Raw genomic sequence first — 72089 nt, forward strand, 5'->3', positions numbered from 1 at the left:
TGATTTCTCTTTTATGCATTATTTTACATTTACCTACATCAAATATCTTTCGTTTACTCAGTTACTTAATCTTGTCAGGTCCTTCTTCAACCATGAAGAGGCCCTTTTCCTTACCACCCTAAATAACTCGCTATCATCAGTGTACCTTGTCACCTCATTATTCACTCCTTTTTCCATATCACTTCTGAACACAATGAACAGCATAGGCCAGAACACAGATCCTGCAGGATTTCACTCATGACTTCCCTCCACCTTTCATTCCTAACTTTTTCTTTCCTATCTTTTAATCAGTTATTTTTTAGTCATGTCAGAGCTTTGGTTCTCATCCCACGGCAGCTTAGTTTCTCTAGCAGGCATCAGTGAGGAAACCTTGCTGAAAGCTTTCTGAATTTTCAAGAAGGACGAAACAGCTGAACCTTCCTGATCTGTGTGCTTCAAAGAACTACTATGAAATCTTGTATCTGTAATCACTGAATATATTAAACAAAATACAGAGTTATTTTTTAAAAATTGAGGTCACTTCATGCGTAATTCTCCTTCCAGTGATCAGCTCTTCTGTGTCTACTTAACTGACAGAAGACAGTGATACTTATTCAACCTTGGCAATATCCTTTCTGCTAACGCAAACGATGTCACAAGCTCGACTGCTGTTTAAGCTGTGACTTTTTTTTTTTGCTCCAGAGGTTGATTTTTTATAAGGCAACTGATAGCACGTTTGACCCAAGGCCAACAAGTGTGCTGTTTGGTTGCTTGAATGATACCTCCTGGCAAATAATGCGTCTTTTCTGCTTGTTATTTTGGCCATAAAACACACCCCGCATAAAAATTCTCACTGAAGTTGGCTTTGAAAATACACATACCACTTTATAAACATGTACTATGCTAAAGTATTTTTGACGTGCATATCCACTCAGAAAGTTATTAAGAAATATTCATCTTGATATTATTTGAGATGAGGGAAACACTGGAGCATGAATATCAGGAGTTTTAATCAAAATTCCATTGGGATTTCAATTTGGGATTGAAGTTATACAAAATATTTGCATCTGAAGCAAAATCCACAAATATTTGGATTTTCATCAGTTCTGCTTGGATGCAAAACTGTCAGACACTGCAGTTTTGGCAGTCAAAAATTGCTTTTCCTAAATGTTAACTGCGTTTCCCACCCATTGGAAAAATTGCAGAAGACCCAGGGGGGCTTCTAACTCGTATAAAGCCAAGTGCCAAAGAAAAGAACTTCTCCAGGGGTTCCTTGTTTCTCCTCAGGGGTAGTCTGTCACCTCCAAACCTACGCTTCATTTTCGCGGAGGAATAATTCCTTGTGGCAACTTTCCATGGTTCTGCTTTGGAGCAGGGCAATTCCCAGCAGCCACGGATGCTGCAGTCTTACAGCTTTGTTTAAACATCTGCTTAGATTAAGAAAATATTAGTACAATACTGGGCACAATGGTCTTTCCATAAAAGGACTTCAAATGTCCCTGCTCACGCAGTATTGTTTTCCCCAGCAGGCAGGGGAGGGAACTGATGGCAGGTGTAAAATTTCAATGTGTGTATATATTGTTTCCAAAATCCTTACGCGGAAAATGTCACGGACTTGTGTAATAGTTTCAGAGATGCGAGAACCTAATTCCTGATGATGAATGTTTTGAAACTTTACTGCATGACAGAGATACTGACTCATTCTCCCTTCTCGACCGCTCTCGCATACAAGATCTATCAGCAAAGTCATCCACTTTTACGTAGTTTTATTAGCTCGAGATATCTTTTTTAAAACAATAAATTATTTAGTGAAGAGTGTTAAGCAATTAACAGGGGAAAACCCACATGCTTTTCCTCTTTCTGTTTTTCGCCTTTGCAAGACCTACCTTGTTTATACATACTTTATGCTTCTCGATATCTAGAAAGTGCGTCCCACTTACAAATAAAGTTTAGAAATTAATTTGTTATTCTGAGTTGATCCCTTCAGCAAATGATCGCGTAAACGCAGGCTGGTTGTGAGATCTGCTCGTGTTAGCTGTGTGCTCTGACTACTATGGCAAGAACTTTTTTCTCTTCATTCACACCTCGGGCTCTGCAGCTGACTAAAATAGGAAACATTCCTCCCTCCTGCCCGAGGAGATGACTCCTGAAACCGCAGAGCTGTTTCCAAGATGATTATTCAGGAACTTGGTGCAACTGTGTGTGCATTAACACCCCTCCGTCTCTGAAGACCTTCTCACTGGCACGAAGGCACTCACACGGGAAAGGAGGGAGGACGTGGAATCTAACCACGCCAACATCTGCATCTAAAGAAATACTCCTGGCTGGTGCATGGATGAGCTATTTCCCACACACCTCTCCCATGCAATGTCAGTAGAAGAATAAAGTTGTGATATTGTGCAGCAGAAGAAACAGCATGAAAAAGCAAACATGTAGATCCTTCCCATATACACAGCAGAGCAAGGTAAATCCAAAGTTGTTGCACCGAATTTAGCAAGATTACATTCTCGCCAATAAACAGATCTTATTCCCTTTTTTTTTTCTTTTTGAGGAGCTACTCAGCAATGTAAAGTTTTCGTGCTGAAAATCAAACCTCACTCTGACTTGTATTTTAACTATAAGACCGTTCCTCCTGCTAAAAATAAGTTGACCCTGGCCTGAGCAAAGTATTGGACCGAGTTTCGTGTTAGTAATGAAATCTCATAGCCAGTAAAGTTTTAAGTTTCATTGTGAACCTTTCACTCTGTTCTAACTTCATAATTCTTTGAAAGCCTAATGCTGAAATATTTTTCCTTATCAGTTCATGTGTTTGGGTATGTATGTGTAAATATGTATATGTACTTATATAAAACAATAACAAGTTATATATGTAAGCATAATACATAATACGAAGGCAAGATTGTGTGTATATCGGTATGAAATAGAAATTACTGCATTACTCATGACTGATAAAACCGTGAATGCTTCTCTTAAATGAGTGCAAATACAATGTTTCAGCCAAGCAAAGTTGGTACGAGATTAAGAACATTATAATTAGATATAAAAGTGGGAGCTGTAATGGGAAGTTTCGCTTCAGTCTTAACTGTAACAGTCACAACTCAGCAATGTGTTTATTGCAGCATAGATAAGTAAATCCACGGGCCTGTTTTGCTGCTAACGAGTTACACCAAGGGAAATAATAACTATTCACTGTATTGTGGTATTGATAACAACCCAACTTTGTGTCACTGTGGAGGGGGGCATAGATAAATTTTTTGCTAAAAAAAAAGCAAGAAAGGGAGGAAGACACTGGCCCACACCTATTCTTAGTTATGCTAAGGCTCTTTGACATTTTTGACAAAGGAAAGGGATTTTAACTTTGCTGAAATTACAAATCTCCTCTGCTCCCAGGCCTGTAAAAAGGCATGGAGTACCAGCAAAGAGTGCAGGCCTGCTTTAAGAACAGAGACGGCTAAGCTGCGTTGCCAATATTATTTTACAGTGCTGGAAGAATTAGCCCTCAGCTGATGTTCAAAACACTAAGGTTTTAGATTTCTGAACAGACAGTTGTGCAGCTCCAGCACCGAGAGCAAAACGTTCCCCAGTGTCACTTCGGGAAGAGAAACAGAAAGGGCTGGTGTTCGGTCCCACCAAGCTTAGGGGCTGTTGCTCCAGGCACAGGTATAAATGTCACTCTGTCTGAGGGGTAACACCTTGCAAAATATTGATAGAAAAGCATTCTCTTTTCCAAAGAAACCACAGGGCTGGAAGGAGCAAATCTTGGACAAATGACAGGCAGTTGCAGTGCGCAAGGGCTGCCATGTGTCAGACACGATGCCTGGGCATATGCAAGGAGATCCAGAGGAAAGCCAGAATCATTAACATGGTGATTTTAGATAAGATTCATCCCACCTAATTCTAGGCATCTTTCTACGGCTGAGCTGAGCTCCCGAGGTGCCCTTTGTAATTCCAGGAGAGTTAGCAGTGCTTGTAGAAAGTAATTTATCTGACCTGATTTACATGCCTTCTTTGGGGAAAAAAAAAGGAATGGAAACCTAGAAGTTCCAATTTTCTGCCATGGGTTATAAAGTAGTAACTAGACAACCAGTTCATGTGTTGTAGATATCTATGAAAAATATGTGCAAAGCCTGGTATGTGCACAGGCCCTGGTCTTTGATAAATGGTGGCTGCTCAGCTCATGGTTCCCAGGCTTCCTTCTTGGTAGAGCTTCCATCGTACAAAATGAGATGATCCAGGCACGGTATATTCATGCATGTGTGATATATTCACATTTCACTGTATTGCTACATTGTTCTGTCCTCATTCCTGCCTTCCACCTGCATCCCCTCCCCAAATTCTGCTCCTGGAGGTATCCTAGAAGGTGCAGGACAGATAATGATGGTGGTGCAGCCAAGCCTTAACCTTGGTTGTTCAGAGAATCACTTTTGTGTGTCACTTTGATCTCCAGTTTAGGCATCTTGTTAGCTAAAAATGGGCAGGAGAAGGAGCAAAGGTGGTTTCTGCTCACAAATTTTACGTGAGAAAAACATTCACTTCTACTTCTAACTACTTTTCCATTCCTGCCTGCCTCTTATATTGATTCTCAGTTAAACATGGGATCCTGGAAAAATGTTTTTGAATTTTAAATCTGAGCTTTTGCAAGCATCATGATAGACAATCACATCCTTATGCAAAACAAAACATGGTTCTAATTAATTTTTTCAAATATCAGTGTCTCAAAGCTTCAAAATATTTTTCTTTAACAATGTTAATCATCAAAATAAAAAAAATCTCTGTTCACTGAAGCCTAATTGTTTGCAAAGACTGTAAATCACCACCAGTTAGAAATCTGTCTTTTAGTAGTTTTTTAAAAAGTCCTTTGTTTCCTTTTTTTTGCCACTTTTTATTTGTGGGAGAAGGTATATGGAAGCAATGAACAGCATGTTAAAGAAAAAAAAAAAAAAACAGCAAGGCTGACAGATTTTTGGGCAAGATTCAGCTCAATGGGATTTCAAGTGGCAAAGATTTAGAAACCCTCCCAAACGGTGGCTGACAGGGGAGAGACTAAGCAGTGTCTGCTGAAATGCATCCACTTTCCCGAGACCTAGATGCTTCACATTGCAAAAGATTGCAAAGTGCAGTGCTACACAAAAATTTTCCATTTTGCCTCGCTAGGAGAAGACAGCACCACCGCCAGCTAATAATATACCACATCAAATATACTTTTTTTTAATATGAAACCCCTTTAACATAACTTGGTCTTAACACCTGGTGCATAGAAACGGCAAACCCGAGAACAACAAGATCTTAAGAACATGTGGACAAAATCTGCTCATGTGCTGGCATTTTAATTATGTTTGCCCTGACCCTTTTCCCATGTTCTATAAAACAGACCAACAGTATAGAGGGGGGGGAGAAAAACCCCACCTCAGTAGCACCACCTCAGCTAAACCAGATGAGTGCCCTGCTCAGGATATTATTACCAAATAAAACCAAACCAAAACAAAAATATACTGGAAATGAATAAGGAAGCTGAAGCCGATACTTAAAATAATAGTGTAAAGAGCTGTCACATAGTTCCTCTTAATAGCTTCAAGGACACCTTCCTCTGGCTTTTAAGCAGGGTCACAGGCAGTGTTACGTGCTTTTATGGAGTCAGACCGCTTCTCTTCCCATCCTCCGTGCAAGAGGCGAGCGGGGTGAAATGGATTACAGGGATTACAGATGCTTGTGATCGAACACACCAGTGAACCGGGGGGAAGCAGCCTCCGAGGTGATGAATTCCAGCCCCCAAACTCAAACCTGAAAACGACCTGGGTGGAATTATCCCACGTGGAGCCTGAATGAAAGAGCCAGCATTCGGCGCAGCCAGGGTCCCGCAGACGGCCGGGGCATCTCCACGGGCATGAGCGCTATGTGAGGAACCCCGCTCGTAACATGCCAAGGAGGGGGTGGTGTCACTTTTTTAACGGGGAAATTGTGCCGCACGCAAAATGATACCACACTGCAGATCCTCCGGGGGAGCCAGCTGAAGTTGCCAAAGTGAAGGTGCTGCTTCTTAGTCTTTAAGAGCTTTAACAGTCAAAGCTTAGTCTTATCACTGATAGCACTGATTTCTGCTGCTGGCAATATTCATTTTCAAAAAGTAATTAAAACAAGCTGGTAGCAAGTCCACCTGGGACACGCTTGTCTCTCTGAGTCCTATCATTTAACAGCTGAATGAAGTTATACAGATTGCATCTAAGAATATGAAAATCAATAAACGAAGAGCAGCACAGGGCAGGCTTATTTCCTCTGATGATAAATCTTGAACTAGTCGTGGTGAGGGGCTGAGCAGAGCATGGATTCACTGCCCTGAGCCTCTGAACAGCAAGAGATAGAGAAGGTGAGCTGCACCCCAGTGACCCAAGCCACAGCTGTCCGTAACACCTTGATGAGAGCAGTAGAGAAGAAGGGCTAAATGCCTGAGTGGTGCTGGGAGGTGGTTTGAGATACCTGCAGGCTCCTCAGGGATGATCTGAGCCTCTTCCACAAGGACAGACTATTGCCCGTCACACACACCATCGTGATGACAATTTGCTGCCAGTCAGATATTCCTGTCGAATCCATGCTCTCTCTGCTCCTTACCCCATGTCGGCAGGAGCAAGACAACACCTCGTGGCCTGATGCTCAGAGAAAGCAATTACCTGCCCTCACCACTCTGCTGCACCTCACGGGGGGCGTGAATCCACAGCTGCTCCGGTATTAACATAAAACACATAAGCCTGAGCGGAGGAAGGAAGCTGAAGTGGCAGGGACTATGACAGATGTTGCGAAATGTCGACTTATTCATAGCAGAAAGTCAGGCAAATCTTTTGAAAGCTTTTTTTTTTTTTTCCCTCCCCCTCTCCTTTTTTTTTTTTTTTTTCTTTTTTTTTTTAATGTGCAGACTTCAAAGCAATGAGTTGTGGCATCTGTAACAGCTACCAAACCGTGCCAGTTGAAGCCAGTGGAGCACAGTCTACAGTGATAGAATGCAAGTCATGCAATTATTCGAGTTTGCAGTCCTGGTTTTTGAAACAACATATGGTCTGCAGCAAGGAAGCCAGGATATTTTAAAAGAGCTCCTACAGGGTTTCAAACTTTGATTTTACAGAGGTGTGGGAAAAGAAGCAGACTCCATTCAGGCTCTGATATTTAAATACATGTGTTGTCGTTTTGCTTACTGAAGAGAGCTGTGCTGTGCTTTTACATATGCAGAGTGTATTCTGGGTTTCTAAGGAGCAGGCAGTAACGCATAGGTATTTCACGCACTTCCTCCTCCTTTTTGTTGACATTTAGGGAGACGGGGTGCTGTACTGCACTGAGTGAACAGCAAGTGGCCAGAACAGCTTTGAAAACAATCTAACATATCAATGTGATAAAATTCCTGTTAATTGTCACAATGGAACTGTCTCAGGCACTGATTATTTTACATTGAAGCACTGTTGTCAATGCAAAGCGAGGGTCTATGAGGTTCCACCAGGACCTACGGGCATAAATCCCTATGACAAAATGGTGTGAAACACTCTGGTTGAAACATCTGCCTATCAGGTCTAAATGGGTGACCTGGACCTGTGCTATGTCCTCACTCCGCACCGTGTGAGGAACTGTGATACCATGAACTCCAACTTGCATCTATCAATGATTTATATGTGCGGACATCCTTTCAGTCTACTCGTTCCTTCTCAGCCATGAAGGCTTCTTAATCCAAACTCCACCTTTTAAGATTTAATCTCTTCACTGGGCTTCTGTGTCAGCGCCTGGCTCCAGAACACTGTCTTTCTCACGTTTGGTAGCTATGTTTGCTTTAATGAAAAGAAATCTAGTAGCTGCTCTGTGCCTTTATCTTACAGCTAGCTACCTACATCCCTTCAAAAGCCCTTATCGCTCCTGGATTTCGAAAAGCTAATCCTGGACATAAAGAAAGCCTTACAGAAAGCATAAAAAAGTCAACACTAGGCACAACCACGACCATGTTATAAGATGTTTCTGTTTATTAGATGAATTATAACTCAGTTTCCAATGTCACTTTTTTATTGTCTACCTTTTAAAGCTATTTTCTTCAGTGTATATTGCCCAAGGCTAAGCTCCCAGGAAGTGTGGGACACCTTCCCAGGCTTTCAACACCAGAAAGTATCCCTGTCACATCTGGTTTGAACCTACACCCGACACAAATCAGAGCTCTGACTAGTAACTCCTGCAACAGGTCCAGGTTATTTGGCTGAGCCACAGCTGCAGCAAAGCTCTTTGACCTCAAATACAACGAAATATATTAAACCTATTCTGAAAACTTGACTGGGTTAGCTTCAGAGTGTGAGATCTGAAGTACATATTTTTCATGAAGAGGAAAGAAACATCAGTCAGCTCAGAAAACTGGATTTGTTCTCATCAGCAACCAGGTGCTGATGCTTTATGGGACTACCCAAACTCTTCACCACGAGGTTGCATAGGCTTTCATCAAGCCTCCCTACTTGGTACTCTCCACCTCCAAACAGTCAGTCTCCTCCTACGTGCACCATATTGAGTCCCTGAACTCTCTCCAGTTTAGCAGGAGTCATCCTCTATGAAGCTTCATCAATCGTCTACTCCATGCCCATGGTTTGAGTAATCCAGAGGAAGAGTCATGCAGGAGGAGAGGAGCAAGCAAAGAAGTTTTCTTTTGAGAGGCTGAGCGGACCCAACCACTCTGCTTTCTGTTATAGCCTTACACGGAGATGCAGATGCCATCTCAACTCTTCTTCTGGTCTCCCTGGCATCTTCTCACAAGGGAAGGTTGAAGGAATTGAATACATATGGCTTGGCTACAGGGTCACTGAGGGAGGCTATGGTAATGTTTTCTAATATCTGAAGTATATAAAAATCTATGAAATAGTGGAATTCTTTAGTCTCATAGAGAATATGTAACTATCAAGAATGGGATAGTAATTATTGGAGCACGCAATGCGGGAGTGCTTCCTAACATGAAGATCTGCAGTTTATGAAATCATGCCTAAAACAAAGTTATCATCAGCAAGGTCTCAATCAACTGTAAAGCAGACAGAGTATATTACTATTGACATAGAAATGAGTTCCATCTGATTTTGCTTAGGCCTTCAGGAGCCTCTAGTGCACACAAGCTTTGTACAGAACTCCCAGGTATTTGCAAGGTCACTCCCCTGTTCACACTGCATCGCTAATTTTTAAATTGTGCCCCCACTCTAACAGCTTCACACCTATTTCTGAACCATCGAGGTTTTAACTCATACTCCTGTGTAAGAAGTCCTCTTGCCTAACGTAGTGTATTTGGGCGTAGGTGATAAATCTCATCCTTTGCAAATTGCTGCAGAGAAGGAATGGAAAAGTGTGCACTCAGAAGTGCTTTAAGTTAAAGCAAGTTCCAAACCATTTTGACAACCGTTTGGATTCTTGAATCTGGTCTTAGGGCTGCTCTATGCCTGCTTACAGGATAGCAGCTGAAGGTCTCCATTTTGCAGCCTCAGAAAAGATTCATTTATGTTTGATTCAATTTTATGCAGCTGACTGAAAAGTGCTTCACCACTCATTGAGTGCTTAGGAGATTTTGGTCTCCCGGGAGAAGGATGCCACTTGGATAAGGTAGTTCAGTGCATCCTTTTTTCCAAAGGCGTGTATACAATATGTAAAGTACGGGTAGTTTTGCACAACAGAAATAAGCTATTTGCTGATGTGTGTACACAATCTGCACGTAGAGAGTGTTACACACACACACAAGCAGTGCTTATACAAACTCTCAAGTAGCACAAAAACCCCAGCAACTACAGCAACAAAAAACAAGTAAAACACAGTCCTTCCAGATGCAAATTTGGTGTGCAGAAGCCCACATGTAGTAGTGGAAATCAACCCCTCATGGCTCCTTTCAACTTCCTTTGAAGTCAGTAGCAAAATTCCCATTGAGTTCAATAAGAACAAGAGGCGGCCCTTGATCTAGTAAAAAATCCTCATGAGGTTTTATAAGCTCTTTATACAAAACTTTATTCCAGTTGTATATGAAATACATTTTGACCCTAAATCCACCCAAAAAAACTTTTCGGCTGGTTGGGAATAATGTGACACCTCCCCTCTGCCCAGCCAGTGCCTGTCACTCAAAGCCCTGGTTGTGCAGACGAAGGAGAGATTCCAGGGTACCTGAGCAAGTTTTGCTTTTCAGAGAAAAGCCACTACTAAAGAGAGGATGACAGCTCAAGTAACTCGCGTCCAGCTATTCAGGAGCAGTTGAGGTCAAGGCCATTTCTGGCCACTGATCCAGCCTCCCTCATGACAACGGACACATGACATATGTCCCTGCTAATTCTGCTCAGTCTTGTGGTAGCCTTGGACACAGCTCGTCACGGGGGATTAATACCAAGACTGGAGAACCTGGCACGACAAGATGGAATTGCATTAGAGCAGTTCTGTTTCACTCCTTTCTGATCAAGTCCAGAGAGTGGTGATGGGCAGCTATTCCCTCTGCTTGAGGGCGCTCAGCTGTTAATTCCCTAAGGGATCACTCATGTTGCTTCAGCTGTTCTACATTTATATGAAGTCTCTGGAAATTTGTGAGACAATTTGGGAAAATTATGATACTTGGTACTTTGTCTGCTTTCCAACTGACTCAGAAACCATGGTCACTAGGCTTAACCAGTACTGACAGGCGTCATGTTTTAGGCAAAAAACAGCTGGCTAAAAGTCTACCCAGAAAACATGGAAAAGATGGTGATCAGCAAATATAAACACTGGTGTACCTGGCAGCAGCAGGAACCTCAAGATGGTGATTTACACCTCTCTTATCTCTCAATTTTGTGGCACCCAGATGACGTGTTGGGCCAATTAGGAGAAACTCCAGAGATTCCAGATAGCTCCGTGCAACTGCTCACAACCTGGGTCGTCTACTCTAGAGGAAGGAACCCTCTTCTGCACGAGTGCCGGGGTCATGAAGATGCAATACACAAGCAAGTCAACTCAGTCTAGACTATGCAACCCCACACCTCAGCCCTGCTCAGACTCTGACCCACAGCTCATATTCTAGGCTTGAAAACATGAGCTTTGTCTACTTGATGGGAATTTCAGTACACAGTGTACAACAGGGTAGAGACCAGCAAGAAATGCCTGCTTTATGGTGGATTCAGCTACAAAAAGATAGAATCATAGAATCGTCTAGGTTGGAAGAGACCCTTGGGATCATCGAGTCCAACCATCTACCCTACTCTACAAAGTTCTCCCCTATATCATATCCCCCAACACCACATCTAAACATCTCTTAAACACATCCAGGGATGGTGACTCAACCACCTCCCTGGGCAGCCTATTCCAATGCCCGACCACTCTTTCTGTGAAAAATTCTTTCCTAATGTTCAGTCTAAAGATGGATGTTTCATGGTTTAAAATATTTACATGGAAATAAATTTTCTTGGATCTTTGAAAACTTCTCCATCAAATTGTACCCAAATACTGAACAACCTACTACAGGAAGGCAGATACTATCATGATAGACATTGAAGTCCTTTGACTATCTGGAGCAAAGGCAAACTTTTTGTGGAAAAGTACACATTAGTAGGCTGGATTCATTAAATGTTAGTAATTTTAGCTCAGGTTAAAACATCTGTGCCCTAAATGGGTTCAAGGGCACTGTATTAATCAACAAAGAAAGTTTCTAATCGAATTTGGCCTTGGGAAATTCTCTTATATATTCTTTCTGGGTGATGTTATTGTTTTTGGGGAGCTTATCTACTCTCTTGCTGGGAACAACTATCCACTTTAATAAAGTGCCTAAAATATTGTAATAAACACACAGCTTATATCAATAGCATCATATTTCCCCACATAGTATTTGTGTGTGGTTTAATTAGATGGAAGGATTACAGGAAAAGTTTGTGTCATAATGATTCTTTAAAGCGAAACCATAGATCAAAGTTCATAGCTGCCAAATATACAACTTTCAAAACAAGCTCAAGTGCTGCTATTAATCATGGCTGCTGGGGGATTTGATGACAAAGATTAAACTGCTGTAAAGGATACTGCTGTGCATCAGATTCTTGCAACTGTCATCAAATAGTCTGCCAACTATTAACAGGTCAGAAGAGTTGTCCAGCATTTACCATGGGTGGCTCCGTCACTGCAGTTGGTGAGGCCGTCTGTGCCATGGTGACAACCAGTAACACCCTCCCAGATAGACATTTGTGGGTTGTTATTTTCCACAGTGGGGCTGAAGCCTTGAGGTCTGCTTGTAGAGCAAAGAAGAGAGGGAAACTGCTGGACCTCAGCCTCACAGCACTGTATCCTCACGGGAACACCGCTAGTGTGGAGTATTTTCTCTCTTACTTTCCATATGGAGTACCTTCCCCTTGCTTATTGCATGTTAAGAGTGCCCACCTGTGGAGCTGAGGTGTTGTAAGTTCACCTCCTAGTTCATTTCTCAGCAACCACCCTGTACAGATATCAGCCCTCAGAGAGTGCCTAAAGGACCAGCTTTCATCCCATTTGCACTTGCGCCAGCCCTCTCTCCTGCCACACAGGATCACGTAATATCCCTGTGGGAAGCTGCAGCGTTCCCTTACACAGAAACATAAGATGGAGGAAGTATGTAAAGCATACTTTGCAGAGCGGAAGCCAACAACCTGTGACCCGCCAGCCAGTGCTCTGTGGTGGGTCACCGATGGCCGTTAGATGGCATGTAGAGAGTTGTTAACCTACAGACCTGCAATATGCTGCTGTCGCTGCTCATATGTAACGGCCTGCTTGAGAAGTGGCCTTTCTGAGGCTCAGCTTTGCAGGGTCTGAAACCGGTATCAAGAGTTTCGCACTCAGCTGTCGGCGTAGCAGATGTGAATGACGGTCTGATGCAACCGGCAAATGGAGATTCAAATCCAAAACCACAGATTTGACTGCAGTCTTCAAAGTTTAGGGGAGTTACAGATCTGAATCCAAACTTCACAGCTGCGGCCAGCTATAAAACAAACTTATCTATATAACGGGTTGAATCCAAACTACATTTGAATATCCTTCGTCTCTGGGGATGTTTGGAGACACATCTGGCTGCAGACTTTTAAGCATCATCTCTGCTAATAGTATCTTTCAAAAAAAAAAAAAAAAGAAAAGGGAAAGGAAAGGAAAGGAAAGGAAAGGAAAGGAAAGGAAAGGAAAGGAAAGGAAAGGAAAGGAAAGGAAAGGAAAGGAAAGGAAAGGAAAGGAAAGGAAAGGAAAGGAAAGGAAAGGAAAGGAAAGGAAAGGAAAGGAAAGGAAAGGAAAGGAAAGGAAAGGAAAGGAAAGGAAAGGAAAGGAAAGGAAAAAGAGAAGAAAAGAGAAGAAAAGAGAAGAAAAGAGAAGAAAAGAGAAGAAAAGAAAAGAAAAGAAAAGAAAAGAAAAGAAAAGAAAAGAAAAGAAAAGAAAAGAAAAGAAAAGAAAAGAAAAGAAAAGAAAAGAAAAGAAAAGAGAAAAGAAAAGAAGAAAAGTTAAAGACTTAAAATAACATTCAATGTTAGATTATTTTAAGTAGTTCAGCCTTTAACTTACCAAACAAAGGCCTTCATTCTACCCAACACTTCATAAGTTAAAGGTATCATGGATCACTTCACTCCGTAGTGTAACAGTTCTGTTCTCTGCTGAACGCAAAGACGTGACACCAGACAGATCATTTTTAGACATTTGTGATAGTATATTTGCAATGTCTAAAGGTTCTTTGCTTAAAGACCAGCCTTCATTTGCCTTCTTTGGGTTTAATTCTCTTCTTCCAAGGCTCCCCTCTTTCCATAAAAAAAAAATCCTAGGGGGCTGAAACATTCAATACTACAACCCCCAGATGTTCAGTCCCCTTTCCCTGGCAAAATGCTCAGGAAAGTAATACATCCTTTTCAGTTATAGCAAAGTGAAATAAATGCCTGCTTAGATTAATGGCTTTTATATTCATTGTAAGATGCTATTTAATTACCACCATGAGGATGACTGGATTGCACGGGCTTGGCACGTAACTAGTTCTCCCTGAGAACCGGTCTCTTAACACAGCTTTGAGGTCTGTTCAACACTTGTGAAGCTACGCTTCTGTGTAGGATTACCACACAGAACCACATAAATGGCATTTGCTCGCACGTCTTTGTGTGGCACTGACAAAACCCTGCCCGAGTCCGGGGCAGGTAACCTGTCGTGCACGCTGTGTCAACGAGGCATTTATCATACACAGACAGCGACCCACTCGGTGATATATCAAAGGCGTCTTTTGCGGATGTCTCTGGAAATGTCGGCGTCCATATTGCACTTCAAAGCATACAAAGACTATCCAGGAACATTTCCCTGAGTTGGGACCCGTTTTTTTTCTGGTTTTCTGGTTTCTGCCATCTTACGTTTAAATATGGCATCTGGTTTTCTTCTTACTGAGAACCATATACTGAGTATAGTAACCAGGAAAGGGTGGGGAGGTGTTTTCCTTTGGGTTAGCAAAAAATATTGCCTGAGGAATGGAAACACTGCTTTGATTGTGATACAGCCTCTATTTTTATTACTTTTCTCTGTAAAATACAATAAAAACATTGTGGGAAATATATAGTCAATTATCTGCAGGGGAAGGGAATACACCATCCATCCATCGGCAAGGCTTCTGCGGGAAGGAGCACTGAGTTCCAGCCTTCTCTTATCTTTCGGCGTGAGACAGACCGTGGCTCAAATACTGCAGAAGCACAAACTTAAAAAAATATATATAAAAAGAGCATGTGAAATGCAAAAATCCAGTTATCCACCCAAAAAACACCACACAGGGCCAGAAGAACGTCCCTGAAAACAGCCTGACTACCGCTGCTGCATGGGTAAAGCACTCAGCAGCAGAAAGAGGGATGGCTTAGGGTCTGAAAAGGTGGCAACCATAAAGCTCAAGTCAGCAGCAACATTACCACTGGCCTCAGCAGAGCCCAGGTTTCCTCCAGTGTGCTCCAAATTTGCTTTTGGCTCCATATTATAGCATCAAAATTAAACCCAGTGGCGTTCAAGTGAACGCAAGGGCACAGCATAGTCAAGATTAGGTCTGTGCTGGGGCTACACTTAATGTTCACCACCAGAGTTCAGCTTTTGGGTAGCACAAGTATTTTCACATCATGCTTTATCCTTCTTGACCAGCCCTTGATGTCAGATCTCATTTTAGGCTACAGACTCCTGTGAGAGGTGCACTGAGATGTATTTGGATAGAACTATACATTGTAGGTGCCATCTCAGTCCCTGTGACCGTTCAAAAGCGTATGGTGGGATTGCAGGGTCCATTTGCGCTACCTCCACTTCTCCTGCCATTCCCTGCCACAGAATTGGAGCCCGAGCGCTTGTCTTGGAACCTGGGTGTTATCTCTAACATTTAGAAATGCCACAAGGGAAAAAATTGGAAATGTATCCAGCTCCTGGAGGTGTAATGTTCATTCTGGCGGAGTGGACGATGTGAGATACTATTTAAGGGTCGTAAACGTCTTCCCCTGCAGACGTGTCTGCTGCTTTTGCAAGCAGAGAGCTTAAAGGAGGGGAGCAGCTGGAGCGGTGGCAATATTTCAAGAAGGGACGAGCTTTCAGCCAGCCTGCAGCAGCTTATGTATGGCAAGGAAAGACCTAGAAAATTCCTGTACAAAGCTTTAGTCTTAGCCTTTGCAGATGAAGAGGATCCAGATTTGATATAAACAACAGATAAAGCTATCACTAATTCAGGCCCATATCTTTCTCCAAGTATGTCCAGAAGATTCAGATTCTCATTTGCTGGAACTGCTCTGCCTGGGCTCTGGGCACCAAACTATCTGAGACACTTTTATGGCCAATTCAACACTGCTTTGCAAGAATACATGGTGACTGGATAGGACTTATGCTTTTTTGGGTAACAAACACCTTTTCAGAGCATGGACATAGCAGCACTGACAAACAGCATTTAAAGCAAGTTGAATTCTCTAGAAATGTTATTTCCTAATGAAGTAACTCATCACCTCTTAAAAGTGTGTGTCATCTTGGTGTGTTAGTGTTTTGAATTAACTGAGTAACTGAGGAATATGGTGGGACATAAGGCAGAACGTGAGTTTTCCTGTAGTTTTGCCTAGATTAAATTGACGTATCAACAACTTTCTGTTAAATAAAAGGTGAAACAATGAATCTGAGGACCACATTAACGAAGAGCTCAACTGACAAGTCAATATATTTTGTCAGCCCACAAAAACTGACCATTTTGATAAATTGCGGTTACTGATATTAAGACTTGGACTTTGAAGTAAACTTAAACATTAATGTCATGAGAGTTTGCCAGCGTATTCGGAAGGGTGCAATAAGATAGTAATTTAATATGTGAAGTTGGTACAAAAACCTTTAAAGGTAGCTACTCTTCAGCCTTTTTAAACACACTTCTATACAGAACAACTAGGTACCTTAACTTTACAGGGAAAATACACCTGAAGAACCTGTGAGCTACTTCTGGCGATGATTTAAGTTCCTTCTGTTGAACCGCTCATGGTATAGACTTGCTAGCATTAATGCCAATGCTGTCCATGATTTTAAAGTTTCTCCTGTTGTCCTCTGTTGAAGCAGAAATGAGCCCTCTCAGAGTCTGATTGTGCTATTCCAAAAAAAGGCTCTTCTCTTATTAAAACCAGAAGCTTTCAGTCTCCCTTGAGGCCTGATATTTATGATCAAGTATTTCATGCCTACTTCTCTTGCCCTAATTCTGGTCATTTGCAACAATGCTGGTGTTAAGTGACTATGAAACCCTAGTCTCTAAAGTAATCAGATTTTCAGGCTCTGTGCCCTACGTCACATGGAATCATTTATTGCAATACAATAGGAAATAAGGCCACTATGCACACAAGGACTTCTGGAGGGAGAGATGTTGCTCATTGCTGAGTAACAGTATACCCAGCTGATTGTAGGTTGCAAATTGTGCCTTAGGAATCAATGGGTTTTTGCATTTAGACTGAGCAGAACAGAGAGGGAATGGCCAAAGTAAGAGCAACAGAGAGAAAATATGCAGGGTGCCCAGCTCCTGCTCAAGCATCTGGTCACAAGGATGTACTAACCTCCCAGGTCTGGCTGATATGGGGCAGATGAACTGGTCTTGGCAGCTGGGATGAGCCGGGCTATGAGGAACCAGCAAGGATTCATCACTGACTAAGGAGCTGGCAAGCTGCTCTGTCCCTTCTTCCCACATTAAATACCTCACAGCTCTGCTATCAGCCTCAACATCTCCTTGTACCCAACATCTGCCATGGTCTTTGCATACAAGTAACAGAAAGGTTCAACAGCAGGTGATTAAACTGAACCATGTAAGAACTGTGAACTGGTTGGAGCATTGCAGCTTGTTGTATTAAGTCTTTGACTTTCAGAGCTTACCTCAGAGTCACCTCCTTTGGTCTAGCTGAAGTTGGAGAGAAAAAAAAAAAGGCACAAGCCCCTCAATTTTCCAAATGTAGTAAAAAGTGTTTGAATACACACTTTAATATATTTTCTGTGGCATTTTTGTAAAATACAGATATATAATTATAGATATAATGCATATATAGCATTTATTATATTGATAAAAAGCTAGTCTTTTCACAATGACACACCGGTAAGTATTTACAATATGATTCAAATTTTAAGGAACAAATGTTTCAAACAATATTGTGTGGTTATATGATAAGAATAATTTGAGGAAAAATAAGAGACCAGTTCTAAAAAATTCCCCGACAATGAAGTACATACTCTTGCCAGGAGCACCTCCATGAACATCCATGCACAACCTTTCTTTTTCCCCTTGTAGGAACATGCATGATTTAGCTCTTCCACATTTCTACCTTGTCACAGCCCTTAAGATGACGTGGACAATTATCCTTAGCCTTTTTCAAATACAAAGTAATTGTATCATTCTTCCCATTTAAAGATTTGTCGAACTGCAAGATTTCAAAGTTTTGGCTAGAGCAGGAATTACTATACACAAGTTTCTTGTTAATTTAAACCAACAGAGCTATGACAATTTACATAACCAAAAATGTGCCCATGTTCTATGCATCTTAAGAACCGTTCCACAAATTTTTAGCGTGAGGTTTTTGAACAGTGTTTTTGGCATTGCGGGTCTTTTACTACAAGGTCTGCCTCAAAGGACACTGCAATGTCAAAACTACCGACAGACCTGACTTACACAAATGCTCTTTGTTATCCTCATGTATGAACACTACCTAGCCATGCATCTGTGATGTACTGTCCACAGTACAGTGGAGGTGCTTTAATGCACTGTCAGCATTTACTGTGAGGCAGAGAAGTGCTATTATCACACTTTACAGAAGAAGAAAAGAAAAAAAAAAAAAAAAAAAGATATAGAAAGGCTGAGTGAATTGCCCAGGTCACTTGGGAAGTTTGTGACAGCAAAGAAGCAAACCCACACGTCCTTAACTGCAGGCTCATCGTCTTGTCTTTCCAGCTTTGAATGAGAACTTTCTAAGTGTATTCTTTAACATAAAAAAAAAAAAATCTAATAGAAATAAACCTTTCTCCAGGCATGGGCTTAAAGACTGCTGTGGTTTCTCTTCTATTCATAAATAATAAGAAGAGACAGTGAGAGGGCTGTTTCTTCATGCATTATCTCCAACCCTCTGAAGAAATACTAGCTGCAATGAGCCTGTCTTGCAGTGGGAGCAGTTAAGCCCACTGTTTGCCAGAAAAGACGTAGGCACTCTTGAGAAGCACAACAATTCACCTTCACCAAAAAAAAATCTAGTGGAGAAGAGTGTAAAATCTGAAAGGCCTTATTCTCCTTCAACGCTGACCAGCATCGAAGCATTTTCAGCTACATTTGTACCCGTTTCAAAACACCTTCTCATCACCTGCACAATAGGAAGGAGGCTGAGCGTACTGTTGAAGACGACCCATTCTCTCAAGCACTAAAATCTGTTCTACAGCCCCCACGGCTCAGCTCTGACGGGCGGGCAGACAGCTAAGAGGCAGCTTTTGCAGCAGGACTGATGGGCGCCAGGGCTGTGCAGGTGCAGATGAGGACAGGAACTTTGCTGTGACAAACCGCTTCTCTCTCCTTGTCATTCTGGAGAAGCCTGGTCAGGAGCAGGTTGTGATCTGTGTTCTTACAAGCGCCAGTTAAAACCAGAGCTGGGAAGGAAGGAAGGGAAACTCTACAATTCCAGGGCAAAAACTGACTGAGAAACAGAGCAGCGGTAACCTCGTGACAGAATGGAGTAAGAGGAAGACAGATGGCTCCCTGGAGGGAGGGACGTAGGCTGTAGGTGTCATGCTGGAGCAGTCAAAGTAAACTATTAAAGAAATTTTGCTTATTGTAATCCTGGTCCCATTTTGGCCATGTTACAGGGAGGCAGCTACGACAAAGTTCTGCTTCCAGCACTTGTGGGCAAACTGGGCCATCTGCCTAATTGCTACAGGCAATGTATTTATGAGATACTGAGGATGGAGGACTTTTTGCCCTTATTAAAAAAAAAAAAAAAACACCAAACAAAAAAAAACCCAAAAAACCCCCCAAAAAACCCCAAAAAACAACCAACAAAAACCAAACCCGAAACACAACACACACACGAAAGGGTAAAGCCAATAATGGAATTTCTCATCCTGCTCGCTTTTTTTTTTTTTCCCTAAATCAAACCTGCATTTTCCTTTAAAAAAGTAAAAATACAAAAACAAAGATACATTAGAATATCCTACTGTCCAGTAAATGTCTTATAGGCAATATTTATGGAGGAAAAAAATGCATCAAGCCCTTTCTTTGACAAAAATGAAGCACCCCAAAGTTCATTCCGTACCAAGGAACGCCTCTTCTTCTGCTGTTGGTTTAAATTACTCCTATCAACACAATTTGAATATGCATCATTTGTCTTCAAATACCTAAACATAAATCTAGACTAATGCTGAAAAAAATAAACCCTAGTAAGAATGCTGTGCTGTTGATAAGCTAAAAACAGCATATCATGAGAAGGCAAACTAATCTTTCCGTTTACTTTGTAAATAATCCATTAGCGAAACTTCTATTTTAGGCTGGATGCTTGATGCTTAACACTTAAAAGTCCAAATACCCTTCATATCCCTTATAACAGAGAAGAAACTTGTAAAATGCCTTTGGTGCATCAGCTTATCATTGTATGAATGTTTTAAAGAAACTCACTAGTACCATAGGAAATGTAAGTGGGCTTGTTTGTGTTGTTTAATACTCCAAGTGTCATTTCATTCTTTAAAGGGGTTAGAGCAGAGGAGGGGGAAAGGGGAGGAAGTCTTACTTAATTTGTTGCATATGTCCCAACGTGTTATACAACTAAGTGTATTATACCAGAAAACTAAAGCAGTCTGCGCCGCAACAAACTCTGCGTAACTCAAAATAGGAGAATAATCTGGCCACAAGCAAGTCAAAAATTCAGTGAAACTTCCTCTCATATTATATATACACACACTTTACAAGCTACATCGAGTGTCCTTTCATATTCCAAAAGAAATACATTGTAGACACCAAACATACTGTACTTTTACTTAAAGGCTTCATCAAACCATATGTGCAGACACTTGAGAAGACGAGAGTGTTAAGCTTCCTAGGGTCCTAGAGTCAAAGAAATTCTGCTGCCCCCCGCTGCTAAGTAAGTGCACTCCTTCCACAGGGGGCAACATCTGCCGATCCGTCATGGTTCCACTTGGCGAGGACCCCAAGAAACTTCCTTGGGAAGAAACGATTTTCTCAGGACTGGCAGCCAGTTTAGGGGATGTGGAAAAGTTATATCCATAGAGCGCGCAGGGGCTGTGCAGTCTAAACGTGTTGTAGGAGCCTTGGTGGGTTTGGTTAGTGGTGAAGGCATTGCTGGATGGGGATGGCATGATGTACTGGAGCTGTGGAGACATCCCTGAAATCTGCATGGATAAGCCAGTCTGTGGGCAGCTGAAGGCATCCCCGTCGTTGCCGCTCATAGACATATTCACAGTCGTGCTACTGGACACACCGACGTAGGAGGGAGTCCTCGGGGGTGCAAAGGTCTCACTGGTTTGGTTTGTGAGCCGGTTGTAGGTTTCAGCCAAAGAAGTGCTGTATCTGTTCAGGGTCAAGCCTGAGCGGGCACAAGCTGTGTAGTCAGCTGGAGCAAGGCTACAGAGCTGGCTAGTGTTGGGGCTGAGGTGGAAGGCTGGAGATGAGCAAGGGGAACCCGGTAAAAGGTGAGGGTGGGTAGATGGCACTCCACTGCCAGATCCCTGGAGTAAAGTAGAGGAACCTGCGTTTCCTGCAAGAGAATATTACAGTGTAAGAAGCACGTTGGGAAAGGTTCACCTCCTAGGGGACAGAACAAGACCTTCATCTTTTATTATAACCCTTGACATGAAACACGACGCGAATTCAAAAAATGGCATCTACATACATGTGCAGGTGAGAGTGTGCATGTGTGGCATGTGTATTTTTAAAGAAACAGCCTGTCCAAGAAAGAAACTATAAGTTATGCTTTTGTGCCCATCACTCAATACTTAGAGCTCCTGCCCAAACGGTTAACTACTCTTTATTTGACACGGGAATCAAGCTGCGTGGCAGCTAAAACGTAGCCAGGCGGGTACCACATCACAGGAACCCCCCTTCAAACTTATGAATTTTGTAATGTCTCTGCTGTTGCTCCACCCCAGAGTGGGTTTCAAGCACTCTGTGCCAGAGCACCAGCTACAGAACCGGCTCCTTAGCTGGAGTGATAGAGGCTCCCACAGTTCAACGGCTTCAGGGAAGTTCACAGCTTCAGAAGAAAAAAGTTCCAACTTCAAAAAAATCGAGAACAAAACTTCAGAGCAACTTCAGGAAAAGTGTAGGCTGAGTACTGTGCACGGCTGCTTCATTTCTCGAATGGGTAGGTGGAGGTTTAGGTTTGCAGCAAACTGTTCATTTACCGATATCAGAACTTTTTACATGACAAATACCAGAGCTGAATGGTCCTGAGAACACGCCGCTTGCTACAGGTGAAGCCTTTGCTCAGGACTGAAAGTTTCCCAACTGTAAGAAACACTTCCTTTTCTTAGAGATTATATCTCCCCCCAAAAAATGAGTGTAGAAGAATTTATTTGGGCCTTTCACAGTCTCCCAGGCGGAGGGCACTTAGCACGGAGGGACTCTCCTCTTTGTCAATCACGTTAACTATCAAACAGCTTGATGCTGCAAAGAAATACACACTGTCAATAACCTCACAGGTTTTCATGATAGGTGAGCTAGTAAAAAGAAAAACACAGTATCAGTGATCTCTGCCTGCTTCTTCTTGCTCTGTTGACAGGCCACAACAGGCACAAAGCACCATGAGATACTGCCACATTCCAGAAATCCTGGTGGAAGGCATACTTATTTTTCTTCCAATCTACATCAACACCTCTGCTATCTGAAGATGGCCGCTTCCAGCACTAACAACCAGGAAAAATTTCTAATGGGGTCTTTCAGCAAGTCTCTAAACTACCCTGCTGTCCAAGGTGTAGATGACTGAAGGATGAAGGAATGCAAGGATGCCAGACCCATCCTCTGAACATCAACAAGCCCCTTAACCTCTAGCAACAAGCAGAAAAGGAAGCGGGAAGTTCATAGCAGCAGTTTCGCTGCTCTCAAACAGTGCAATATATACAAACAGTCAGTGTCACGCAGCCTGAAACTGTTTCAGGTCTGATCCTGGCTTCTCATTACAGGCCTTTTCTATAAGGACCATCTCCCACTCCCATCCTCCACCCGAAACTTTGCCAGCCCTCATCCAACTTATCTGTGACCTGGTACAAAAACTCCTTCTTAGTTGCCCACATCAGGCATTGATGCTCAAGATTTCTCAAAGGACTAGGCTAAGGAGAAGTTCATAAAAATTATTTCTGTGTATTTCCATGTCTTCTGGAGTTTTGGTCTGAAGATGCTTAATGACTCTGGAATATATTACCAAGAAAGCAGGAAATGTGAAGAATCAGGAGCAAGATGTCTGATTTATTTGGGAAACAGCTGAGAGGTTTTCCATATGCCAGGAGATGCTTTGGAAATAAAGGAAATCAGAAAAAAAGTACTGAGACGCCCCTCTCTGTCAAAACAGGCCATTTACATACCCCTTCCCCCCCCAGCACTACCTGCATGATGGTGAAAGTGGGAGCCAAGATGTTATGGACTGGGGAGCAGGAAAGATCAAAATGGAGAGGAATTCCATTTTTTCAAGCTCTAGGATGCAGATAAAGTTTTTTGGGACTTTTAATGAACAATTTTTAGGTCCTTAAGAACCAAGGAGGCTTTCCAAGGCAGAAACCCAATTAAGCTTGCCACTGTTGATTCATTTCTTAGAGGACATTTCTTCTCTCATTCCTTTTTCTTCTTTTAAACACACCAATAATTTCTACATTGGAGTTCCGATCTGTACAACAGAAGTCATCTATAAACGATCTCTGCCTTATGCATCTCACCAGAGTATAACACTAAGAAACAGGTTATTCCATTCTTAAATAACTGGCATCTTTTTCCACATGAGATCTGATTTATCTTTGCCATCTAACATTTTTACTGCCACAGAGGTTAGGTCAGCATTCGTTTAGAATAGCTCTGATGAGGGGTGATGGCCTGCACTGGGGTTGGTTGGATGTTTTTCCTCTGCAAGTGACAAACTCACCTAGATTTTTGCAAAGAATGATGGGCAAAGATTTATCTTCATGCATTTTTGTTTTGAAAGAACACAAAGACGACCATTACCTTGTTTGGGTATCCCAGGTATATCTTCAAATGTAAGTGTCCTCAGTGAAGGTCTCCAGAAGGCATAAGACTCTACCAGAGCTTCCAGTCCCATTCTATTTAGAACAAAACCAACACAGCATAATGAAAGCAAGCTGTATTTTGTCACATTTCCCTGGATACTTTACCACACAAAAAAAAAATATAGAAATCAGTAAAATTTTAGGATTATTTTGAAGTTGATTTTGCTTTTTGGGAAAGAGCCCTGCGTCCTCATCTATGAGACCAGACTGTGATCTGCAGTCACCGGGCTGGCAGCAGGCAGAGTTTCCCAGTTCCACAAGTCTGGCATTTTGGCTTTTTTGGAGTTTGGGAGTCAGGGATGGACTTGACTAAAATGTCGTTAAATGTGTTCCTGGTACAACATTTCCTTAACAGCAACTGCTCTAAGTGATCCACTGACAATTTCTGTTAAAACAGGATTCCCAGTCATTACCAATGAGGTGGAAAATCATGCTTACAACATGAGCAAGGCATGGGTGTATGGCCCTTTTGCTACTGACATGTATAAAGCAGTATTGTGTCTTGGTTATTATGTGCTGAGCAAAATGCCTTTAGAAACTAAAAATATTCTGTCATTTTCTTTACACAGTGCCATGACAAAACAGAAATAACCGGGTAGACAATCGTGGCAGAGAGCATTCAGAAGAATCTTTATTTCCTGAAGGTAAAGGCTCATTTGTTTTCTGGCAGGATTTTACAAATAATGTACCTCAGAGGTATAATTTTGCTGTTATTTTTGGCTGCTGGGCCCCAAAGGCCTGTTAAGTGTGAGCATCAGGCACACACCAAATACAAGCGCTTGCCTTTGAGCGTCACCACTCTGTAAACTGGAATTATGCAAATAGCCCAATTTGAAGTTACCAACATGTTCTTCCGATACTGCTTCTTCCCCGTTGCATTTCTAGGAGGATCACAAATGTATTTCAGGAAATAAAGTATTTATTAGCTGAACCTGGACTAAAAAGATAGCCTTCATTTTCTGCAGTAACGGTGAATTTTCATTTCTAGTTAAAGGGGAGATAAAAGCCACCTCCTGGAGGAGTGTAGCCAAGGCGATAATTTATACAAGATGCCTTCGAACAATTTCCACATTTTATCACCACCCTAATTTACGCTATCAAATGGCCAAGTTTATTTAACAAAACAGTTATGTTTTTCCTGAAGTATTTAAAGGGAGAAATTCTGGTCCTTTCCTGAGTAAAAGTTTTTATAGGGTCAAACTTAAGGCCGAACTGAAGAATGAAACTATTCTCAGCACATAAATTCTGTTGCACTTTGCAAATGCACAGGGAATGTTTTTAAAAGGTGAAGCTACTGATTTCTGTAAAATAGCCTGTGGGACTGAATGGGAATGACCTGAAAGGGAATATTTTTAATTAAACAGAATTACTGCATGCAGCGGTGCGTAGTAAGATAGCTGCAATAATTAAAGCAACAGTAAAAAGTTGGATATAATGCTACCACTGTTTTGTTTGTTTGGTTGGTTTTTTCAGACTAAAATGTCTAGCTTAGAAGTACACTAGCTAGAACAATAAAGATAACCAAATCTTAACATTTAACTTCAATGCTCAGCAGCTGAGTAAAATAATAATCAACTGAGTAGACCAGCAATTTAAATTAAAAAAAGGAAATTTTCCTCGACAGTTAAAAATCTGAGCTGCATTCCCAAACACTTTTGTTCAGTACCACACAGCCTATCAAAGAAAACAACAATACTGACTTCAGTAAACCAACATCAATTTGCAATGGACGAGTTTGCAGAATCATTTCTGTAACAAGAAACACTACAGCAAAAGCATTCAGACCTCATCTCAAGCCAGTTCCGAAACATTTATTCAGAGGCTGGCCCTTGCTGCAGGACTAGCCTCCTAATCCATTTCTGTAAACTACAACTGTCTTTCAAATTCAAATATCCTGCTTTTTTCCTAATGCCTGAAACAAACTTATTCCTATCAGCCAAACCAAAAAACCACTTTGAATAGCCCCAGTCCTACAGCTGGATTTGCAGTGCTCTTGCTGCACCTACATCCTCCTCGGGTAATACCAGGGCTGTCCCACCATGCTAAATCCCGTTAAAAAATGGTTTCCAAGCGATCCTTTCCTCTCTGTTTTCAAGGGCGTCTTTCCTTGTTTCGTAGAACGTTACGGAAGAAATTCAAACCTTACTTAAAATCAGAAGTTCCAGAGGAATCAGGGTTTCACGCTTCTCTCCTTAGTACCGATTTTCCAGCCCTGCCAAAAGCACACCTGGCAGAGACACTGCCTTCGGAGACCTGTCGAACGGGGCACCTACGGACATCTTTCCCTTCCCCAAGTACACACAGCACGTTTTGCTTCTTCAGTCACTGCAGTTATCTGGAAGTTCCTGTTCACTTAAATTTCAGACTGGAAGGCTACAAAGGAGGACAAAACCCTATTTATGCCGGTGCCTGGGGCGTCCATTCCAGGCCCCAGGACAGAGCTTGGCCAACTGTTTCTTGCCAGAAGACAAAAGTCTTAAGAGAGCAGAAAATGCAGAGTGAGAACTGAAAAGACACTCAGAGTGAATTCCTGTGAGTCTTTACAACCACCCCACCCCTGCCGTAACTGTTCATCGTCTAAAAAGCTACTCTCGTTTGCTGTCCAATCTCAGCATTTATGTAACTCAGGTAGAGGCTTTAGTGCTGTAGCCTCTACTAAAAGAGAAGCCCAATAAAGCAGCTCCCGGAAGATACTCCATGAACATTCCCACCAGCACAGTCTGCTCCCTTCCCTGCAAGGCTGGGTCATAAATATAGCAGCTGTAGACACCAAACGCAATGTGGTCACTGGAACTGATGTGTACTATGCACCACAATTAAATGATGCTTTTTTTAGCTGAAATGGTTTAACATACAATTCATAACAGGCTTAAGTATTTTGCGTTAAGCAGTCTTTGGATAAAATACCTCATCAGTGCTGGCAGCAGGAACGAGACCCAAGCCTCCACTTTGTGCTACTCGGATTCCCCACTGCTATTTTGAAAGATTCATGGATCAAGAGAGAACAAGCAATTAATCAGCCCAACCGCAACAAGAGGAGGTGGAAACCAGGCTCATTTCAAGGTCATCTATAGCCTTGTAGGAAAGGCATTCATCTAGGAAGCGGATTTAAAACTCCTTAGGCTAAAGAGACACTTCAACACAGCTCTCCCACCTCCTAGGCAAGTGTGCTAAACATAAGGTTACTGCAGGAGGGGACTTAATTTCTCCCCCTTTAAGTAAAAATGAGCCATTCATCCATGCTAAATGCCACTTAAGTGCAAGAAAGCCTGGGCTTACAGTTTGATGCTGGTATCTGCAATTTGTGTCTCGGGCCAGGAGGAAGAGGATATTTCAGGAGCAGCCTGAAATCACAGACCTAAGTTTGCATTAATGCCATTTTCAGCCCTCACAGTGTGCCGCCGCTTCCACGGAAAGGAAACTTGAGCAAACGCATCAAGCCCTGTGCCAACCTGCTCTTGACCTCGATGGTCAGAGGAGCAGGAACAACAGGAGCCCATCACGGAGAACTTCACTGGGAAACCTCAGTGCTCCCTCAGGGAGCCTGAGTCCCCAGGCTAATTCGTCTGTAAATACAGCCGTTCCCCTCTACCAGCCGTCACAAGCCCATTCTTGTCGGCAGTAACGAGCCCACCTCCTTCCCCAGCACCTACCTGTTACGTCCCGAATCTCTAAACCCTTTGGCGAACGGATTCCTATCAATCTTCAGACGAGTTATCTGTGAAGATGATTAAAGAAATTACTACATGCAAACTCAGATGAGTAACACCAAAAATTACTATCCTGACAGAATTAAGCCAATGGTGGAGTAGAAACATCTTCATATTTGCATGGTTTAAGACGGTTGTCCCGAAATGCAGCAAAATAAGGGCCAGCCTTCTGATCATGACATTTGCAAATCCCCAGAGAAGCTAATAGGTATTTAATGCTACCAAATGGCAGGTTGGAATTCTTGAGAAAAATCTTCTGGCAAATGTCATTCTTCACCTAAGAGAGTATACTGCCCAACTGCAATAAAATTTAAATTAAATTTTATTTCTGTACGGGTCAAGAAGGAAATGTGAAAAGAGAGATTATCCCTAGGCTATTACCCTAAGTAAAAAACAGCAAAAAAACCCCAAGATACTTGTAATTTACTTAAATCAGTGGGGTAGGCAGCAATTAATTATATTTCAGTATTTACATGGCTCTCCTGCTCTTCCCTTTGTAAAGATATCGAAGCATATATAATTTCCCAAAATAAAGCTGTAATAACTTACATCAAATTAATAAAATATCACAACACAACACTAGCTATGGTATCACTATGTTTAATACTTAAATAAGTGGTAATAAGGGCCAAACACAGGAGTCACACAACCTGCAGCTTACTTTTGACTTTGAATTATTTGGACCCAGATAAACTGCAGTTAATAATATACATTGAATGCAATTAACGAAAACGACTGCAACTTTCTTCTGACCTCAGCTTCTCTGTTAAGGTCCTGGGAGCCTTGAAGTCACTGGAGTCAGGACCGAAAACGCTTTAAAAATTCTATCCAGACATGTACCTACACTTAAAAGGTACAAAAACACCTTTAAAAATTAGACTGCTCTTTGCCTTGTGCTTCAATGCCGTATTTATAATTAAGACACCATTAACTATGCTAATTAGACAGTGTGATCTCCATAATAAGAATGGCTTTTTACATGCAGCGTCTAGTCCACCTGGCCTGAAGCCTCAGCTTCTGAAGCTGCAGCAATAGTATTAGTAAAAGCCATTTGTCATATGAAAAGGGTTCAGGCGATGCTTATTAATCATCAGTGGTGTAATAAAAGTGTTCGCTTTTCTCCAATCTCTTCCTTCCCTGACTAGTCTGAAAGGCCTGGAAAGTGTTCTAAGCAGAAATCCCACGTTACCTGTTGATTTTGGTACGCTGTGACGGTAGTGAAAACTGTCTCTGGAAAGGAGAAGGCTTTCACCCCTTCTCCCGAAGGGATGGGCTTGACAGGGGACAGATCATCTCCGCAGTCTTTTCGGATGACGTGGACACGGGGCTGATATTTATGCATCGAATGAAGGATAATCTACGCAGTCATGAAAGGAAAAAGATAACATTTATTAGAAAGGACACCCTGCTGTTTCAGGACTAATAGCTTTTTGGAACAGATTATGGTATGTGTTTACCATGCCACTTACTGGAAATCAAATGTTTTCTTTAACCTCTGAAGGTTCTTATTACAGTAGTCTAATCCCTGTGCATTTATGTTATTGCCAACCCTAAGCATTTAAAAATTACGACTCAGGAGCTCCAAATTCAGAGACTGGCTCAATTGAGACTGGCTCAAAAAAAAAAAAAAAAAAAAAAAAGAAAAGTGAAAAAAAAAAAATCAAGAGCGAAGTACTGGTTCCACTGGAATTAGGAAAGTTTTGTCCCTTTTTTCCACTGGAGCCTGGATTTGATCTAACAGGATTAATAGCATTAATAGCAGCATTTGCCTTTTGTTTTTGGAACCTTCAGAATACACTTGGGGAATTTTCTTCCTGATATCCCAAAGGCTGGAAACATATCTTGTTTTGAACACAACCTAAGACTCTCACACTCTGAAGAAGCAGAAACTTCAGAGTAAAATACTACCAAAATCCCAAACTCTAAAGTTTTAATAACCCTAGATTTATAATACATATGCACACAATACAACCCATACACAAACCTCTCCCAGCATACAAAAGCTGGATTAAGAATAACAGATAAATGAGAAGTATATGAACTCCTAGTGCATAAAATTAGACACAAAAAATACCTTTTTGTATAGCTCGCAAATTTTAGAGGAGATCTAAAATACAGAATTTTTCCTCCATTTTACTCCGCTTCAGCTAACCACTACTAAAATACAAGATTTCAAGAAAAGAAAAAATAATTGGAAGCTCAACTATTATTGTTGGAAGGCCTAAGAAATTAGTAACTCAATAAATAAATAGTCCTATGGCTATTGGCCTCTGGAACCCCTAATCAACGTTCAGGGGAAGCTTTTTAATTTCCTGCTCCTTGAGCAGCCTCGGAACGTGCACGAGCTGAGGCGCTCGGCAGAGCCCCTATGCCAGACACCGTGGAAGTTCATTCATCCAAATGACATAAAGGACATTACATTCATTTGGATAAGCTAGAGTTTGGCTAGTTTAATGTGCTTCGTCCTGGCCAGATGACATGACCCTGTTTTGGATAAGCCAAGTTTCTGGATAATCAGGGGGTTTATTAGCCTGCAAGTAAGGTTTTGACGATGACATCACAGGCTCCAACTAATTTGCTTAGGGAGTGCCCTATGGATGTCCTCATATGAAGCCTTTCCCTTCCCAAGTCCCTGAAATCTTGCACAGAAGAAGATTTTTATCATGCAAACGTGTATTCTCTTTTACAACACTCCTTTCAGTTCTCCGCTGGCAAAGATGTACGAAATGAAAATGCAGAGAGGACAGCACATTCCTGACCCTGTTTTCCTGTGAACACCCAGTGACACTAGGGGAGATACTGGTGCAACAGGATAACGAAAAATGATCAAACAAAGTTCTGTTCCACTGCTCAAACCCATCGCTACCCGGTGCCGTGCCGCTTGCCTGGGTGCCACTGAGCGTGCCACGTTCTGCTCCCACCCCCATTACTTCACCCCATCGCCTCTGAGATGCAAACTACCACTTGCCTACATGCAATGACAACCCAGAACATCTCTGTTCGTGTACCCGGACAAGTGAAGTCATGGCAGGATGGAGATCACCATCTCCCACTCCTTATCTGGGTGGCTATTACAGCTAAACCGATCCTTGGCATCTCTTAAGAGCAACCTGGCTTGGCTCTGTGCTATCCTGAAGTTTCCATCCCTGACACACCGTTAGACAATTAGCGAATCCATAGCAGGATGTATTTTTTTTCTTGATTTTGTACCATGCCATAGGATCTTTGTTAATGATCAGTCTGATCATGAGTCTTAATGATCAGTACTCTGAATTCTGACTAAATAATACATAACTGCAGAGCCCTGGTGAATTAAAGAGCAACGCAATGTAGATAGGACATAAAAGGAGAGGGAGAGGCAATGGCCACTCTGAAAACCACGTAGCGCTGTTATTCTAAGCATCACTTGAAGTTAGTGCGATGAAAAAGCTAAGGAAAATGAGATTCTGCTTTTCATCTCATGTTGCTTGCACATTCAACAACACAAACAGGATCCAACAGTTTATCTGCAGAACCAGCAGCTTTCCCTTTGTACCCTTAAAAGCCAACAACAAAAAAAACCCCAACCAGAATAAACCCCACCAAATGCTGAGCACGAGTTGGCATGGCTTTCAACCCACAGTTGAAAAGCTTGTCGCTCTCTACAAATCACTCCCAGGGCCCAACCAAAAAAAGCACTTTGGGGGGGAACAAACTTCTCCTGACAAATGACAAATTACACTTTGGCCACCGCAGCTGTCAAGACATGATTGTCAGACAGAAGAGGCAGCAGCAGGGCAAGGCTGGGAGAGCAGAGGTGGCCAAGGCGCCCGCAGACACACGAAACCGGGATTACCTTCGGGATTACAGCTTTTGAGAGATGCTGCCGTGATGAGGACCCAGAGGTGACTCTGAGCTTGGGAACCGCCGTGAACCATCCCAGCCAGCACAAGCGAGAGCCCGATCCTCTATCCTGGGGGAGATGCTGATCCTCCCGGCGGCTCGGCGGTGCACAGATCACACAGCCACCTCTCCACCTCGATGGGTGCTCACTTTGATGCTGTTTTTCACCAAAAAAATCCTCCTTCGTCCTCCCTGCAAAGCCCATGCATTCAGGCTTTCTGCAGTCAGAGAAGCATGTGGGGCCAAGGAGCACGGATTCCCTCTCCACAAGGACAAAAACTGCAAGTGCAAATGCTGATGTTTCCCAGCTTTTCATTGTCACAAGAACGCATAACTACCCACTGACTGTAAGCAGAGCTTGCTGCTTGGAGCCAAATCTGGGCAGAGTAACAGCCTGCCTCTGCTTCCAGCCTCACCCCACTTTCAAATGGGGAAAAAAAAAAATTAAAATACCAACCACCAAGGAACAATTAACACACTAACAGCCCCATTTTCACTAAAAGTTAAAAGATGTTTCTCTGCATCAAAAAATACTCAGTTGAAAAGCATGGAAAATAGCATCAAAAATATTGACTTTTCCCCCTCTACTGAAATTCGGATTAAAAACTGCATTAACATAGAAAAATCAGCCAGCTCTAACCAGCCGGAGGGAGAGACTGCTTTGACAATGCAGCACTCACTCCACGGAGGAGAGAGGGGTGAGAGGCATTAACAAAGAGCGCCCCGAACACGCACTTCTCGGTGTCAACTGCAAAATGCAGGTTTGCTTTCCCATCCCATCACAGCTCAGATGAAGGACACAAGTGCCACAGTATGTGTCTTAAGGGTGCCATAGGGTCTTAACACCTCTACAAGCGCACAGTCTTTCCAATGTAGGAAATTCACCCTGGGACTCCCTTTGGAGGTCAAAAATACCCAAGGCAAACATATCCTTACAATTTTTGCTTGATCTCCTCTGCCTTCAAGTGGAACCCTGTGTATCGATGAGTGTCCTACGTGCAGAGGTACATCAAAATCTCCCCGCTGAACAGCGCTATAAAATTCCATCGTCACAAACTCCCACTCAAAACACTGATGAATGTAGCAGCAGGCAGGGAGGAGCTGCCGGAAAGCCTTCGAGCAGCGAAGCAAGTCATCTTAGAGGTGGCTGATCTCCTCTCACAAGGAGCTAATCCCAGGCCAACACAATGCGAGGGGACCTGGCTGCCGTGAACTACTACCACAACCCAAATACTGCAGAGGAACACTACCTGTTTGCAAATCCTGTCCCCGTTCCCATGGACATGGGTCACTTTTCTCGCTGATCCCGAGAGGTAATACTCTGGAATGGGTACGAGGGCCCTGGGTTGGTCTCGTGTGAGCTCCCTACCTCGACACCTGCAAGATCAAAACCCTAGCCCTGGGACTTTAAACACAAAAACTTTGCAAAAGCTGGTACCTCTGGGGGGCACGGTTAGAATAAAGGAACAATTTTGACAAGACTTAAAGCCCCAGAACCAGGCAGTTCGGAAAGCACACCCCAAGAACAGCAACTAAAGCCCGACACTGCTTGAACTACTGGAGGAACGATGGCAGAGTGTGGAGACCCCACTGAGGTTTCTCTCAGCCATTCTGCCTAAGCAGGAGGGAAAAAGACAACTTTCTAATAATCTAAAATATACCCCATCTCCCATAGAGGGGTGGGAGAGTCAGAACACATGATGTAACAACAAGTATTCGAGGGACAGTCCAGCCTTGACCCCTAGCTCTTCTAATCCCCCATCCCTCCCCTGGTACCCTCTTGAGAAAAATGGTTCCTTCCTGCTTATGAGAAACAATTGTTTTTTATATTCATCACAAAATATGATTATTCGTTTTCCATTATTGCTGGAGGCATTCAGAGGCTACATAGCTTTTTCAATACAGCATTCCACACTACCATAGCTTTAAAAGAAAAAATGTACCCATTGGAAGAGACACTTTTCTGCTTTCTGCTTTTGCCTTTTCTGGTAATTATGAATGACATGTTTGCAATTTCCCAGATTTGAGAAATATGAAATTATTTTACAGTCATCCTTCTTTTGTCCTTTTATTTTAATACTTAAATTTCCATTTTGGGGAGGAGGGGCGCTGCCGTAGCTCTGAATCAGTTCAATGTGTCTCAAATCGCCATACGAGGGCTTTACTTCACTAGTTTCCAAATCGAAACACTTAACTAAAGACCAGAAAATTTATATCCCCCCACATTATGAATAATGGTGTGCTGTGTACACTACACAGGTTGCGGTTCCGAGTAAAAACAAAGCTAAGATCTGGGATGGAAAAATACAGCAATACAATTCTCTGCATAGCCGAGATTCTATCGCAGTTTGGGACTGCAAAGTGCACGGGTGGACCACGGTGACCAGGTATCGCCCCTTCGAAACGAGTGAGTACAAAATCCAGCCGGCCGGCCTGCTCGCCGTTGGAAAAGCCACATTTCACCCATTTGCACCCGCTTCACTTTTTTAAGCCCTTCCAATAGAGTCAGGACTCAGAGAAACTCCCACTCAGGAAGAGTCGCTGGGAAAATTTAGGGAACCAAGCGTGAGAACCTTAACTGAGACGGGCACTGCCAAATGAGACCCCATCACTGTAACTCTGGAAAGAAGCGATGTCAAACATCTTTCTTACAAGCCCTAAAGAAAAGCACCACTGACTCAGGAGATGTGAATAGCCCCACATTCTTTTGAGGGAAAAGCGCAATAAAATTATGAGCGGTGTTATAGGAAAGGGAGGTGCTTTTTTGCCTAAAAGTAACATAAAAGTTGTAGTTTCTGCACCGTTTGACCAGAGTCTCACGTTAATCTCCTTTGCAAATACAAACAGATGAAAAAATATCTCATACTTAAACTTGGATTATGTTTTGACAAAATACCCGGCCTAATGTCACAGAGTTACAACTACACTGAAAGATGCACGTAGTATCTTTGTACTCTGTGCCAGGTACGTTTTCTTTCACTCCCTTCCACAAAGGGGAAAGTATCCTGCTTAATAAACGGGGCTACACTAAGGACAATGGAATCCACATCCTGTCTCAAAACTTGCCTCCAACATCTTAAAACTCTACCACTTGGAACCCGATGCTCCTTCTGAAAGGAAGCCAACATTTGCCATTTATTACAGGATTCTGCAAAAATTAAAGACTTCACCCTGACTAAAAACAATTCTTGTTTTTTTAATTATTTCCTAAGGTGTCAAGTAAAACTATTTTAGGGATTGCTGGAAAGATACTGGCTTACATCTGTCATGTTTCAACAGTTTTGAAGAGAAAAGGAAATATTAACATAACACATTTTGTCACATTAGATAATGTCATAACTAAACAATTTAGAACTTGCAAACAGAACACTCGTACTGCATACGTCCTCGCCAGTTTTTTCAGAAGTAATGAGCCTCAGCTGTGAAAGGGTCTTGCTTCATAAGGTATGTAATAAATCATTATCGGAGCAAACCCAGCTCCCATGTTGTTGGGGTTTTTTTTTTTGACTGCAATTATTAACACCTCATGGGATTTCACACAAATGTTTAGGTTAAGAAAATAGTTAAGTGTATTTTTATTCACATGAAGTTATTACACACTATTAATGTTTCTTCTAGCCACTTGTGAATTTAAGCGTCCTTTTTGATCGGAGCAGAAGTTGCGAGTAACACACTCGGTGGGAAAACATGAGAGCAATTCTGCCCCTTCGTATTAGCCAATTTAGCCTTGTAAAGTCTCACTTTGCAGAAGGAGTTCTGGTTTTGAGGGGGGAGTAAAACAGCAGGCTGTAATAAGCAGTTAATTATTGGAGCAGAAAGTAAGCAGATTTTAGATCTGGACGGTAAAGTTCCAAAACAGCTTTGAAAAGTCAAACCTATTTCTGGCACCCTGGAGCTGTACGTCAGAGTCTTCCCGGGCTGAGCAATGTGCCTACATATAATCCTGCAGAAGAGCGAGTACTCACATGCCCTTGGTCGTCCAGCTCGTTATTGGTAAGCTTCAGTTTGTCGAAGCTGATCACTTGTCTCATCCACGTCTCCCCAGAGGCGGGTGAATCGGGGTGAATATAAACACGAGGCGGCACCGGGGAGTCAGCGTTACCAGCCACCATCCACTTGGAGCTATGATAAACATACCTACAAAAAGAAAACAAACACCTATAGCCACAAAACCCCCAAATAATTCATCAGACCCAGCCCGTATTAATAAATTAGGGCCCATACATACGGCAAGAACCCACCAGTCAACAAAACATGAAAGGACAACAAATAAAAGTTGGGTTTTTTTGGTTTTTTTTTTTTTTTACTCTCAAAACATAGTTCTGGTATCTGCAAAAGTAAGGCTCTGATCTGACCTTGGTCGTCTTAAAATCAGTAACAGCCTTAACACCAGGCTGCACACTGAGCTTTAAGCTGGTGTCTGTTCATTGATTGCCGCAGCTCCGCTCTGAGCAGGCATCAGGAGGCAGGGAAGAATCTGGTCCCTCATTTATCAAATCGAGTAGTAATTCCATATTTGGAAGGTTTAACATGTTGAGTCTAATATAAGAGTCTATAAATAAAGCTATTGAAGGGAAAGAACGTTATGATTGGGAAAAATAATGAAACTGTGTCAGACTGTGCTCTTGCTATTTCTGCAAGACCATATTAATTTTCTTGAATAGTATTGCAGAAAGGCTTAAAAATGAAAAAGCACAGCCCATATTTCATTTGATAGGCCAATGCTGACAAAGTCATTTTCTAATAAAAATAGTGCCTGCTTTGGTAGAAAACTTATTTTGAAGGCAGACACTTCACAGGGCAATTTTAAAAGCACCAATGAAAAACTTCAAGGTGTTGTTTTTTTTTTTTTTCAAGTACGGTAAAATCCCAGTAATTCAGCTATACTTCTTAATAAAAACAAGGAAAACCTTATCAAATCATCCGTTTGTACAATTCAGTTCCTTATTAGAAAAAGACAAACTATATAATTGGAAATTAAAACTAAATGATCCTATACGTGCATCACTCCGCGCAACTCGTATCAGGCTGTAAACCTAAGACCTGGAGTGGGGGTGAAACCCTCTCCTGGAGACAAATTCTCAACCCCAGATGGCACAGTCAACTGTTGTAACATTTTTCATTTATTTTACATTTGTCGGTTTAAACTAAATACGCGCTTTCCCTACAAAAGTAAATAAAGTCATAAACACACATAAAATATGCTGAGTAAACAGTTTCAGCTTCCAAGTATTTACAACAAGGTCTAGTTTTGCCAAAAATCTACACCTAGCTGTAAGATTCTTCATTTCCATTTAGTTTTGCTGTCTGCTCTGACAGCTAAAGCCTAGGCTCCGTGTGTGACTGAGGCTGTATCTTTCGAATGTAAAGACCTGCAAGACAGTTCGTAAAGCCACATGAACAGCCAAAGTTAAAATAACAGTAAGCAATAATAATAATAATAATAAAAAAAAAATAATAATCACAGATCGCACAGCAAAGAATGAAAAGTGGAATCAAGGAAAACGTGCGAAACATTAATAATTAGCGGGAAGGTTAAAGGCGTGGTACATGATTACAGAAATTTAAGTTTGCCAACTGAGAAAATAATGCCCTTCATACAACTTTTTTTAAGTTACTTCACTTATCTGGGCACCACGTATCACCCTGGGCAGACAGTGCGGCTCGTTATGACTGTATTTTAAATGAAATATTAAACAACTCATATTCAATATAACCTTTTTTAATTTTTAATATGAACATTTTAATTCAATTTGGAATAATAACCTTGCCTTTTTCTATGAATTAAGCAATTGCTCAGACCTTCCAGGAATGATACGCTCAGAGTGCTGAGTAAATGCACACGTGTAACACAAAGCAAGAAAGGGGCTTTCACTTGAGTTGCACTGCACTGATTCAAAGAAAAAAAAAGCATTTTTTCTCTGTGACACAGTCAGTAAAGCCTCCCCTAACTGGATGTGCTGGACATCCTCAGCACTGGTATCTGCACCTTGTTGAAAAACACGAAATTTAAAATAGTCCCAAGAAATGTCTTACACACCGCACGAGAAAAGGACAGAATTCCAGTCAATGGGGTAAGGACACACAAAAAAACCACATAGGGCTGTGTTTGCTTAGGAAACGAGGCGGCATTCCTGCAGAACCAACCTCTTAGTCCGAGTCTGGAATATTCCTAGCTCTACAATTGTATCCGCAGCGGTTTTCCCTGCATTAGGCTAAGTACAGGGTTGAAACAATCAAACCAGTAATTGGTAAGGACCTGATCCTGCCTCCACTGAACTACTTGGCCAGGCTCCTCCTGGCTGCTACGGAGCCTGGGACGGCCTCTGTAAAGCAAGACCTACCAAACATCTACAGCTCCCAGGAACAACTGCTGCGGGCCCGATCCTGCAAACCTTTCTAACGGAACCAGTGGTTTCAGAAGAGTCCAACTACCTCCCTCGAAACACAACTGCCCTGGAAACAGTGAGACTTTCAGCACGGAATTCCTACCCTTAAATGTTGGAAGAACAGCTACTTTTGTTCCTCACATTATTCTTCAGACAATAACGCCATTAATTCTTTAAAAGACAGGAATTAGAAATATTACCCTTTGTGATATTTGGTAAGCAACCAAATATCTGAGTGATAAACAGCTTTTAAATTAAGTGATCTAATCACTTTGAAGCATGACCAAGAAAGCTTATATGCCCTTAAATCAGACATTAATGCTAATAATGTTATTTATTAATGTTAACGCCATTTAGCACTAGAAAAACATGCATTTTCATATGGATTTGTTAATAGGAAAAACCGAGGTGGAATAAGACACGATAAGATTTCCTGACCGCACTAGAACCGCGCTCTCTGAAAGCCAAAACCTGAGCATCTGCCCACAGAACATAAGGCAAATGTATAAAGAGCCTCAACAGAAACGTTAGTCGGTTTTGCATACTTGGCACAATTTATGCTTTTTTTTCTAAATGCACTGGGATGAAAATAGGAATCTGAAGGAGAGTTAAACACGATCTTCAGCTAATTTATATAGTGTTAATGTTCTCTTCCAATAGCCAAGCTCCCTATGGCTTGCATTGGATGTTTTTTGCCTTAAAGTCACCATACCTGTATCTTTTGTTATCCACTGGCACGATATCCATAGCAATATAATACTGCTGATGTGGGTCTAAACCTGAGATCTTCACTCTCATTGCGGGAAACATCCGCCTGAACATGGAAAGAGAGAGGTCATTTTTAATATGAAACAGACTCGGGAATGGTTGTTTAGGAAAAGTAACCGGTTCGTGGGATTTTTCTCGTTCTTCCTTTTAGCCTACAGAGTCCTTTTGGACGATTATAGTTACACAGCCATGAAATGGCCCATTCGATATGTCAAAACAGATTTCTAAAGTGCATTTACTCGAACAATGCTTCGTATGTTTTGGGATACGCTTTGGGAGTACAGCTATTACCACATCATTTCGACTTTATTGTTAGACAGTAAATCATTTGGGTTCGAGACTTCGCTTTAGCCGGACACGCATTTAAAGCCCGTTTGAGATACTGTATAGAAATGTATTTCTGGGGATGTGCAAAGAGCCACCTTCACCCAGGAAGACCAAGACTTGCAGAAAGGCAAACTGCAACTTCAGGTCCAACTGACAGCAGCAAACGGTGTCTCATTTCTTTAGCAGCGAATTAGAAAGCTAAATCCGCGGTGATACAATTGTAACACGGCAAGGATGCAGTTATAAAAGCCAACGTGCCATGCTGTAACCCAACAATATGGTCTTTATTGAGACGGGACTTCCTGTCTGCAACTTACTAAAGGTGAAGTGCAAGAGCTACTCTGTCTTTGAAAGGTATAGTAAAACTTCTTTATTGAAAGCAGAAACGAATCTACGAGGTAATTTCTAAAAGAAAAAAAAAAAAAAAAAAAAAAGAAAGAAAGAAAATAAAAAAGATACTTTCACGATTTAGCTCCTTCCGCAGAGAAAAAGGAGTAATTAACCAATGCGGTTGTTTTAACATTAAGAAAAAAAAAAAATGCATTACTTAGCTCACGTTTGGCATGCCTTTTAGCAAGAAAGTTCATTCTTCAAGCAAAAAAAAAAAAAAAATAAAAAAGGAAACGTCCTAGTGACGAGCTGACTGCAAGCTAATGAAAGGTACTTTTCTGTATTTTATAAGCCTGAAAGCCATTCCAGTTTATTCACTATTTGCTGCTGTTCTAATATATATATATAAATCAATTAAAAGTCGTTACTGGAAAGAAAAATCCTATCTCCGTTATTTCTGAATAAGCAGGAGGGTAAACCTGACTGCGGTTAACTAGTTTTCGCTTTTATTTCAGTGCACCTGTAAGATAAAACAGAAATTCCCCGACTGGACTCTCTTAAGACAAATGTTGCTTTGTGCTGTTCAAGACTGCGTTTCAATCATTAATAAAGCCTCTCTGAAAACGTAGAAGGCACCATATGGATCCAATAAAATATGTTTTTGTAATTTCTAATAAGTTCGGATACTTTTATACTACCCAGGTTTTTACCATGTGTATCCACGGGGAAAAAAAAAAAAAAATAAAAAAAAAATAAAAAAGGGGGAAAAAAGTCTCCCCTTTAGAAGGACACGACGCACCCCAACCCCTCGCCTTAATGAACAGGAAACCCTCGTGCTCCCGTGCCCAGCTAAAAATTATCGCCATCTACCTGCCTCGTAAATCTGGAAGGGTTGTTGGTTTTTTTTTTTTCCCCGCTCCCAGCTCCCGGTTTTTGATGTACCCGCCCGCCCCGGGACAGAGCCCGGGTGGCGGCCGCCGCCGGTGCCCCGTTACCTTCCCGCCTTGGTGATGATCATCTCGGTACCGATCTCGTGGAAGCGCTTCCACAGCTCGGCTCCTTGCAGGTCCACCCGCGGAGTGGGCAGAGGTGAACCGGGCCTGGAATTTTTCGGGGAACCGCCGGGGGAAGCGGGAGGGGAAGCCGCCGGGAAAACATCCTCCTCGCCGCCGCCTGCGGAGAAACCGGGAAGAGGAAGCCAGAGGGGGGACCGGGGAACCGGACGGAGGAGGAAAAGGGGTGTCCCTCAACCGGACCACGCCGACCCGGTGTGTGAGGGTGAACCGAGGGGGTGCTTCCTCCTCATCATCCTCGGAAACAAGCCTCCCCCCCCGGAGATGATGCTCCGCCGGCAGCCGCCCCGCTCCGCGCCGCGCCGCCGGACGGCGGCGCGGCGCGGAGCGGGGCGGCTGCCGGCGATGGCGGGGATGCCCATGCAAGGATGGAAAAGACAGAAGGAATAAGAAGGAAGCGGGGGAGGGAACCGGAGCCCAGCCGGAGGAGCGTTTTTCCCGGGGGCGAGAGGTTGGCGGGGTTGGCACTCACCGGCGGGGGCTCGGGAGGCGCATCCCAATTCCATGTCGCCGCAGGTCCTCCCGGTGGCGGTGGCGTTGGTTTGGGGGGAGCTCTTGGAGCAACAGCCGCTTCCCCCTTCGTCCTCCGTCGCTTCGTCCTCGCCTCCCAGTTTCCGTCGCTTGGGTTGCCGCGGCGGCGGCTGCTGCTGCTGCTGCTGCTTCTCGGCCCCGATGAGAGCCTCCACGGAGAAGGCGTGAGCCTTCAGGCTCATGGTGGTGCCGGGCGAGGACCGTCGCTTGTCGGCCATGCCCGCGCACCCCCCACCCCCACCCCCCCCAAACCCCGCTCCGCTCCGCTACAGCCCGCGCATCCAGGCGCGCCGCGGCCGCCGGCACCCGCGCCCGGCCCGCCGCCCTCCCGTCCTCCCGACCGCGCCGGCAAGGGGCTGGGGCGCTTTTCCTCGCCTTTCTTTTTAAATCCGAGTTATCAGCCAAGTCTTTTTTTTTTTTTTTTTTTTTCCCCTTTCTTTTTTTTTTTTTTTTTTTTTTTTTGGAGGTGGGGGGAGTTGGGGTGGTTTGTTGGTTTTTTTGGTTTTTTTTTTTTTTCTTAAAGAGAGAGAGAAAAAAAAAATATAATCTATTCCTTTTTGCAGATGCGCTCCTTCTCTCCCCCTCCTTCTCCTCCTCCTCCTCCTCCTCCTCCTCCTCCTCCACGTTCTGCCCCGTCTGATGGGCCAGGCAGGACTGACATGGGTAACAAACGCTCTGCGGACACAAATTAGGGCTTGTAATTGAAATTTGTTGCCTTGATCTGTCAGCACTTCCAGGCAGGAGACCGGTGGGAAGAACTCGCTCATTAGTGTCACTGCGGCGGCGGGGGCCGGGCGGAGCCGCGGGGCGGGGGCTGCCACCGCCCACCGCCGCCCGCCGACCAATCAGCGCCGCCCCCGCCCCGCCGCCCCGGCCCCGCCGACCAATCAGCGCCGTCCCCCCCCCCCCCCCATGCCCCGCCGCCTGAACCAGGGGGCCCCCTCCGCGGCGGCCCGACGAGGCGGGGCGCGGGGGGGGGGACACGGATACGGGGGGAGGGAGGGGGACGACACGGGGATGGGGGGTGGAGGACGGGAACCGAACCCCCGTCCCGCACCGCCATCCCGCCCCCCGGCCCCGCCGCCCGCGGCAGAGACACCCCACGATAAACCTTACTGAGACACCCTCCCCAATTCCCCCCCAACCCCCTCCCCAAGGCTGGCCGGGAGCCCCAGCTCCCCCCCCCGAAATGCAGAGGGAAGGTGGGGGCGGGGGGGGGCCCGGGGAGCGGCGTTTTCGCTCGGGAAAACCGTTGGGACCTTAAAAAATATGACGTTGTGGCCTTTCTAGATGTTAGGGATTAGTAGTAGTAGGTAGTTGACTATTATTATTATTATTATAATTATTATTATTATTATTTATTATTATTATCATCATTATTGCTATTATTATTCAGCTGCTGCACTGGCTGCCGAGGGGCTTCAGAGCAGCATCCGTAGCCCCCTCTAGACCCAACCCATTAAGCGCTGAAGCTGCAAATAAAAAGAGAATTAAACCGAACGTTGTATGAACATGGATGCATCCAGCCGCAGCAACTTTAATAATAATAATAGTAATAATAATAATAGTAATAATAATAGTAGCAATAATAATAATAATAGCAGTAGTAATAATAATAGCAGTAGTAATAATAATAATAATAATGTGCATAAAACAGTTACGGGGAAAATCCTTTCCTATCTTTCCAGTGAGTAAAACCATTAAAAGTTACAGATTTGGAGACAGATATTATTTTCTTTGCATGCCCGGGGAAATGAAAAAGCTATTGAGATTTTTGTTGTGGTTTTTTTTCTTCTTCTTTTTTTTTTCCTCTTGTTGGGAGATTTTTTTTCCTTTTTTTTTTTTTCCTTTTTTTTTTCCTTTTTTTTTTTTTTCTCCTCAGAACTAAATGGGGCGACACGCTCCCTGGAAGGAAACCGAATAAAATTCCTCCTTCTGTAAAAAAAATCACGGGGCAAAATCTCACGGTTTCGGGGAACGGGATCTCGGCTTCGCTTTGCTGTTTGGGGCAACAGTGAGAGAGAAATTCGTAGTGTGGTTCGTCTGTGTCACAGCCTCGGAAGTCCTGCTCGGGCCGTCGAGTGGCACAGCTGAGATTTCTGATCGTAATCTAAAAGGGAAATAGCTGCCATTTCGGAGACGCAACCCTTTCCACTGCAGCGTTTTACCTATCCCTAAAATGCAAATTTATCCCTGATTTCAATAGCTGCTTCGTCAGAAAGTCTAAGGAAAGGCTGACTAATAAAGATACCCCAGAGATAAATTATCCCTTCAAATAAGGTTATCAGCGTTAAAATTGTAGAAGTGCTTTCCAGACGTGAAAGTATAGGTATGTGACAGAGAGATAATTGACTATAGGCAAAAAAAATAATAAAAAAGAAAAAGAAAATCCAAAACGCCACAGGATCCCTAACTCTCTCCACACTGGCAAAAATGGCAATTTGAGAAAAATTCAGCACTACGAAAAAAATTCCCCTGTCGCTGTGAATCGATAGGAGAGCAAGAAAATGCCTGACGCCCTGTCACCGACCCAACAGTGCTGCGGGGTTAGTTTATCTTTACGTTAAATCTGGGACATATTAACTGTTCCGTGGTTCCAAAGTCTGCCTGCTCTGCCTGCTCCAGCCGCGATGGAATCTGAAGGGAATCAGATGTGCCAGAGTGGTCGAAACGTGCTAAGCCCGAGGATCTCGCACGAGTTTAAACGCCATCGCGGTGGGGATGAGATCGATAGGGCGAGGAAGGAAGGAAGGAAATGGATGTTATCTGTCCGAGGGGCGCTCCGGCAGCCTCCCCGCCCGCCCGCCCGCCCTCCCTCCCTCCCGGCTCCGACGGCACCTTCCGCCGCCCCGCTCTGCCCTCCCGCCGCCGGGCCACCCGCCCCACCGCCACCGGTGCGACGGCCCCGGCGGGGCCCGCGGGGAGCAGGTACCGACCCCCGCCCGGCCGCGGCGGCCCGGGGAGGGGCGCGGAGGAGCGCGGGAGGAGGAGGAGGAGGGTTGCGCTCCGCGGCGGCGGGGTCCGGCGTAAGAGCGGCGGGGGGCGCGGGGGGCTCTAAGGCCGGGGGCTGCGCTTCTGGCTGGCGGGGAGAGCGGGGTCGGCCCCGGGCAGCCGCCGGGACCTGCCGGGGGGCGAGCTGCCCCCCGCCGCTGCCGGGCTCTCCCCGCCGCAGCGGCTTTGGCCCACGGGCGGGGAGGGAGTCGGGGCGGCGGGGGGTGCCGCGGGGGTCCCGGAGAAGCCTCTGGGCAGGGGGGGTTGCTGGTCCTGCCCAGTTTTGGATCCTTTCCCTCCCCCTAGAACCAAACCGCCGCGCTTTCCCGCGGAGGAGACCCCGACCCCTTGCTCCGCGCCGCTCCGCGGGGTGCGCGCAGCCTGAGCCTGCCCGTCCTACGGCCGGTGGACAAATCGCCCGGATTATTCTTTTCCCGGGAGGATGGGCTCTTCTTGTTGTTGTTGATTTTTTCTTTTTTTTTTTTTTCTCTTGCCAGAACTCTGTAGGTTGATATGTGGCATGTTGTTTTCATTTCTTGACTTTTTAAAACAACTGGGTGGATTTAAATTTATCGAACAACCTGTGATCCATATGTCTGTCCGATTAATTTTTTTATGGGATGATGAAAGAGAGAAGAATCTCTATATATAGTGATCTGCTAATGGAATAATATATATATTCAAAACACCTTTCTGGGGTTACTTTTACTTCCGGACTTTAAAATACAGTCCGGGTTTTTAGGCAGTTGAATGAGGCGCAACTTATTTGATGTAGAAGAATCGCATATTTAGACTTCCTGGAAAAAAAAAAAAAAAAAAAAAAAGTTTAAACTGTTTTCCGCCAGAAAGATGTTTTCCTGCGCTCCCTTCGAAAGTCTCGAGTGTCGTGTAGGGGGTGATTATGGCCGTGTTTTGCCATTCACAGTGTGATTTCTGCAAATCTTTCCGAACCTTAAAGCCGGGTGCCATCAGAGAGTCTTTTCTCTTTAAAGGCACGATTTTTCTGTGACTTCCCAGCAGGGGACCACAGGAGCGGTCACTAAGGAAAACACATTTATGCCATTATCCGCTTTTCCCCCCAGTGAACCTAATCGCTTCACCCTAAGGAGACGTGGCGTATAAAACTGACAGCAGGTAGCCGACGTGAGCCAGTCGGTCAAACATAACCGATTAGAGAAAAATTACAGACGCCGGTGACAACATCGCATGTAAACTCTGTTTCTGTACATCCCAAGTGCGGCTTCGGCCCCGTTTCTCTTCCTTGCTCTCCGCCGCTGCGGCTGAGCGGGAGGACCGGGGGGTGCCGGGGGCGAATTAGACTTCCAGTTTTCTTAGAACAGGGTGCACGGGAAGCCTGGAGCGACTCTCCCCCAGATACGCCTTCAAAACAGGCTTGAGGGAAGGTTAAGCGTGCCTTAAATTTAAAAGAGGCAGGAAAGCCCCCCCCCCCCCCCAGCCCCCCTGGCCACGGCGGGGTATTACAGCCTGCCCGTCCCGCTCTGCCGGGGACCCTCCGGCCGGGCTGCTCCCGCCGCTTCCAAGTGGGCTCCAGCCCGGCGGAGGAGGTGGCATCAGGGAACCGGCAGGAACGACCGTCCGGAACCGCGGCGGGGCTCTCCTCCGGTTTCCGATGAGAGCGGCCGGGCCCCGGCCCTGTTTGTGTGCCTCGCCTTCCCCGGGCGCGTAACGAGCGCGGCTGACAGCGAGGGGCGCGGGCGGCCCCGGCTCACCGTGCCCCGGCCCCAGGCCCACGGAGCCCCGGCGACCCTCAGTACTCGTCCCGGGGCCTGTCCCGGACACACCGCACCGTGCGCCCGCCCGACGGGCTTGGATGCGCGGCCGGGCTGGGGCGGGAGGGAGCGGGGCCGGCTTCCCCGGCACCTGAGGCTCCCCGGGCTCGAACTCGACTGGCGGCTTCCAAAACAAGGGGAAGGCGAAGCCGACCCAGGCTCAGCATCCAAGACCAGGGTGCACGCAGCATCCCGCTCGGCGATCCTAGCTCAGGAGCCGAGAAATGGGAACCGGGGCGGGGAGGAGAGGGGAACCCCGGCTCCCTCACCGCTCACAGAGCCGTTTGTCGCCTGCGATGACCCTGAGTTAACCCGGACAGCGGGGAGCCTCGTTGCGGGCGTTGCCGGTCCCCCCGAAGCCATGCCCAACCTGCCAGGAGCGCGGCCACGGGGGCGCGACGGCGGCCCTCAAACAGGCACCCTGAGTGTTATTAGAGGAGGACTTATCGGTGCGGCGTTGCACGTTTTGTTCCCGCTTCAGCATCGCGGAGCGCTGCACCGGGGCGGCTGCGCACCGAGCGGGCGATCGGGTCGGGGCCGGCCCGCCGTGCCCGCCGACGGGGCGGCCGGTCCGGCGGCAGGCGCGCGTCGTCCCCCGGCAGGGCAGACCCCGGCCTTTCCCCGTGCACTCCACCGAGTCCCTCGGGCCGGCCGTCTATACCGGCCGGTGCCCCCGCAGCCTCAGGTCTCGTTTTAAAACCGCGGAAAAAAAAATATTCGCTCTCCTGCTGCGAAGTATAAATAAGATCAGCGTAAGGAAATAAAGGCGCAGCCAACCGACCGGCTTTCCAGACGGGTGAAAATGCTGAGGAATGGCATTAAAGAACTGAAAACATGGTTTGAAGGCACCCGTGTTAAAATTATAAATACTCTGGTGATTGCGTTTTATAGCGCTTAAATTACTACCTTAATTTGGAATTACGCAGCAACGAGTACGAATCATTTTTAAGGAAATCTCCGGTCTTTCATACGACGCTCCCACTTACATTTATTGTTCGTTTCAGACAAATGATTTTTTAAAATAGCCTTTTCATTACACCGGTCACAAAATAAACGTTTGCGAACGCTAAATGAGGGTTGAAGAAACCTCTGGCTTTACTTTTTTATTGCTTTCCTATAAATTTAACTCATATTTTCACTATTGTCTCAGGAAAAATATGAAAACATGTATGGAATTAAATTAAATTAGGTAGCCTTAAATCACTGTAGTTTAAGGTAGAGTCACTAATTGGAAATATTTATGTTTGCGAGGCTGGGATTTCGGCAGTAAAAAGATACCGTATATCCCCGTTTTATCACAACGTGGGTCTACGGGAACATTTATATCATACCATTGTAAGAAATGATGTGTAGTTAAACAACATTTTTTAAGCAAGGCTTGTGTCTTTTTATGGTAACCCTCGGTCTTTAGTCAGGGCTAGTTCTCATATTACATGAAATGTACTTTAAGAAGTACTACCTGCTCCAGCTGTCCAGGAAAAACTGAATTATGGAACTAGGAAACATATGGCAGTTGCATATTGCACGGGTAAGGTACATATGAAAGTTATAAATTTCTTTTTTAAGTAACCATTGTAAACGCATTTTTATAGGTTTCACAGTATGTATTACATCTGTAATTTTAATTTTTGCAATATACCTTTTTAAAGATACCTATGTTTTCTGTACTCCAGGGAAGGAAATGCAAAGAGACGTTTATGCGTAAAAAAAAAAAATATATAAAAAAATAATAAAATTGCCGCGAGCAAAACAAACAAGCAAGGTAAATAAACGGGGAATCGGAGCTTCCTCACAATGGAAAGGACACTATGCCATCTATTGGCAAAGCAGTTATTTACAAAGCCAAGGGTACCCAAGCGAGTATTTTCCGTTCTTTGAATACTGCGCAGCAAAGTGTCGCAGTCATAGTTTTGGGATATTACAAACAAATGAATAAAGACATTTCCATGGAGGTCCGCGGAAAAAAAGAAAAAAAAAAAAAAAAAGAAAAAGAAAAAAGAAGAAAGCAAAGACAGTTAGTGAATTTATACCTCACAAATTAGGTCATTAACTCACAGGGGGATTTTGCAGCTAATTGCAAACTCACTTCTTGGAGCGTCCGAGTGGGAGAGGTTTAGCTTTTTCGATTGTTTTATTACTGAACCATGTCAAGGAAGGCTTCTTTTTATTTTTTCTCTTTTTTCTTTTTTTTTCTTTTTTTTTCTTTTTTTTTTCTTTTTTTTTCTTTTTCTTTTTTTTTTTTTTTTTTTTTTAAATGCGAGGTTACTTAAGGACTTTATGGCCACAAAACAACCCAGCAGGCTGCTTTAGAAGGTGACCTTACAGTCTCTGCTTAGTTAAGACTTCCTCCCGACCTTACGCGGGTCCGACCGCGGGATCGGGCCTCCCTTCCCACTCCTGGCAGAGCTTCCCCCGAAACACCACCACCACCACCACCACCCCGCCCCTGCTCTGCAAAGGCGCTATAAGGCTTTGCTGGAAGGATAGCGGCCAGGGGGGGCAGCGGAACGGCGGTGGCGGCGCCGGGGGGCGGCGGGGGCAGGAGAGGCACCGAGCCGCCCCAGCCCCGACCCGCCGCCGCCGGGTCCCGCAAACGGCGCTCGTTCCCAGCGGCGGAAAAGCTTATCCCTTAAGGCGAGAGCTACTAGTGCTTTTCCCTTTTCCAGGGAGGGGAAGGAAAAGATGATATTTCCCCATCAGCTATAAATAAACCCAAATAATGGGACAGATGCGAAGGGAAGAGTCAATTTTTCCTGTTCCAAGCGCAGATCGATTTCTGAACGAAAAAGACCCTGTTTCTCCGCCTTGAACTGGCTTTCTTCCTGCTTCTCTCACTTGCTAAGGACTTGGCTTTTCCCCTGCCATAACCAGCCCGGTACTGCTCAGTGGGAAATACGAGAGCCTTTTGTTTTAGCTTTCAACGTTGTAATCTCCCTTTCGCTCTCCCGCAGAACGCGGCTCTGCGGTTCTCGCCTCGATGTGTGCGTTGGGGCGGGAGAGGGAGAGGGGGGGAGAAATTCCTGGGAGCACCTGTATTTCTCGGCTCGAAAGGTTAATCTTTCCCCACACAGGAAAAAAAAAAAAAAAAAAAGAAAAGAACAACAAAAAAAAGAATAAAAATCCCTAAAATAATAATAATAATAATAAAAAAAGCAACAATTCCCTCCGTCTAAAACCAGACCCCAGAGGACAGGGAAATATAAAATCCAGACCCTACACTCCTACCCTTTTACTGCTCTTCTCGGTGTGAACGTGTGAGTGGATGGTGTTTTACAAAGTTGTCTGAATTTCTTGAAAGGCCGTTCCTGTGTTTATATGCGAGGGGAACCGAAACGTCTCGCTGACTGCAACGCACCTCGGCCGCTTGGCTTCCCCCCCCCCCCCCCCCCCCCCCCCGCCCCCAGCAACTGAACGCGGGGCTGGGAGCCCCAAGGCTTCGCCTCGCAGCCCCACGCACGGATTTTCCGCTCAGCCCCGCGCATCCCTGGCTCGCGGGGGAGCGCAAATCCACGCACTCGGGGGCACAGGCGCTTTCTGGCTTTTTTTTTTTTTTTTTTCCCACCCCCGCAAACACCCCCGAAGTAAAGCGAGCCCCGGGCTGACCACGGGCGGTGGCCCACGCCGCGGGACGGCCATGGGGAACCGCGCACCCCGGGATGTGTCCGGGGGTCCCCGCAGTCCCGCATGGGTGCCGGGGCATCAAGACCGCCGGCAGAAGCTCTCCCGCGACTCCTCCAGGCCGCTTTTGGGGGAACTCCGTGTGAGAACGGGGCCGTCGCACCCCGACGGGCGGTCGGGACGCCCCGGGGGTGGCGGGCGAGAGGGTTTGCGGGGAGCCGTCGGAGGAAGAGGCAGGCGGGTAGGCTTTAGGAGTAGAAAGGCATTTATCGAGGGGAAAGCTGAGCTCCATCTGGGCAGCGATTTTTGAAGAAGCCGTCAAACGGGCTTCTCTGCCGCTGCAGCCCGCGCACGCCGGGCTCCCCACGCCGCCCCCGGCTCTCGCCCGCTGCAGCGAGGTGCCGGCCGAGCCCCCGAGCACCGTCCCGTTCCCTCCATCACCTGAAAGAAGGGATTTGGCTCGTCAAAATTAAATTCCTCTGCAATCAGCCAGACCGAAATACTTTCAGAGTAACATCCAGGAGATCATTTCCCCCGAGCTCCCTATCAAGTGTTGCATACATAATATATCTTTTAAATATATTGCTTTTTTCGATGTGCTGAAAGGGAGACAGTTATTAAAAACTGTGCGAGCATTCTGCTTGTAATTACCCGGGGAGCGGGGCGAGGGCGAGGCGCTTGTGGAGACTCCAGCTCCGTGTCGCAAAGCGGGGCTTTAAAGCCCCTCTCCTTTAAGGTTCGCCTCTGTAAAGCCCCTTGGCGCCTTTTAAAAAAATAAACAAATGGGTATGTGTGTAAGCATATGCATACACATAATAATATCAATCTATATGTATGTATAAACATACATACAGGCACAGACATAGATCTCCATTAAAGTCTTCCCATGAAATATAGGCATGCCTCGCGGTCGGGATTCATTCAGTCGTTGATTTCTGTAGATAAATGCAATTCTTTCCTTTGTTTTTGACTTTGGTTTGGTTTGTATTTTTTTTTCCTTCCCTCCTCCCCCCTACACCTCCCCCCCCCCCCCCCCCCCCGGCCACCCCTCTCCTTTTTTTGTTTTTTCTTTTTTTTTCTCCCCTCTTTCTTTCTTTCTTTCTCTTTCTCTCTCTTTTCTCAGTGGAAAGTGCACAGTAAGTGTGAAGTATACATCATCGCCCGAGGAATTTGTCTTGAAAAGTCCTCTCAGCCCCCTGGTGTTCAAAGACTGAAGGATGGTTATTGATTATTGCACTAGATCAGAGCCCGCATTAAACGCCAGGGAAACGGAACGGACCGTCTGGGAGGGCCCGGCTCCCGCCCGCGCCTCCCCGCGGCTCCCCGCTCCCCGGCGCAGCGCTCCGCATCCGCGGATGGCGGGAGAAGCCGCCCGCAGCGGCGCAGCCGAAAGCCCGGCGGGTGGGGGCCGTGCGCTCCTGCGGAAGCCCGCGCAGTGGCCGCGGGCTGATGCGCAGGGCGGGGGGACTCGGCTCTTCCCAGCCCCTCTCCCATGCTTTTCCTTCGTCCTGGTCTGGCAGAAAGGCACCCAGCGCATCCTGCAACATTCGGTGCTGGGAAAGGGGACAGACTGCAGAAACAGACCTTATATATATGTCAATGAATACAAATATACATACATGCATACATGGGACTTCAGCTGGGCAGGAGGGGCCGTGTGTTTAGACGGATGAGCTCTTGGCTAGGATTGTTTGCTCTCACCACGTTCATGCACCCCTAAATCCATCGCTTGATCCATGAAAAGCCTTGCTGAAGGGGCGGCAGGGGATGCTGAGGGGTGGGACGGGGGCTGAGAAACCCCCTGGCAGCAGAGGCAACACAGCAACCTCAGCGCCAATGTGTGGCACAAGACAGAGCGAGGGCCTCAGTTAGCGTCTGCCCCAAGCACCCCACTCCAGGGGACGTGAGGGGGTACACAGCCTCCCTGCCCCCCCGCCTGACCATGACTACGTGCATGGCTGCAGTTCTGGGGGTGCACGTACCCCTGCCCTTCACCTCCGGGGATGTTATATAGGCACAAACTTCACCACAGACCTGGGGAAGTGGGGGTGTTAACTGGCATCTGCCAGCTCTCCAGATCCATTGCTTCTTTGGCAAATGCAAAACAGAGAGAGCATCTTTTGCCCTTGTGAACTTGACCAGCAGTGAGAGAAGCTAATGCTGAACTCGATCCCTTCAGCTGGGGAATGATGGTGCTGCGTGGGAAGGGGAGGAGGGCAAATAAAAGAGGGGCTTTAGAAGGCTCTGTGACCTCAGGCAATTTACAGCAATTTTTGTCTTGTATATAAAGAGAAGATAAAGTAAATTGTGGAAAACTTCAAAATGCTTTTTAAGTTTTATTCTTTTTCTCTTCCTTTGAGCTGCGGACACTTGAACTCATGACAACCGAGATGGTTTGCTTTATGAATAAGAACATCAACTACCCTATTGTGTCCTGTCACAGTATCCTGGTATTCTACATCCTCTCTAAGGTCCACTTTCAGACTTGGAGGAATGTGATCTGGGAATTAAGTTTTGGACCATTTTGTTTCCATTTTGCAAATGCAAAGATGCTACAGTGAAACACACAGTGGTTTCTATTTCTTCCTCTCCGTAGGCATGTTTAACTCCCATTGACACTGATGTGAGTTATGCACATGTCTAAAGAGGAGAAGGGAGTCTTAGATCTTTTTCTCATCGTTTACATGAGATCAAAGGAAATCAAATAGAGTTAATGAAGGGCCAGATGGTGCTTTATTTGTGCTCTGGAAGACAGTACAAGAGAATGGGAAGGAATATCTGTAGTTTAACCTGGCAAAGAGGAGGAAAACTTACTATCTCATTTAATGGGCACTGAAGCAAGTATGCCATATCTTCAGAAGTGGGAAAGGTTTGCTTGTTTTCTCTCCCTCAGTAGATTTTGGATGCAGGGCTAGGGTTGCTTTTGGAAGGCGTCGATTGAAGGGATTCCAGACTCTGAAATCATTCACATTTTGTTCTTTTTTGGAAACACAAATTTCTTTGGACCCAGGCGATCATTCAGTTTTTGCTTTTAAGCCATAGGGTATGGGTGCTCCTCCAGTCCGTGGAAAATGTGTAATCTAAGCTGCTACGGGGAGGCAGGGCTGTAGAGGCAGGAGAGCCTTTGATTTGGATCCTCACTGTGAGCCAGAGTTTGGCAGGAGAGGCACAGGATGCAGTAAACTTCACCCACTGTGCACACACAGAGCGACTCCCATCCCAGAGGACGCAGACAGGGTTGGGACCATCCTGTGCTGCTCCTCTGTGCCAGCTCTGAGCCCTTTCTCCCTGGCTCTGGGGCTCTGTCAGCTCCAGCTGCCCCCAGCACCTTCAGAGAGGAGATTATAGCCTTGGGCAGAGCCAATGACAAGTTACATTTACCCTCACCGCTGGCAGGATTATCCCAAAAGAGATGAAAAGGTTGTTTCTCTGTAGACCTTATGTTGATCCTGGCAGGCTCTTTCTGATGTAGCGTACCCAAAAATGTCCTCCTACTTGGGAACGGGTGGGGAAAACGGAGACCTTTTTGCTGAGGATGACACCCGCCCTCGCTGATCTTGCAGGGATGAGTCTGCGGGGGCAGTAGAGGCCATCTTATTACTTGTCCTGTGTGCGTCCCATCATTGTTTTAATGCATGACATGCTTATTCGAGGACAACTTAGCACCAGGCCACAGCTTTCCCAATAGCTTGATGTCATGTTTTGGCCTTGCATGATATTGTAATGCCAGCTGACAAAAAAAGTCACTTTCCTGATGTTCCCCAAGGCTCCTTTTGTTGACAAAGTAGCTTTCTGGATTTGGAAGGCTTTGCAGTTGAGCCGAAGGCCTGGAGGCTTTCCTGTTTTAAAAGCAATGGGAAGAGATGCAACTAACATCTGTACATTTGTTTAAGGATGCCAGAAATTGTTTGTGTTTATGATTTCTTTTCAGAAAATTGTATCAAGATTACTTTAATAGCAGTATAGCCCCATCTACTCTTTGCCCCCTGGTACAAACCTAACATTACAGCTCCAGCTGACATTATTTCCACCTGCTTTAAATGTGTTCATGTGCCTCTAATCCTGTGTGCAGCTTCACATTTGTACCCATTTCCTGTATTTTATAGGCACATGTGGTATGTCGAGGTTTGGAAATGTAAGCCCTCATTTTGTGCTGCTTGTTTTTTAACATTCATTTTCCCTGGCTGTGCTCCTCGTTTAAAAAAAAAAAAAAAAAAAAAAGAAAAGAAAAAAAAAAAGAAAGAACAAACAATTCTCTTTTTTCCTGGTGGGGTTTAAGAAAAACCTTGAGAACTTCCTTGGTCTTTTATATATCTAGCACTTTTATTGAGTGAGTGTGCAGTAATTTGGTGGGTTTACTAAGTAACTTGACAGTTAATGGGATACATCTGCAATAGATTCCAAAATAACTGGCTGCTTAGAAATATGGAAAAGGCTAGCATTCTCACTCCTTTCTGTTCGTCTGAGAAATTCCTATCTTATTCAGCTCCATGGAAGTTGAGATTCTATTAAAGATCCGTATACGCTGAGAGCTGCTACCAACTGTAATAAAACTCATTATAGCTGACCCTTCCAAAACTGCTATTATATATTAGAAAAATATTATGTATTTTTATCTAAAGGATCTAAGAAGCTACAGTAAAAACACACAAAACCATACATACACCTGGAGCTACACAGTGGCTTTACGAGGCTTGGGAGCATAAAAGAAACCTCAGCCGTGGAAGAACGAGTCCAGACGTCATTTTCTGCAGACAAATTGGCTGCTTCGCATCAGTGACCCATACTCGTGTGCTTACTCACTCCTACGAAAAGGGGAAGAATAGCAACATCAACAATCCGTCAGCTGGTGCACCATGACCCCCAGAAGGGTTGGGGAACCCTTTGGTGTGAGGGGATTGAGACTCAGTCAAGTGGGGATGGAAATCTCCGAGGGGAAAACCCAAACCAGCAATCCCATACCCCTGAGAGAATTTCTGCATTTCCCAAACCGACTTCTTCAAGGCACAGCAGCCAAGAGCTACTCCGCCCTTCACATTCAGCTTGATTTTTAGGGCTTGCCCCCACTAGAGGGGAGCCCATGGCAGTGTGAATCCATGGGAATGAGCAGGATGCGGGAGGAAAAAAAACATTCGTGCTGGAGATGCAGAGCCTGAGTGGATGTATCTAGTGTCCTGTGGTTCCTGAGAAAAGAACAAAGAAGAAACACGATGAAGGAAACTGAGCAGAGCTTTCCTGTGGCTGAGTAACTTCCTATATGAGGGGTCGGTTGATCTAATACCTTTCCTGCAGCCCAATTAACTTTCATTTGCCGTATTTTAGATAGCTTCAGACAGGTATTCCACGGTAACAAAGACAAATGGTTTTGGTAAACGGTTGATATGTCACGATGCCCTCTATGACACCCATGTGTCTAGCCTTGCAATGCGTGGGTCACTTTTCACTTGTTGGGGTCAAAAAGTTGGTAGCGGGAAGACCTTCATCAGATTCCTTCTGCAATTTGCAAACAAATTCCCTGTAGTGCCTTGCCAAATGCTGTTTAAAGCCCCGACATGCGTCTGTTTATTCATTAGAATGAACAGAAGGGTAGAAACATAGTGCTAATGTTTATGTTCCAATTAAGGAATTCATTTATGTTGCCTCACTTAAAAATATTCTCCTCAGAGAAAATATGAGCCCAAAGCTGATTTATCAGGTTTAAATTTAAGAAAACTATATTGTCAGAATAACCACACATTCCTTTTTGCACCACTTTTGAAATCTGTTTCCTATTACCATCTCTGCATCAGACAAATACAACCAAGTTATTTACAGGCTGTGAAAGATACTAAATCTTTTCAGAGTAATATTACATTGGATCACAAATTCTCACTTTTAATAATAATTGACAACAAACTAAAGCTAAAGGATATTCACAATTAGTAACAACAACACATAATGCTCTCCCAGTGCCTTGTATCTTCAAGACCTTATGCAGACATAAGCTGCTGAAGTCTTATTAACATCTACTTTGGAAGGATGTTAAATATTGTTATCTCCGTTTTAGAGATGGTGAAAGAGGCTCAGTAGGATTGTGACTTGCCTAAAAGCCTCAGAAAAGTTTAATTGCAGAAGTGAGACCAGAACTCGCAAGCTCTTGGCTTCTGCTTGTGTGAGAGAGCGAAACACATTTTTAAGAGCGTCCTGTGACTTAGGAATCCCAGTTCCAGTGCACATCAGGGCTTGAGCGGCGCTGGGGCAGCACAGCTCCTCGGGGGCGCTTTGGGCTCCCGGCTCCCATTAACTTTGAGTGATTTTGGAGCTCTTGAAAACTCCTTTCAGTCCTTGGAGGGAAATGCACAACACCTGTGATTCATAGAAGCGGTGCACAGAGGAGTAGAGCAAAGGCTGGGAGCGATGGCCAGCCCCACGTGCAGCTCAGCCGCGATTTCAGAAGCCGGAGGGCCGAGCAGGTCTTCCAGGGCTGAGGAGCCGGGGGGGAGCCAGCAGTGCTGCCAGCTCTTCTCGCTGACATGATTTTCTCAGGAGCGGAGCCAGGAAAGATCTGAAGGCAGAAATCCAGCCCCCTTATAAATTTCAGCTCTGCCTTCGGGAGGAAGCCCGCCTTGCCTGGCCCCTTGTGCCTGGCCCTCCACCTCCAGGAGGAGGGAGCAGCTCAGGTGGATGCACATCCCTGGGGTCTCTGCACCCTTCTAGCTGGCCAGCCCCTAGGGGGGGTGGGGGGGAACTGGGAGCTGGGGGGGGCAGGCAGAGAGCTGTGGAAATCCCTGCAGAAGCAGATGTATTTGCATGTGCCTGTGTGTGATGGGAGTGCAAGAGTGAGGAACTAGTGTGCAGCCATGGAAGCAGCCCCGTGGGACTGGTAGTGCAAAGTGAGATGGGGCTGAGAGGATAGGGCAGATCTGGGGTGGGTGGAAAGGCTCGGGCAGCAGCATCTGCCACTTTGCTCTGGCGAGACCTCACCTGGAGCACTGTGTGCAGGTCTGGAGCCCTCAATATAGAAAGGACATGGACCTGATGGAGCGGGTCCAGAGGAGGGCCACCAAAATGATCAGGGGGCTGGAGCACCTCTCCTATGAGGACAGGCTGAGGGAGCTGGGGTTGTTCAGCCTGGAGAAAAGGAGGCTTCAGGGAGACCTCATAGCGGTCTTCCAGTCCCTGAGGGGGGCCTACAGGAAGGCTGGAGAGGGTCTGTTTACAAAGGCCTGCAGTGACAGGACGAGTTGGAGAAGGGGAGATTTAGATTGGATATTAGGAAAAAGTTCTTTACCATGAGGGTGGTGGAACATGGGAACAGGTTGCCCAGGGAGGTGGTTGAGGCCCCTTCCCTTGAGATATTCAAGGTGAAGCTCAACGAGGCCCTGGGCAACCTGGTCTAGTTGGGGGTGTCCCTGCTGACTGCGGGGAGGTCGGACTAGATGACCTTTGGAGGTCATCTATGGACCAATCTATGAATCTATGAATCTATGAATCTGTTGCTGTCAGATGGAGGGGTGCACTGACACAATGCACCCAGGTCCTTCAATGAATCAATGGTCAGGAGGAGATATCAACACTCCAATGCCCAAAGAGCTGTGACAGCTCTCGGTGTCAGGGCTGGGCAGCTCTCACCCACCTACACGCAGCCTTGCACCACTATGCCCACCACAGCCTTTAGAGATGAGGAAGGGCAAGGAGGTACACGTAGGTGTCTGGCAGTGTCTGTGTCGTGCTGTTGCCCAAATTGTTATCATAGAATCAGAGAATGGTTTGGGTTGGAAGGGACCTTAAAGATCACCCAGTTCCAACCCCCCCACCATGGGCAGGGACACCTCCCACTAGAGCAGGTTGGTCAAAGCCCCATCCAGGCTGGTCTTCAACACTTCTAGGGATGGGGCATCCACAGCTTCTCTGGGCAACCTGTTCCAGTGTCTCACCACACTCACGGCAAACAATTTCTGCCAAAGTATTCTTTTTACTTTGGCAATACCAGTGTGCAAATATCTGGGAGCCTGGAATAAGAGTGGTTAGAGCCAAGGAGGCAAATTGCTTCATCAGCAGGAGAGAGGCTGGATATTGCACAGAGTAGGACCGTCTTCCCCAAAACACTAGTGAGAAGGGAACAAAAACCTTTGATGGGAGAGAGGATGCCGAGACACGTGCAGAGAGCTGGGCGAGAGGCACCTCTGGGGAAGGAAAGGCATCCCTGCAACCTCAGCAGGGGTGCAGCCCTCCTTCAAGGACCAGATGCCAAGCCCTGCTTTTCATGTCAAGGTTTTAAACTTGGTTCCTTGGCTCCGAGTTTTGGCCTTAGACAATGCTCAAAGGGATGCAGAAACCATTTACAGTTGTAAATATTTGTGCTCCTGTTTAGAAATGCTCAGTGGCTTCATCACATTGAAATATTTTGGGAAGGTGTATGGCTAAGTGAGTGCTTACTGCTACAAAGATCTCGAGGTAATTCTGAATAGTGAAGAAAGAGAAAGGCCTCCCTTATGTGGGAAAAACTACCAGGCCAGAGGACCAGCTTTCTAGGCCAAAACCTATTAAATTCAAGTGAAAAACAACTTTTAGATGGCCTTGTGCCTACGCTTAGAAATTTAATTGAATTTGGAGTAGGCTTTATAGACCGAGGGACTCACAGCATGAGATTAATTATTCATTGCAGTGATGGCAAACGCAAGCAGTGAACTGGCCAGTTGGTCCTATCTGGGGTATAAAAAAAAATCTAGTGGGGGTGGTCAGGGTAAATCAGGTAAAATCTCTGGATGTCACTCCAGGGGCCAGGATGGGGAAAGGTTAAGGGTCTCTGGGAAAAAAGTTGCTTTTTTTAATGCTCTTCTTGCTTGAACATGGTAATGTCCCAAAGGCCTGTTCTCCACATAATTCTGTTTGCACAAGATGGAGGGGGTGCCAGAGCTTTGCCAGCTTCATGTAACTCATTGCAAAATCCTTGAAAATACTGTTTAAAAATATTTATGCAGCAAAAAAAAGTTATTTCACACATTTCTAGTCAGCAACCAGCTTTTAAAATAAACCAATCTGTCCTCAGAAATAAAAAGAAGAAGAAATAAAGATCCAAATTTGCAGTTGGTGTAAATTACCAGACTTCCACTGAAGTCAATGTAGGGTTGCCAATCTAAACTAACAGAGAACCCAGTCCAGAAACCATGAACGTAATTTTAAAAGTCTTTGAAATAGGGTCTGCGAAATATTATGTGCCTGTAGAGTACCTTGCAGAATGGCAAAGTGTGGGGACAGCCTCCAGGTACCCCAGGACAGGCAACAAATGGTAGCACTAGGACTGACATTGTGCTTGAGGAATGCTCCATCAGTTAACACGTAGTATTTAGAGAGCTCTGATAAACAGCTTGATCAATCAATCGATAATTGCTTCTCCAGTAAACCAACTGGCACAGTAACTAGAGTTTTCTTATGCTAACGTAGTTAAATGTCTCTCTGGCAGATCATTTATCTGAACCATGGAAAGCTTCCTTCACACATGCTCTGTTTGGTGGCATCTGCCCTGTCACCTTCTTGCTTGCAGGGCAATGAACAATTTTTCAAGGCATGTCCAAGAGCTGGAAGCTGAGAGCATGTACCTTCTCATTCCCTTTTGGATGTAAAAGGGTCATCTCAGCCCCCCAGGAGAGAGCATAAGCCACTTATTGGTTACCCTAAGCCATTAGAAGTCTCTCTGAAAGGGACATTTCATGACTGGAATATTTCTCTTGAAAAGCAAACCAATTAAACCTCTGGTGGTACACAGATCAAGTACTTTCTTATTTCTTCTGTGAGGGTCATGACAACCTTCCTATCTTACCCTCTGCCTTATGTTGCATCCTAGAAGTTTTCTTCCTGGCAGGTTTCTTCAGATAGTGAAAAGGAAGGTGAAAAACTACCCTCAGGGCATGAAAAGGTGGGTATCTGAAGACAGACGCTGCTGGTGCGCACCTACCTGGCAGCCACGGGGGGTGTCCTCGTGCTTGGTACCTCCAGCTCCTCTGTGGGCATGTGCCAGTGATTGTTGCCGTGGCAGGGCTGAAGCCTTGGCCAAACCCCACAGCTGTGTTTGTTCAGAAAATGTGATGGAACCTCCTTCCAGGCCTCTGGGTACTACTATAATATTAGTGTCACTGTCCCATAATAACAACAAGAGCACACGTTTTATGAGAACTCTGCTCTCAGAACTGGAAAAAGCAGCCACTATTGGAAAGGGAACATGAAGATTTTTGGCTGAAAATCTCCTGGTGAACTTCAAGAGAGGCTCCTGAGACCAGGAGCCAGGTCTTCAGGTGACTATAACCTGGCATAGCCTTGTCTGGATCGACTGGCTCGCCCTGGAGCCTGGGCTCCTAAAGCATCGAGATAAAACAAGGGCCGATGGAGAGGAATTTGTTTTTTGTTTACTGCAGTGGTGGCCACCAGGCAGCCCAGAGGCAAAGTCTGAGGGCATGGGAAAATCAGTGTGATTAGCTTTCCTCCGCCGAGCATGGGGCTTGGCTGGAAGCATGTACCCCGAGGTTAGCCTTACATCACTGGAGGTGGGCATGGAAACCTACCCTCTGGCTTCTGCCAGAGCTAAATTTAAAACCGTGATGGCTTAAATAAAGTTCTATGTGGAAAGAGCGATGGGTTTGAAGGGGAATGAGAAAAAACAAAACCAAGAAAATACAGGGAGAAACAGGTACAGAGCTTTGAAATGGCAAAAATGGAGAAAATGTGACTTATTTGTGGGCAGCAGTTAAGAACACAGCCTGGACGGGAACCAAAGGTTGTGTGCCCTTGCTCGCAACTAGGACATGCCTGCCTGCCTTTGGTGAGGATCTTGCACCAGCCACCATGGGCTAGCTGAGGAGAAAATTACTTTCTTGAGCCTGCGAACTGTTCAGGGCAGCAAAAACTTGTTCTTAACGCGTGTGTGAAGTGCTTGGGGGAGCCAGGTCCTGATCACTGACAGACATCCCTAAGCACCAGCAAGATGTCCGATACTGAAGACCCCTTTCCAAAGGTCAAGGTCTAACACGGCCAGTTGTGCTGGTCTACAGCAAGCGAGCGCTTTCATATTTCTGCACCAAGAGGGCTGAGCGACATCGGATTTGGTGCTGCGCAGTATAGGAAAACATCCACAGGGAAAGTTTTGCATACTTGCTGTGAAAAAACCCCAAGAAACGTCCTTACTCGTATCAGATGAACTTTGGGATATTAACTGGTTGAACGCTCTATGTTACAGCAGTAAATGCTTCCCCTGTGGAAGAGGAATGCAAATTTTGCATTAGTTATATGTCATCCAACTATCTAGCTACATACGTGTGGTGTATTTAATGCATGCTTTATAGCAATACATTTGTTGCCTGCTGCTGGATAAGATCACCAATAGGAAAGAGATTTAATGCACTGTATAAAACTCAGGCTTCTAATTTGCCATCATCATTTTATCTTAAGCTATAACTAATAATTATAAGAAACATCTATGTCCCAGCTACTCTCGACGGAGTTTATTAAGCAGATCTTCACGTTTTAAAGGGCTGCCCCGATAGCCTGCTTGTTTCACAGGGGGGAAAAAAAAAAGAAGGAAAAAAAAAAGAAAGAGAAAAGGACAGCTCTCCTGCCAAAATAAATCAATTAGCTCGTGGATCAAATGTGTCTTCAGAAACCCATAAAGATGGGGACTAATGTTCTCCCTTTTCTTGGAGTAAGTTTTAGGACACAAATTCTGGTTTTTGAAGTGTAGATATTATTTGTTTTTTGGCAGCAGCCCTTTCAAAAACACTGCTGGCACTTTTTTGAACGTGGACTGTTAGACTCAGGCTTTAAGAGCATCTAGGAAATACAACGTGTTATTTCCCATTTTTCACAAATGAAGAGCACCTATAATATTACAGAAAATGGGACTAAAACTAGATAATTTTTTCTCTCTTTTTCTTTCACTGACCAATTATTTTTCTTTTACTGTAATATTTTACCTCCTAGGACCAGATAACAGAAGAGAAATGATAAATAGGAAGCTAACTGTGAAGAGCATTCCCAGGAAGCTTTGCCTAAATATTGAAACCAAAGATGGAAGATATTGATTTAAAAAAAAAAAAAAAAAGAAAATATCTATAGTATAGTAGGATACCTAACATTTTCTTGCTAGTTTTATTTTAAGCATATTTTAAATCATAAAAAAGCCTGGATAGTAAGCTTTCCATTGAAAGTTTGTTTTCTGATTCGATTTAATTTCTCATCTTCTTACCATTATTATTGTCAGATAGACGCAATACTTTTTCTTAGAATTTGTCTTTTACTATTAGTGTTTTTTGCATGATTCTGTGTTTTATTATTGTGACTGAATTGCTCTAAGGCTCATTAAATTTATTGTAATATTGAAGACAATTTTATTGTGTTACATTTGTTTCAGGATTCAAATGCTATTAATTTGGAAGGAGATTTCTATGTACTTGTCCCATCCCCCTCATGAAATCAGTAGTCTTAAGCGGTTCCAGAATTTTTTTTTTCTGATAATTCTTTACAGTCACTGCTCTGAGTAACAAAAAGACTTTGATAAGATACAATGAGATGAATCTTGCAAAGCAAAAGGAATGAGTTCTGCTGATTTTGGTGGAGATATCACAAATGTCATCATGATTGAATGAATATTCTAACAGGAACCAGCTGATTTTTTTTAGACAAAAGTCCTGATCCTCACTTTGATAAATCTCTTCTTATTTGAATGAGGATTGCAGTATTAGACCCACATGGAACTTGGTCGGAGGCCAACAATGGGAAAGGGAACAGGATTTTTTCTCTTCATCTGATGTGCTGAGAATGGAGACATTAGTTTGTGATTAGAAATCTGACTCTATTGTTGTGCAGAGTTACTCTAACTATTGTCCTATAAGAGCAAAAAAGGGCAAGCGAGGTAAAAACCCTTTGTCTTAATAAGAATTAACTTTTTACCCATGCTCACAAGACCCCTACATGCTTGTTTGCTCCAGTGACCTGTTGCAGGCAAATAGCCGTACACCTGCATTTGCACAAAGATGGTAGCAACAGCCACACATTTGAGAGTTCACATGGCACTCCTGCAATCTCCTTGGGGAGGCTGGGAATCTGGCTCGGATGCTGTTATTGAAATGTGCTTGCGGACAGCAGTTTGTGGTAGGTACCCCAAAAGTGTCCTGGTGCTCTCTGCCAGGGGGGGAATGCTCAGCTGGAAGACGGTGGGACTTCCACTCCTGCACCTCAAAAGGTCCCTCTCAGCCATGGGGTGACTTTCTCCTGCCTTTAGCAGGATTCGGGGTCAAACCTGAAGAAGACAAAATGCAATTAACTGTTCTCCTGAGATTTAAGTGCCAAGTATTAAATATTGTGCAAGATAGTCAGCCCACAAGCATTCTCTGCTATATGGAGTTCTAGTAGAAATAGTTCAACTCATGACATTTCTGAGGAAATGTGAATTTTTCAGTTCTTTGTCTCCCATGGAGCCAAAACCAGGGGCAGATCCAACACTGTATCCATTCCCAAAATTTAGGTCTCTGAGTTAAATGAGCTCTTGATCCGTGTTGCGACAACTTCCATTGACAAAGAGAGATCGGATATGTCTATTCCACGACCTTACAGGAATTGCAGTCATTACTCGTGTTGGACCATGAATCATATAGAAGTCGCATACATGTGGACATACCACCAGATATCTTTACTGACTCTACTGTCCCATGAAGACTGCAAATAAGCATTTTGGTTGTTTGTCAAAGCCCATCAGTGGGGCGGGATTACTGTTGAACGCCATCCAAATCCAGATTTGGACTTTAGAAAGCATGCTGCACTCATTAACAGGCAGTTAATTAATAGCGGTGGCAAGTCAGTGGAAAAGCTACTGATGTTTAATAAGCCTTTTGTCTCTGGCTTCTACGATGTCGTGTATTAGCAGAAGCGCGATGTATCAGATTCAGGCAGCAGCGCATTACACATATTTCTTACTAAATGGCTACTGTTGAAAAGGAATCTATCTTTATCAAGCAAGAACACACCTGTGCTTCGAAGTCCATTGCAGGATTAGCATTTACCACTGTGTTTCCCGAGGTGTGCTGTAAAGAAATATAAGTTTTGGTAGGTATGAGGTCCAAAAGGGGAAAAGAAGCTTTGTTCTGGGGAACAGCTAGAGTGAAGGCTGCATTTGGTGACATCCAAAAGTCAATTGGGTAAAACTACTCTCTGGCTTATTCTCAAGCAGCTGAGTAACTGCTTGTATTTTAGTCATGTCCCTTCTCCCTCCCCACTCCCAAAGCTTCATTATAACCAAACTATTAAGAGCTTTTTACTGCCCCACTAGAAAGACCATGGATGAACCTGCATGAGGGTACAGGTTTAGCTTTCTGTGGGTATTAAACATGAGTTCTGAGCTGTCCTCAAGGAAGGTCAGGTGCACAAATACACACATGCAAACACTCTGGGAAGCAGAAAGGGAAACTACATCATGCCTCCCTACTACCTGGACTCATGGGAAGTTGACAAGAATTCAACTCTCACAATTTTATGTATTTATTTCTGCTACTTATGTACAGTCCAAATTTTAGGTCATCCCTTTGACCATATTTATTTCCTAAAGAAGCTTTGGGAAGTGATATTATTGCTATAATTTAATTCTGTTACAGAATGGATAACGTTTGAGTATGCAACAAAACTTCCAGACCAGGAATGTTAACAAATTATATAGAGCTGTTGGCTGGTAAAACTATTCTGTTATTCAAGCTGCCTTCCTGTAATTGCTTCACTCCATACATGTTTATACATGTTTTCATGCAAAATGACAATGGCTTCTAGCTTTCTGTAGATCAGCACAAAGCCAGGAAGACTATTTTGCCCTCTATATGTGGTGCTGATCTCTCTTCCTCTTCAATTTTGGCTCTGCTTAACATTACAAGAGCTAAAACTTTTCCTGGTATTACTGTTTAAGCTAAAGAATAGCTGTACTTCCAACAAAATTATTATGGGCAGATAAAAGAGGGGGAAGGTGGCAGTTGTGAAGAGCAATAGAGGCCTGCTACAAAATCTTTGTACCAAAAAAGTGATCTACATTATCAAAGTCCCTGAGAAGTCTGCTTTACGGTTTAATATATTTAACAAAATTTATATATATATAAAAATATTTATATTCCAGGCTTTTGTTAGTCTCTCTGCAACCTTAACAGTAATAGAGTTTTATGTTTTAATTTCCTTAAAGGAAAGTCTTCTTTGGAACTCATGAATGTTTCAGTGTTTTGGAAAGATCTAAATATCTGTCAAATATCTATTGAGACCTATGGTTTTTTTTTTTTTTTCCATCCACTAACCAATTGTTTCATGTGTTATTTTGAGAAACAGGACTATATGTACTGTAAATAATAAAGAAAAAAATATATATCTATGTATTATCTGATAAGCTGAAATAGCTCTGTCTGATGGTTAATTATCCAAATACTAAAGAAAAGTTGGGCTAATGATTTCCAGACAGTTGTTATGCCATATCATGTTAAAGCAGCTGTTAACCATATGCACTACTGTAGTTCTGCTTATATTAACCATTATGAAATTTTCCTTGGGGAAAAATGCTCACGTGCTTGCAGAGAACCCCTCTGCCCTCTTTTTAAATGAAATAAGTTGGTTATTCTTAGAGCATAGCGAATAATTTGTAACAAACCACTGGGTGATTTTCCCTGGCTTGTGAGTAGAGAGACTGTGTTTTTCCAAAACCACCATGCACCCAAGGAACCGAAGTCCCACCATCAGTTTGGGACAAGTCTGTAGTTCGGAACAGAGCAGGGGTCAGTGTTGGGGGACCCCTCCAAAACCAGCATCGGTGTAGCCTCCCCGCTGACTCTGGTGGCTGGGTGGCTTTGGGACACAAGGTTGTGTTTCTTCATGGTGTGGCACTCTCCTTCACTGACCCATCAGCTTGTCTGAGGTGAAGGTGGCAATCCCCGACACCGCTGTTTTGCACAGAGTAGGGTTTCATCTGACCTTCTCCTTTTTGTCTTTTTGGGAGAGAGAGACAGGGAGAATGATCTGTGAGTTCCTAGGGGCTTATGGCAGCAAGTATTATAGTGATAACCACCAGAGACACAAGATTTATAGACAGAGGCAGCCTCTTTTATTAGGCTGACTAACATAGTTGGAAAATAAAGACAAGCATTTGGGTCAAAACCCCCTTTTCAGGTCCAAGATAGAAGCATATCTTAAGGGCAGCTTGTGTATATGAGAGCTTGTTTGTTGTTGGGTTTGATTGTTTGTCTGTTTGTTTTTCCCCAGTCAGAGCAGTTAGTGTGTAAAAGACATTGTGTTTTCTTTATAAGTTTTGCCTCGTTTTTCTTAAATCATTAAAACTACAACATGATGTACATCTCTTACCAGTTTAATGAGCATCTAGCATTATTCTTATCAAACTTGTAGAATAATTTATCATCTTCGGCTGTCCTAAGGAAGGGTATCTCTATTAGCTCAGAATGAGACTACACTTACACTTCTTTTAGGAATATTTGTCTGAATTTGTTACAGCTGCCCCTGTGTCCTCCGTTGCATTCACCTTCTGTGAGTATTCAAAAAATTTTCATGAAAATAAATGAACTTTAAGATGAAAAGAATTTTATTGAATAATGGTCACAGAAATGTTCTGTCTTTAAAAGGAGTCTATCCCAGTCACAGTCTGAACAATTCACATTTCTTCTCTCCGCCTCCCAATCCCAGAGCTTGGAAGAAGGCAGTTGTACAGGGATATCACCCTTCAGTAAGACTTAAGACGCGTTCCTTCTATTCAGTGTGGGTAAACCCTGTGTGTTGCACACCAAAAAGACATGGTGGATGGAGACCAGAGGAGAGCACTGACTGTGGTCAAAGGTCTAAAATTACACCTTACAAGTCGTGGCTGAAGGAATTTAGATTGCTTAGTCTGCCAAAGAATAAAAAGGAATTGTGATGATAGCCTTCAGATACATGAGGGTAGTGGCAAGAAGAATGAAAAAAAAATTTCCTCTGCCCTTTGTGCATAAAAATGAAATAATTTAAACAAGGAAAAAATATCTTAAGTACCAGAACAGTAAGAGTACTGGCTCTATTATAATAAATAAACAAACATTGAAATAGATTGTCCAGGGAAGCTGTGAAGCTCGTTATCTAAGGTATCCAAGAACAGGTTAGAGAAGCAAATGGTAGAAATATTGTACATATAGTTGTATGCCCTACCATGGCAGAGATGAATCAACTAGACCACTTCTTAGTTTCCCTTACAGATCTCTTTTCTCTGATCTTATGATTGATAACTATGTGATGATGGCAAAAAAATGCACAGGAAATACGTCCTCCAAAAACCCTTGGCTCTCTTCATGCAGACTTAGTGCAGATGTCCGGATGACACGAGCTTGCACCGTGTCATAGAAGACATTTTTGAGCCCAAACATCTCCCCTCAGCAACCCAATCGCTTGCTCAAATGTCTGTTCCTGATTGTGACAGATCTGAAAAATCTAATCAAAGAGACCAAACCTGCTCAGATAATGAGCTCCCTCACACCCCTCTGGTGCCCCTGTCCTCGGCTCCCCACGGAGCCCCATGACTCTAAGGCCAGGGATTTTGCTCCTGACTCTTCAACTTCTCTTGCTTGGTGGGAGCCCTGGGGAGCCTGACTCCCGGCTCCCGACATAGATGCCACGTGGCACGTGCTGTATTTATAAAGGACTGAAAGTACGCTGGGAGAGTGACTGCTTCTCCCTATGAGCATCTGGAGTGTTAAACACAACGATACTGTTGGCTTGACTCATAGCTACACCCCAGTAAAAATAACTTCCAGGACTGTGTCCACACGTCTGTTGGTCCATTAGTCTTGTTTGTCTCAAAAACTAGGCAGAGGGGTTTTTTTTCAGATGTTTCCCATGGGGAAAGAACTTTGCATGGCTGGATTATTTGGAGATACTGCTTTAAATGACCTCGATCCTCCAAAACTTTTTTTTTTTTTTTAATCCACTATGATAATTTTGTCATATTTTAATCCAAAAGAAAGTGTATTTCAATATCTTTCATCCAGTCCTCCAAGCTCTTTACCAGTGGAACGGCCTGCTATGGCTGCGAGCACAATTCTGGCTGGAATAAGTTTTAATTAGCTGCCAATGATGTCATGTCCATGTCTGTGTTAAAGGCACAGGTCTAAATGTTCCTCCTTATTTAATGTACTGTAGAAATTCCATTTTGGGACAGCATTAAGCCGCTTCAGAGCCAATCTTGTACTTCGCCTGTAGTTGAGACGCTTGGCCTTCAGCCCTCTGACTCCTGACACTACCCCAGTTGCGCTCTAACGGCCCAGAAACACACGCTGCCTGTTGTGTTTTATTGCTCGTGCCAAAACGGTTCCAACTCCTCGTCAGTTGACAGGGGAGGAGCGTCCCGTTGAAGGATGGCGCAGTCTGGGAGCTACGTTATTTCACACCAGCAGCAACCTTTCAGAGTTTGCGCGGCAGCCCGGGCCAGCCATGGTGCTCTTGCCATCGAGGCGGAGAGCAAACCCCATTGTAGTCACTCTCCCTGCCAGGGAGACTAACGCCTGCTGCCAAATATCTCCCCTCAACACATTTATTGAACATTAAAACAGCAGAATAGCATTGAATGAAGTCCAGTAATTTTATAGGATATATTTTAGTCACTAGACTTTGAAGACTAGTCCAATGTTAATTATAAAGTTTCTGTGTCTGGATAACATATTGTTAACAGTTATTTTGTAAGTGCTAATGGCAAGATGGAAGATTTCCAATAGTTTTATTGAGGAAGTGGCAATTAAAATGTTGAGCACTGCAACATACATACAAAATAAAAATAATCCTGCATACACAGCACTTTATGTCTAAAAAAAAAAAGAAAACAGAAAAAACAGGGATGAATATTTTCCTTTGAAATAAATGTGACCATTTTATTTCTAAAAAGTTTCGCTTTTGAAAAAAAAATAAACATTGATTTACTTGCCAACTTCAAATGTCACGAGTCTTGAACAAGTTTGACATTGTTTAAAAGCACATCGTGAAGCTATTAGAAAGCTAAGACAAGTTGCTATGTTATGTTTTTCCACACACAAAGAGCAACAATATGTTCTCAGTTTGAGTAACTTCTTTTAGATTGAGGGAAACAAAACAAGGAAGAACAAAAGCGAAGTGTTCACAAGGGCGTGTGGAAGCGTCTACATAGGGGGAACTTTTAACATGTGGGTGGGAAGAAGGTCTCTGCAAGCACTAACACTAGGTCAGCGGCACACACCGATCCTCCTATGGCTACCACCTGCTAAAAGGAGCCCTGGTGGGATCTGCAGTGGAGATGGGAGTCCAGCAGTGCTGTGCAAGCTGAGTGGGATCTGGGGGGCTCCAGCCGTTTGAGTGGGCTTGGGTTTGCCTGCAACATAGCCATTTTAATCTAAACCTGCTGCAGTGGACAGGTTTTAAGGCCTTTCCTTAACGCTTTTCCAGACAGCTCTGTTTCCAGACAGCTCGGTGAGGCTGGATTTCACATCCTTTTCTGGCCGAGCTCGCAGCCTGGGGGAGCTGAAAGCCACTCCAGGCTCCCAGGGGATGTCCCCGGCTCCCTCGGCAGCGCCAGAGCAGGTAACAGCCTTGGCAGCCGCAGGTATCTGGGGAGAGTCAGGAGATGCATTTCCTAATGAGCAACCTGGTCTGGTGGGAGGTGTCCCTGTCCATGGCAGGGGGATTGGAACTCGATGATCTTTAAAGTCCATTCTAACCTGAACCATTCTATGATTCTAGTTTTCCAGGCCCTCCAGAACGCTGAGCATTGATGGGCCACAGAAGAGCCACCCTGGATTTCCCTCTTCTTCCTTCCCTCCCTCCTCCTCCTCCTTTCTCCCTGCTCAGTCATCGTGACATGGTCTTGGTAGGTAGTTGGCACGGCCTTCCTGGTTGGGAGTTTTCTCCCTGCTTCCAGTTCAACGCCTCCCCTGTTGAGAAAAGATGCATCACAGGTTTTATTTAGCATTTTGAAAGACAGATTCATTTTAGGTTAGCGTCTGATGAAAACCACCAGGGGAACAAATGCCAACTTTGGGCACTTGACTGAAGCACATTATTCTGCTGTCTTCTGTGTAGCCTCAGGAAACTGAGTGAGGTGTCTCCAGGAGGAAACTCAGCCCATTGGAGATCTGAGTCACTTCTGGGGACATCTTTCATTCTCCGCTGCCTACAGGGAAGTGAGTTCCAAGCCCAGGTGCAACTCATGATTCCCCAGGTTCAGTGGGGCAAACCTGGACCACCACTCCTGAAGGCTGCTCGCTTGCCTGCTCAGACAAAGCAGCAAACTTACGATGTGAGGGTGCACTAGCATGGCAAGAGGTGTTTTGTTGAAGTGAACGGCAATATAAAAAATGAATAAAGTGAATAAGAATCTAAGACTGACTGCTCACTGCCTCCTGTTCCTACCTTTTCCCTTATATTTCTAGAGGAGGAAAAAAAAAAGAAAAAGGAGGGAATCATTGCACTTCACCTCCGGTTTTGTTTTGCTTTGCTTCTGTTTTCCCCTTTTTGTATGGTCATAAAAGGCAGCAAGGGGATTCTGACCAGTCAGGGCACCCACGCACCGTGTGTGGTTCTCCAGCGTGACCCCAAGCTGTGTGGCAGAGCACAAGGACTGGGATTTGAGGTTTTCTTGTGGTCCCAGGGCAAGCTGTAGCAGAGGGCATTCAGCTTCCCCTAAAGCTGAAAGTTGCGATGTATCACTGATGTCTGGGTGGACACAGAGGAAAGATGTTAATGTAGATCTAAGGGAGCCCAGTCCCATTGACCTCCTGGGAGAGGCTAATTCTCTTTCAACGAGCTTTTAAAAAAATGTTACCTCTCATCTGCAGTGCAAGGCTGTCCGAGTGCAGCTTACAGAACTGTCTTTGAGGGCTGAGCACCTCTGAGCATTGGGGAAGTTTGACTTCACACCTTGCATGATGGCTCAGGTGTATCTCTCATCCAGCAATAGGCACCCCTTTTCACCCCTTTTTAATTTTTCAGGGAATGTGACCTTCACCACAAACATAAGCCTTCTGGCAGCAGGAGGTTGCCTGTTGTGGTTACAATTTCCAGGCCCTTTCAGGGTAGCCTACAACTTCCAGCTGAGACCTATCACACGTTCGAGTGGTACCTCAGCTCTTTGCCTTGAAAATACTGAACTTTGCCTAAAAGGAGAGCCCCCGGCTCGCGCACAGCAGAGGGGTAGGCTGCTTCATAGGGAGGAGGTCTGGTGCCTCCTGCCAACTCTCATGACCACCTCCTGCAGGGGAAGGTGGCCGGCTTTTGCTTCTAAGGGCCCTCAGCCCAACCTGAGCTACATGGACGTGCAACTCCCACCTTTGCTGCTGCTGTTGTGGGGAGCTGCAGGAGCATCACCTCTCAAACAAGTGCTTCCTGAAGAACAGCCTTTAGCACCAATTTTACCATCAAGTTTTGTGAGCATCATTCAAGCTGCTGAGTCCTGAACTGGGCAAGGAGTGGGTGTATTGGGAGAAGCAGCCAGGGTGCCCTCAAAGAGCTGCTGGGCTGCAGAAAGCAACCAACAGGTATTAGCAGTGATATGGAAAATCCGGTAGTAATAAAATAGCACTTTTGAGATGTTCAGCTGTAAAACCTGCCACAGGCTCTTTTCTAAATCAATCCAAGCTTTATGTATAACTTGATAAAAGATTTATTAGGTGAGGGATAATAAATATGTAGAAAAGAAAAATATGGAAAATAAAAGAAATATACCTGTAAATGGTCTGCTATACTGAGCTGAACTAAACAAGAGCTTTCCTGGGACAAGTTGCTCCATATGAATTATTTATTAAAAAAGAAAGAAAAAAATAAAGGAGCAGGATATAATGATCCCATCTAAGGTCTATGGTAGAGACCAGCAGCTTCTGACCACTGATGCTCTGCTTCTTCAGCTGTTTCTCCAGGGTCTCTGTTAGCTTAAGAGTGGACTTTGAGGTGTTAGGTGTCAGCGTTTGTGCTGTTGTTTGCAAGAAGTCACAAACTGCAGCTCATGATCAAAAGGCAGCAGACTCTGACTGGGAAACACAGATCACTGAGGTCAATGCTGGATGCTTTCTATGAACGGTTAAATGATCAATCTGATAACTAATGGGACCTTGACACTGTGAATTACTGCTATTGAGAAAGTCAGGAACACCTGGAGAGAGCACTGAAAACTTTCCAGGAAATGGTTATACTGGTACTTTTGGTGTGGCCTCAGTAGTGATTTAAAGGCAGTGTGTTTGAAAGCATCCTTGCCGCACGCTCTGAAAACCGTGCCAGGTCTGAACTGGTGCATAAAGAGCACCAGTTAATAGTTAATAGTTAATTTTGCTACAAGAGAAAAATTCCCTATTCACAGATGGACTTCTCTACTGATGATGTCGGCATTTTTCACTGAGAATGGTACTGTCAGTAGAGAATCTTCTCCAGAAAAAGTCAGCAGTAACGAACATTTATTCTCATTATTCCATCACCTAAAAATGTCAGCAGTGCTTTCCATGCCATCTCTCTTTGTCAAGACATATGTATTCTGTAGGGAGAGCAGTGAAAACACTTCACACCAAGTAAATGTTCATGCGTGTGACCGTTCATGTCATTATACTTTATTATAACAATTCTCTTCAAAGGTAGCATATAATATCAAATGGGCTGGTTAGAAACCAGTATGTCATTCCTGATTTGCCTCTGCCCATGGACAAAAGGATGAGGGCTTTTTTTGTTTTTTGTTGTGTGGTTTTTTTTCCCATTGGACTCCAGCCTAAAATGAAACAGCACTAGAACAGAGGTCAAGAACTTGGAAGAATTCATTCAAGGGGAACCAGGTACAGCTTGATTCAATATCAATATTTCATATGTTCTGAGATTGTGGTTCAAACTACAAGATAGCAGAACACCATTTTTATAGCTTTCCATCTGTGAGAAGTTATTTCTCAAAGCACTCTCTATGAACAATCTAACAGATATTCATTTTTGAGATCATATATTCTGCTAAGTGGGATCTTTTTGATGCAC

The 72089-nt window shown here is 44.3% G+C and overlaps 1 protein-coding gene across 1 annotated transcript; it reads right to left on the minus strand.

Annotated features, from left to right (window-relative positions):
* Nucleotides 1–17380: 17380 nt before the first annotated feature.
* Nucleotides 17381–41462, minus strand: TBX18 (T-box transcription factor 18). Its single transcript, XM_074150446.1, has 10 exons — nt 41227–41462; nt 40960–41152; nt 40637–40921; nt 40087–40264; nt 38379–38480; nt 35243–35414; nt 28585–28752; nt 27339–27403; nt 23624–23718; nt 17381–21170 (listed from the first exon to the last, which is right to left on the minus strand). The coding sequence occupies exons 3-10, from the start codon at nt 40911–40913 to the stop codon at nt 20446–20448; spliced, it is 1782 nt and encodes a 593-aa protein (XP_074006547.1). The 5' UTR covers nt 40914–40921; nt 40960–41152; nt 41227–41462; the 3' UTR covers nt 17381–20445.
* Nucleotides 41463–72089: the final 30627 nt, after the last annotated feature.

The sequence above is a fragment of the Numenius arquata genome, chromosome 7 (assembly GCF_964106895.1).
Source record: "Numenius arquata chromosome 7, bNumArq3.hap1.1, whole genome shotgun sequence".
Classification (NCBI taxonomy): domain Eukaryota; kingdom Metazoa; phylum Chordata; class Aves; order Charadriiformes; family Scolopacidae; genus Numenius; species Numenius arquata.

Excerpts from the sequence above, each read along its gene's own strand:
- TBX18 (XM_074150446.1), bottom strand. The coding sequence starts at position 40,913 with ATGGCCGACAAGCGACGGTCCTCGCCCGGCACCACCATGAGCCTGAAG. Across the intron at positions 40,265-40,636 it reads CGCCTCCCGAGCCCCCGCCG|GCGGCGGCGAGGAGGATGTT; the intron begins GTGAGTGCCAAC and ends GTTTCTCCGCAG. Across the intron at positions 28,753-35,242 it reads AGCTGGACGACCAAGGGCAT|ATTATCCTTCATTCGATGCA; the intron begins GTGAGTACTCGC and ends ATGACTGCGTAG.